At 35.8% G+C, this 72,089-nt stretch overlaps 2 protein-coding genes across 2 annotated transcripts; one reads left to right on the forward strand and one right to left on the reverse strand.

Annotated features, from left to right (window-relative positions):
• Nucleotides 1–628: 628 nt before the first annotated feature.
• Nucleotides 629–12,690, reverse strand: LOC123897442 (cyclic nucleotide-gated ion channel 4-like). Its single transcript, XM_045948089.1, has 8 exons — nucleotides 11,497–12,690; nucleotides 4,814–5,029; nucleotides 3,992–4,308; nucleotides 3,741–3,849; nucleotides 2,952–3,188; nucleotides 2,337–2,423; nucleotides 1,525–1,790; nucleotides 629–987 (listed from the first exon to the last, which is right to left on the reverse strand). The coding sequence occupies exons 1-8, from the start codon at nucleotides 12,040–12,042 to the stop codon at nucleotides 738–740; spliced, it is 2,028 nt and encodes a 675-aa protein (XP_045804045.1). The 5' UTR covers nucleotides 12,043–12,690; the 3' UTR covers nucleotides 629–737.
• Nucleotides 12,691–32,154: 19,464 nt separating this feature from the next.
• LOC123896119 lies at nucleotides 32,155–37,293 on the forward strand. The gene is made up of 3 exons (XM_045946551.1): nucleotides 32,155–32,709; nucleotides 32,815–36,558; nucleotides 36,661–37,293. Exons 1-3 carry the CDS (start codon nucleotides 32,155–32,157, stop codon nucleotides 37,291–37,293), a joined length of 4,932 nt encoding a protein of 1,643 aa, XP_045802507.1.
• Nucleotides 37,294–72,089: the final 34,796 nt, after the last annotated feature.

Genomic DNA, 72,089 nt, shown 5'->3' on the forward strand with positions numbered 1-72,089 from the left:
AAAAAATTGTCATTTATTTATGGTATCGAAAAAATAAATTGAAGAATTGAAAAAATAAAAATAAATAGTTAAGGGTATAATAGGAAAAATGGTATTAAATGCTTCATTGGTAATATAGCGACATATATTGTGGTACAAATTTTTTCTCCAAAATGACATATATTGTGGTACGGACGGAGTAGCACATAACCGGAAGATTCACTCCCCTTCTTTTCGATTTGAGATGTCGGGCGCGAAAACTTCTTCTTTAGCGATAACTCTCCCGCCCACTTGTTTTTCCAAAAACTCGTCATATTCCATTACCCACTTTCCAAAAACTTCCTGTAGTAAAATCTATGTGGTGTGGATATGAATCCTCTCATGCTTTTGTTTTGGGAGATTGCTTTAATTTTTGTTTATGTTATATTCAATTTATCTTTCTCCATAGTGCGTTCATTCGGTACGTTTGTATTGAAATTCGTCTTTCCATAAAAAAAGATTAGCCATTTCATAAACAAACAAAAAAAAAACTATTTAGCATATAGAAATTCCAAAATTTCACTAAAAAAAAAATATTTATTTGTTGATGAATTTGTACATAGATTCTTGTCAAAATAAAAAATAACTATTAACACCCAAATATTATTAATAATAATAATAATAATATATAATAATAATAATAATAATAATAATATGTCTACATTTTTTTTTCTTCAACTCCTAAGAATATGCAATTCAAATTGACACCACACTTGTTCTCAAAAGTCAAAATCATCTTGATTAGGCTTTGGTGAAGTTAACAAAGCTGTGTAGAGTCGAAGCCTATCCTCTCCCAATGAAGAACATCTTGACAAGGGTCTCCTAGGTCTTATAAATGACAATGAGTTCAAAGTCAATCTATGCCTGTATCTTCTCCATGCCAATTGAATTGCCACAGCACCCCAAGTTCTCCACCCTGGTGAGTAATACCTAGCACTTCTCTTCACCTTTTCCTTCACAAATGTGTACCTGAATTTATGGTCAGAATTAGAGAGATAGCAATAGTTTAAAGACTAAATTAACTTATTATTGTATAATAGATATATACTTCAACTCATACAAATAAATTCTAAGCTAGAATATATAATGCTTATAAGGTAGCTCCAAATAAACTCTTGAAAAGTATAAATTATAAAGCATTCGCACAAACATAGAACATGACATCAATACACACCAGTTGACAACAGAAATAATTTCAAATAAAATTCACCAAAAAATACTCTAATTTAAAGAATTTTTTTTTTTGAGACATGATATCTTTTTTTATTAGGTAAAATTCATATGGATTCCACCACTTTATATGGACCATTTCCAAAATGATGGAACCATATATAAATTTTATCAAATAAAAGAGCATTACAATGATCGTTGGAAGCATTATTCTTAAATGTAATCAGATATTGTTTTATCGGACACCAACACGTATTACACACCAAACATTTAAAAAATAGTTAAAGAATCAACACATCATTCATAATAAAGATAAAAGACCCTCTTTCCCTTTACCTGAAATGTTGTGTCACGTACTTGACATCCTCAGCTTCAAGACCAAAAGCCTCTGTTGTTTCAAGTGTGACAAGTGTTGATGTTGACAATGGAAGTCTCTCTATAAAGGGTCTCCTCAAACACCATGAAAGGAGCTCATCCCCAGTGAAATTTCCTGGTCCTAACATGCAATAACTTTTCAACCCATCTCTTAGAACTTGGCTGCTTTGAAGATGACCCCTCACTACAAATAGCATTCTTTGAACTGGGTCTCCTTCTCTAGCTATCTGCAATACCATAATCATAATTCAATTCTATCATGTTTGTATTCTGGAATGTTTGTTTCTAAATATGTTAACAATTATTTTCAATGATACAAATTTGTTTTGATAATAATTTATAATTTTTAAAATCAAGTTTGTCTTATACCACTTTCTTGCAGCTCAATTTAGTTCCAAACAAAAAATAATATTTAAATTATTCTTTAACATTTTTATATAGAGGAGAAATTAGTTTCTCTATTAATTTGACTCATCAATAAGGGACTAATTTAATTATTTTTTTTCAGTAGTCAAGTGGCTAGAAATTTCATCTTAAATGTGAATATGTGGAGTGTCCGAGATACGAATCAGAGGTTCTGCATAATATATACAATGTGAGAAAATGTGTCCGAGATACCAACTGGTGAGCTAAACTCACAGGGACATAATTAAGGACTAATTTTTCCGAGTGTAAAAATGTGAGAAATTTATTTAAATGTTTATTTAAATAAAGTAAAGTTTAGTGGGATTAATAGAAGCTTACTGTTGTAACCAAAATAAATAAAAGCTTACTGTTTCTCCCTTGGTGAATATAAGAGATTTCACTCGGTCACATATGTTCTCTAGAACAAGTTCATCCATATGTTGAAACAATGGCACCTGAATAGAATATGATCGCATTAGTCAAACTCAATTTATGTCTATTTGGGTTGGGCCAATAGAATTATATTTGAAATTTGCTCTTTAGATTTGTTCATATGCACATAGATCTCTAATTTATAGGAGAATTTTAGGGGGTCTGTGAGCATATGAAGGGGTTTAAAAGGCAATTTCTATTTTATATATATCATGGGATAGCCAACAAAAGTTACTGAATGAGAAACAAAAAGAAAAGCTGAAAAGTTGTAAATGACAATTTACAATAATCTTTGAGAACATCTGAACATTTGAACTCCATTCATTGCGGTTATAAAATCAAATGCTTATAACTGACTTAAAATATGTTACAACAACAAAATTAACAAAAAAATTCAATTATTAGAAAGAAGTCGTAACCGTTTAGCTTATCTTAATCATCGGTTAAAATTACCTAGTTTACACTCTAAAGTGAATTCCTCACTTTAGAGGACCTCGTGAAGGTTAGCAAAAATCAATTATATGAAGACATCAGACAATATATTATTTTACCTGTCTCACCAAATCCAAACATAGATGGTATTTAATGTCTCTTCTTAGACCTTCAGGAAGATTTTTGGTCATCTCACATTCATCAACACCACGCATAGCAGCCCAACGTTGTCTTTCATAGTTACGCACACGTTGTCGAAACCCTTGTGGCAAATGTTTTTTTCTCATCCACCATTCAACATTCCTCATTTTCAATTGCATCACTTGCTTCTTTGATGTTGTTGCATGCAAAAACACCTTCACCATATACACATATGATGCTACTACTACTACTACTACTAATAATAATAATAATAATAAGGACAAAACTTACATGCATTTCCATACATGCATTTCTTACTTTTCCACTCACAAAGAGGTGGTTATTTGTGTTTTTTCATTTTGAAAAAATAAAAGAAAATTATTTTTTAATAAAAAAAACTACCTCTTTGTGAGAGGAAAAGTAAGAAATGCATGTATGGAAATGCATGTAAGTTTTGTCATAATAATAATAATAATAATAATAATAATAATTCATATTTAATGTTTACATCAACAAATTTATTAATGACGGAAATACATTGATATGATGATATCTATGTAGTCTTCTTTAGCGACCAATTTTTGAGATCAATCGCTAAATATGTTCATGACCAATTTAGTGATTTGTTTGCCAACTGTTGTTAATGTTAGTGACTATTTAACAACTGATTTAAGCATTTGTCTCTAAATTGATCACTGTAGAGAAATTTTTGTAATAGTAAGAAAAAATTAATGTGAAAGTTAAGAATTAAGAGAATTTTTGTTCACCTTGATGTTTCCAATCAACATAGTGACGAGAAGAAGGCCACTCGTTAAGACTATGATGTTGAAAACTACTTCTAGCCAATCCGTCGTGCTCTCAAGGTTTCCGAAAGTGCTTAAGACATCAACAAAGATAATTTATTATTCAGTATCCATGAAGTAATTAAGGATAAACATTTTGTTGAATATTTAAAATGTAGGTTTTGCAAAATATTGTGATTTTGTCAAACTCACAAGAGACGAGGAAATAAATGTACCTGAGAGTCATTAGTCCCCAAAAAATTGGGAAAAGTACTTTTTCTAGTCGATTATCATTAGTGACAAGTTGAACAGTCCATCTATAAGCACCATAATTGAAGTTATCAGGACCATTTAAGCATGTAGACCTTGCTTCCCTGTTCTTTGCCCATGCCAATCTTGCTATATCCCTATTCAATAAACTTGTACTTCCATAATATATTGGCTTATGACAAGACAATATTTGATTGCCACAACCATTTGTTTTCAAACATTGCTCTTTGAGACATTTGGCTGCTCTTTGGATCCCCAACAAGTACCAACATGCCCCTGCAGCCTATTTTAGCATACATGTTACAGTAAAATTAACACGACGGTTACACATGGTAGTTAATTTCAATCATTGATTAAAGATTGAACGGTTGATATTATATAATCATTAATTATTATTTTTTTGAACAATCTCAGCCGTTATTTGATTAAAATTTGTAATTATGTGACACAATTAATTACAGTAGAAAATTACATTTTGTTAGTTAATAAATGGATTCCGTTATTTATTTAACTAAAAGTTTTCCAAATTAATAATCATGCTACACGGAACCCTGTGTGTTGCTCTCATTTATAAATAATATTATGTTTCATTCTTTACATCACTCATCCTCTTCTCTTCTCTCATATATTCTTCTCGGTTATTTAGATTGGACTATCCTCACTCTACGTGTAACTAAATTGCAACTGAAAAACAAAATCAGTTGAGATTTAGTAACTTACTCTTTGTTATTGCATCATTAATTCAACAATGTATAAATTAAAGAGTTGGAAAGAAAGGTGTGACTTACATGGGAAGCAACAAAATACGCGATCATGTTAAGGGCAATTCCCCACCAAACAGTTCCAAAAATATAGCCAGAGAGGTTTTGTGTGCGTCGTAGATGGCATACAGAGTGGTAAATTTTGGGAAGGTATTGAAAGAGAAATACAATCAATAATATTGTCATCACCAAAGTAACTGAACCTTGCTCCAACAAAGAAGGAATTCCTACCCAAAGCACAATCTGAAGAAGAAAAAAAAAAAGAAATTATTTTTCAAACAAAATATAATATTTTATCACACAAAGATGTTGTTATTAGTATTTGATTTTTAACAATCTACTCAAATGTTGTTATTGTATACCTTCCTTTTAATTTTCCCCCTTAAGATTTATTGTTAATCTGCACGACATATGTTGTGTTTTTTGTTTCTTGAAGATTGAAGACATTCTTCATGTTTTCTTTAAGAAAAATAGGTCTATAATGTACTAGTTTAAGCATATTAATAAGAAAGTTTTATTTTGAAAAACTTGTGCATTTAACATTACCCTGAATTTCCTTTTTAAATATGCTTAAAAAGAGTCCCGTGAATACTGTTTAACATGACTCTTTCTTTAATTATGAATTCTTGTTGCAAATTTGATGGAAAATTTGTAGTGAATGCTTGTCGATTTTATTCCTTTTGAGGAGGGGTGGAAACACGTTAATCCGTTTGGTTTGGTGATGAAAGTAAAAATGGGAGAAGGTTTGTCACTTAATTTTATTGGCTACCACTTAGACCAAGTGTAATGGTGGTGTTGAAATGAGTTTCAACCGCAAAAAATTGGCCAATGGGGTGTTGAACATGGTGTTGAAAATGACATGGAGGAGAGAAGAGTTGAAAGTTTTCAACTGTGTTGAACACTGACGGAGGGGACACATGGCGCTGCTTCATTTGGCCAAACAAGCGCGTGTGTTTCACGCGCCAACAGGGAGAGTGAGTTGCTGCAAAACGCGGAGAGAGAAGAAGAGATAGGACACGTGTGGCGCGCTGATATACTTTGAACTCAATTATTTATTCGCAAAATAATTTTTTATTTTTTTATTTTTTTACCAAAATTCATGATTTTTTTTTTTGAAATAGAGACTTGGTTCATTTGATTTGGACACAGAAAAAAAATGGATTTTTTCATTATATTAATCTTATTATTATCTTCCTATTAGTGTTAATCTTGAAGTATTAGTCTTTTTTTTAGTGAAATTGATCACAATAATCACTTCAACACCCAAAATTATTCTAATCATCCCAACAATAAAAATTATTTGTATCGTACTAAATTATTTAAATAATTTTTTTTATTAAAAAAACTAAAAAATAAATCGTTAATTTAATTTTAATCGATAATTATAATTTTATGTAATAATAAAAACAAAAATATAAATTTAAATAAGAATATGAAATAGAAAGTGGTGGGGTAGAGTGTTGAATGAAAAAACTATTGGAGAATGTAAAAGTTGAATGAGTGTCGAATGATTACGTAGAAGAGAGAGAAAATGATATGGAGTGTTGGGAAGTGAAAAAATGGTGTTGAATGATAAAAACCATTGTACATCTTCTTAAAGCATTTAGCGCTTGAGGTACAACATTATGTTAAGGGGAAACATGATTAATTTATATGTTCTTGTGGACCCATTTTTTATTTTTTAGTTGTAGTTCATAGGTCACGTAGAGAATAAATCTTTTTTTGTTCTCGTATGATTGGTGTGATAACTCCTTGAATTGTTTTCATGCAATCTAAGCTAAAAATTAAAGAATTTTTTTCCTTCCGTTGAATTTTTGTAAGTTGACTACATTTTGCAAAATAAATTCTAGTCAGATGTTGGATCAGATATTGTAACACATGTGAGTACAACATCTATCATACTCTGAAACACACTCTATTTACGCATGATATACTTGAAGATTTGTTTCTGAAATAAACTCATGCTTATCATGTACGTCAAGTCGCGCCTTGTTCTACAAGCTTCTAAAGGCGGTCTCACCCAGTTTTTTATTTTCCTAAATAGGTTGCAATATTTTAGGAAAACATCAAATTTATTTCAAGATTGTGTGAGCTGGACATCGCATATTGTATTATGAAGCCCTGAATTGCGGAACAAACCTATGTTAACTCAAACTATAAATATGAAGACTAAAACCTAGTTTAAAACCTAGTTTCAAACTACTAAAGTCTTATTTTACAAAGCGTGTGTTTTAGGGTTTTAGTGAGTTCATTGTTAATTGTGAGCTTTTCTTGTGTCACCTTGATGCAAGCTTAAGATTGTGTTATTGAGTTGTATTCTGTGAACTACTCCTAAGTTGTTAAGTACGTAGATTAGTTCTGTGATCGTATTCCTAAGCTTTTAAGCACGGACATCCGTTTGTGTTTTGAAGAGTGTCTTCACGACTGACTGTTGTTGTTTACAATCACTGGTTGTGTGATTGAGGGGAGTGAGACGGGGTCTCATATCTAGAAGTTCCCAGTTAGATTTAGCACAAATAGTAGCTAGGTGATAAGTTGTAAACTTGGATGTTTTTTTTTTTTTTTGAAGAAGCTAAATTAACCCATCCAAATTGGCGCCAGAGAGAATCGAACCTCAGATCTCAAGAGGAGCACACTCTCAGGTCCCAAGCCAATACCAATGCACCAACCCAAGTGGGTAACTTGGATGTTTGTTGTTGATTTAGAACTAATACTATTATAGTGGATTCATTCTGGATTGGTATCCTCCAGAGTAGGTGACGTTGCACCGAACTGGATTAACAAATTAATAAACTGCGTTATTTACTTTTCTGTTGTTTATCGTATATGTTGTTTTTCAGTGTGAACTGTGATAGTCAGGTGTTGGAACGTCTTTCTCAACATATGTCCACTGCGTGCCAGAATTTCACCTTCTTCTCCAAACTTTAAAGTATGTAATCTCAATAATTTCACACAATTTAAATCCCACTTTCTTATGAATTTAATTTGTATGCACCGTCAGTGTAAAATTATTTTACACATGCGTCCAATAATATACAGACACATCATGTATGGTATTTAAAAACACATGATGTGTCACATTCAGTAAATGAAGTGGCAACGCATTATTGAATATATATGTAAAAATCTTTACACCAACAATGCACAACAATTAAACTCCTTTCTTATTTTAAAATTTGAAATCAAATATTGAGTAATGGACAAAAACTACACGACATATATACGTACGATGTTCAGTGTGATGACTGTGAAGTATATTTCACGACCACGAATGAGTTGCTCTAAATGTAAACATCCAATTCAGTACTGATATTTTAGGGGACCATGGTTTGTTACCTATAATATAAAAATAATTAATTCTGATAAGACAGTATCGAATTTTGGTATCAACGTGTGTGGCTCTCCATACATATAAAATATGCTATAAAATATTTTATGATAATAATTTGATTTTTTTTTTCTTTATAAGAAACAAGCACCATATACCATAAAAAAAAACAAAAAAAGACACAGGCAAGGCATGTTAAATTTCCATACATACAATACAAGTGCCGTGATGAGCTATCTTTTAATGATAATAACAAAAAACTCCCAACAAATTTTCTTTTCAAGCGAATAAAAACAAAATAAATAATTAAATGAATGAAATGATGAAATGTCATGGAATGAAACAAAAAGAAATTAAAGGCTCATGGGAAGGTGTTATGTAGGGACATGCATCATGTACTTAGGCTCATGTACTACTCTGTATACCTTGTTTGTTAGGTTAGAGTTCATCACATGCTCCATGAATTATAGTTCCTTTTTCTTTCCTCTCTTTTTCTATGTCATAGATCAATATTGTTTTATTGTCAAAACAAAAAATACTCACTTGATATAAGTCTCCATCGGGGTTTTTTTAACACATATTAAGAAAAGTTGGTAGTATAATAAATGTGTATTTTTTGGGTATTACAATTACTAAATTGTCTTTGATGAAAAGATGTATTTGTAATTAACATTTCGGATTTCAATGTAAAGGAGAGTTATGTTTGAAAAAGTAATAATAAATGTGTTTAGGGAATTGAAAAAAAACTTATATTTAGGGACAAAGTTTATCTTTGAAAATGTATTTATAATTAGGGACGGAGGGAGTACATCTTTGGTTTGGATACAATTTAGTGTTTGATTACCCGATATATATAATATGATAAGTTGATATTGTCAATTTATCTTATAATGACTCAGTAGTAAAAACAATTATTATGGAGTGAGACCTTAATTCAAAACCAGCAGGATGAGATAAAAAATTGTTCATTTACTCATATAAAATTTAGTTTAAATATAAAATAAAAATAAATTGATAATAAAATTTCAAATTTTTTTACGCAATAAAATTTTAAATTTAAGAATTATATGTAAGAAAAGAATTAAATTTTTTCATTTTATTTAAGCTAAAAATTTGATAGTCCGTTGAAATTTTTTAAAATAATTTTTAAAATAAATCTAAAATTAATATTAAAAATTAGAAAAATAAATATTTTTAATAAATTAATGTAATTTTTTCACAACTGGTTTAAAGGATTTTTTTCTAAAACAAAACTGATATTTCAATTATATATAATATATCATTATATGGTGTATCTCAATAAAATAATGAAATATTTGTCGAAAAATAAAATAATGAAATAATATATAATACTTTGTTTATTGCCTGATCCATAGAGTATCATGTTCATATCTTATCCTAAATCAGAAAAATTAAGCATATATGAATGATTGATTATGTGTTGAAATTAATTTGTCAAAAATGTTTTTATTTTTTTTAAGAGGTTCAAAAAAGTTATGTATAGTGATAAACCCACACTATACTTACTGACTCATATATTACATTAGAAGATTCATTCAAATAATGCATATACTTAATTTACCCCAAGCGTATATAAACATATTCAAAACAAACTTGCCTCAAATCATAAACTTATAGAAGGCCATACCATAGGAGAAGTAGCACATGGAGATGCAGCATGTCCTGACAACTTTCATCAATTATAATGTCCGCATGTAAGCAACGACATACAATCAACACCTATCTTCTCAGATTGTTTTGTTTTATTTTATTTTATTTTTCTTTTTTATGAAGGAAAAAAAAAACAAAAACTTATCGCTGAAAGGAACCTTATATAATGTGCCAAACTTCATAATTGACATGGATAACGTAGTTTTTTTTTTTTTTTTGACATAACATGGATAACGTAGTTTGAAGAAGAGAGTGTCGTAAAAGCATTATCGAAGAATATATACAATTTTAAATTATTATTTTATTTATTTATGAGAATTATTATTTGTTAGGATAAATTTTTAAAAACAAAAGACAAAAAAAAAAAAAAAAAAACAAACAAACAAACAGGACATTTGACCAATGAAGTTCCCACTCAATATTTATTTCTAACACTGGTTAAATTTGCATGTGAAGTTAATTTCTGAGTATCATATAGGAATATTTGGTTTATTCTCAATGATGGTTGATTTAATATCTCAATTCTTCAAGTATATATATTTTTTGGTTTATAATGAACTAGAAATTGAACTCAAGACCTATCAGCTATAACGTATTATCCAAACCCCTTACCTAATAATTATTGTTATTTTTGTATGGACCTAATAATTATTGGTGAGTGACGGATTTCATGTGAACTCTTATCATATATATAGTAACACCAATGCTATGTGTAGCACGACTAATTGATCACCAAAGATTCACAAATTGATTTCTCAACCAATTAACAAGGACATTTGCCAAAAAACATGGAGGCAAAGTGTGTAACAATATAATACATTTATATGACAGTCATTGTGAAAGAGTCGTGAAGCTATTTTGTCACATATGACAAAATTATTTCTATTAATATCATGAATTTTATAGTAATAATAACCAGAATATTTGGAAAAATACATATGCCAAAATTCACTTAAAAGAGTTATGCTATATGCTGCGAATTATATATATCACGATTTTATCATAGCACCAATTATACAAATGTTTAACAATTATATACACCCCACCCCCACCCTTCATATTTTCCTTAAAAGACCTGAGTTAATTGGACGATTTTTTACTGTTCAATTCATGAAATTTTGGGATAAAATACTTTGCACTAAATAGCACTACTAAAAATGACACTATTCTTTAATTTTTTGATAATAAAATGATACTGTTTTTTTTATTAACACTATTTTAATTGGAACTTTCTTAAGGTTTGCATTAAATGTATCTATTATTTAGAAGTATTATATGTACCAAACTATATAATAGTCATATATTGTCCATAAAAAGAACTATATGATAACCATATGTATTTCTTTTACTAAAAAAGTTAAAAATGAATTGATTCTCAGAGTTTACCAAGAGGTTAGGATAAACATTAAAATTGAACTTACAAGAAAAATATTTATAGACCAACTAATTACCATTTACCAAGGAACTTAAACTTACATTTTTTTGTTGGGTACGGTATGGACCAACTAATTACCAATTAAATCAACTTTTAATGGCACTCTTTAATTAATTTTTTTAGTAGACTTAATAAGCTTGTAAAGAACTTTATGTAAAATAAAAAATGCTTGTAAAGAACGTTTACAACAAAATTAAGCTTGTAAAGAAGATATTAACTTGCCTAAAAAAATTAAAATTCAAATAGACAAAAAAATGGAAGAAATTAAGTTCTGACCTGAGGTATTGGAAGAATAACGAAGAGGTCAAAGAAAAATCCCCGGCGGGACTTAAGATAACCAAGAGCGACGGAACAGCCAGCATCTGCGGTGGCCGAACTGGTGGCGAATGTTAATGAGCTGCGTTTGGCCGTCTTAAAACGGAGGAACATATTCCAAAGGTGCAAAGCATCAGTCATGCAACGGAGCACCGTAACTGTGACGGCGAACCAACCGTCGATGAAGAGACACATAAATGAGTCACTGATATTAAGAGCATAGAAGAACAGTGGGTCTACAAACAACCCTGCTGCACATACTAGTAAGAAGACTCTGTTCCATTCTTGCACCCATTTTGCTCTTGGATCCACAATTCTACTAATACCTGCAGAAGTTATTGAGCTTCTATAGTTCACAGGTTTCTGTTCTTCTTCTTCTTCATCGTCTTCCTCATCGGTGTGAGTCTCCAGCTCACTGTCGGTAATTGTGTCGTCTTCGTTGTCTGTGGTGGTGTCGTGCATGTGTGAAGCACGTGAGGTGTGTTGTTCAGTTGTTGTGGTGGCCATGAATGGATGGATATAGAGAGAGAGAAGAGTGTTAGGCAGGGATTTCTGTTTTTAATGGCAAATGTTGTTTGAGTTGAAATAACGGACACTAGCTAGGTACTATAATACGGGCTGCATAGTACTGGTAATGTAAAATGCCCCTTTGCTAAGATTTGTTTTCCCTAATGCGTGTCCGTTGGTTCTAAATTTTGATTGCGGTCGCAGATTTAGTTGTTATTGTAGTTGTTGCAATATGAAATAATTCTAAATTTTCATAAAACATGTATTTATCTACTAATTAGTAGAGTCTCAATTTTCCCTATAAATACAGATTGAGTTGAGAGGTGTTTCAAATACACATATGAGATATTGTTAAAAGTAAAACATTTTGTTAGATTTGACATAGATTGGAATTTGAGCTTCTACAATTTTAATTTTCAGTGAAAAGATTTAAATGAATATGATCGAAAATGTCTGATGTGGTTACGATATATGATCACACATGTGATTGAAAATCACACTGCAATTGTGGTGTAATGAGGTAAGCTATACGGACCACTAGCAATATTACAGCCACAATATATAACCATGTATATATGACTTTGTACAACAAATTTGTTAGTCTACATGACAAGTTTGCCTTGTCTCGGAGACTCTTTATATGAGTTTAGGAGGGGAAGAACGAGAGGAATTTGGGGGAAAACTTAAAGAATGGAGATATATAAAAAGTTTACTTTTCACTGAATGATTAATTGTTACTAATTTGATTCATCTCTAGTTCATCACTCTCCTTCCTTATCTTTAAAGCTAATTCAATTCCTCTACTCCAAATTCTCAAAAAGGTCTATTTGATATACAAATTTCAAGTAAAAGATATAAAATACATGACAAATACGAGAGATAAAATATGGCTTAATTAGTAAAATGACACCTTAAAGATATTTTTGATTTCACATTGGTCCCTTAAAGAAAAAAAGTTTGAATAGGTCCCTTAAAGAAAAAAAGGTCTGAATAGGTCCCCTAAAGACATCTCTGTTAATCAGTCTGGTCCTATTCAGACCTTTTTTTATGAACCAAATATGAACCAAACTGATCAACGGAGATGTCTTTAAGGACCTATTCGGACCATTTTTTTCTTTAAGGGACCTATTCGGATTTTTTTTTTTAAGGGACCAATCTGAAACCAAAAATATCTTTAAGGGACCATTTTACTAATTAGTAATTAACCCTAAAATATACATCATTTCTATTTTTTTTTCTTGTATAATATATTAGATAGACAATAGACAACACATATAAAATAATATAAATTTGAGTACAATATCCCTTACGATTGAGTTCAATTGGTTAATTACAAAGAAGAAAGATAATCAAGCGATTAAACAAAACTAGTTAAGCAACTCCATTAAAATGATGAATCATTAGAAAAATTATCAAAATTTGATTCACGAGTAGAACAACTCTTGGTTAAACATTATTTACCTCTAAAAAAACTCCAAATTAACAGAGAATCGATTAAATGTATTTTTAGTTTCATTCAAACAAGATGTTTTATCTCGTTTGATTTTTTTTTTTTTCAATCGAATTTTTTTCTCCATTCTTACCACTTCATTAGTATTACCTAGCTAATTTTAAGATTGTAGAATCAAAGAACTTATATGCATGCATCATAATACCGGTAGATAGTAAACTTAATAACAATTATTTGATGAGTAAAAAAAAAGAAAGTAATTGACGAGTACAAAAATTGAAAAGTATTTTATATAAAGACTTAAAAGTAAAAACTGTCCACTTTTTTATAATATTTAAATAAAATATGTTTTACAAGAATGAATTACATTATATTAACATTTGTAATATATATATATGGTTTTGGCTAACATGGAAGACTTTATCAAGTCTTCCATGGTGCACAAGTTGCCCATATTATTATAACGAATACGAATTTTACAAAATCGACCGTTGGATTGAAAGTTTATATCGTATAGATCATCCATCATTTTTTAAAAAAAAATCGAAATTCGTTTGATATGTTATTGAAACCAATCAAGATTAACGGTATACAATAAAAACTCATAAACCGTTAATTTTGATGAGACTCAATAATATATCAAATGATTTTTCAATTTTTTTAAAATAAATTATGGATGATCTATACAATATAAATTTTCAATCCAACGGTCGATTTTGTAAAATTCGTATTCGTTATAATAATATGAGCAACTTGTGCACCATGGAAGACTTGATGAAGTCTTCCATGTTAGAATTATATATATATATATATATATATATATATATATATATATATATATATATATATATATATATATATATATATATATATATATATATATATATATATATATATGAAAAATACAATATATTTTTCTGAACAAGAAAAATATAATATGTTAATGTGACGACCAATCATTGAAGATAAGAATACAATCAGGGACGGACATAAGGGGGGGCAAGTAGGGGCTGAGGCCCCCCCTCTTGTCATAATTTTTTTTTCATATACTTATTCTTGATATATACTATATAAATTGATATTTGAGAATTCTGTTAAAAGTTAGTAACGACCGTTTGATGCAAAACATGCACCCACAACACAACATAGTAAGTAATAATTTGCTTTAAAATATTTTAATAATATATATTATAGACTATTAAAGTTCAAATTCAATTAAGTTAGTTCTGATTGTTTGCTACAAGTGAAAGATTATTTTCTTGTTATGAAGATTGTGAAAAATAGGTTGAGAAATAAGATAGAAAATGAATTTCAAACTAATTAATATGATTCAGTTGTTGATGAAGTTTATGATAGAGAGCAATGTCGTGTTCGTGTACAATTAATGTAATGTATTTTTTATTAAGCATATTTAAGTAATATTATAATTATTATGATTTATTTAATATTTATAATTTAATTATTCCGGCCCCCGTTTTATAGATTCCTGGATCTGTCTCTAAATACAATACAATTATTTTTTGTATAAAATTTTGTGAAATTATAATTAACTATATATAAAATGTATTTCAGTGGGTGCCATAAAAAAAATCTGAACAAAGTATTGACCGTGGTGAAATTTTTTAACTCTAATGAATTTAAAAGATAATATAAAATTCGGGAGGGTTTGGAAGCACTTGATGCCGGAATTGATCTCCAAATCGAATTAAACTGTTGATGAAAAAAAATATGAAACTTAGATTAGTCATGTGTTTTCAATAATAGCTTTACGATTGGTCAAATTTGTGAGTTTTTATGGTGGAATGGGTCGTGGCTCACATCAATCTATCCCTAATATCGCCATTGGTTATACGAATTTACCAGTGACATTCATAATTATTAAATTATCTTCTTTGATGGATGTTAATAACTAGGCTTAATTAGTAAAATGGTCCCTTAAAGATATTTTTGGTTTCACATTGGTCCCTTAAAGAAAAAAAATGTCTGAATAGGTCCCTTAAAGAAAAAAAGGTCCGAATAGGTCCCTTAAAGACATCTCCGTTAATCAGTTTGGTCCTATTCAGACCTTTTTTTAGGACCGAACTGATTAACGAAGATGTCTTTAAGTGACCTATTCGGACCTTTTTTTTTCTTTAATTGACCTATTCAGACCTTTTTTCTTTAAGGGACCAATTTAAAACCAAAAATATATTTAATGACACGATGCAAGTGTAGCAATAAAAACATAAAGCAATTAATAATGGAAGAAAATATATAACACGTCGTCACTACTCACTTCACATGTTTTTCTGACTTTGATCATAACAAGGATGTCCATCCATATGAAAGAAATAAGTACTCCCTCTGTCCCAAAAAGAATGACCCAGTTGACCGAAACACGCATGCCAATGCATAACTTTGGCGACTAATATCTTTAATTGTATAATAGTAAAAATTATAAAAAATTGATATTTTGAAAATACTCATCGAGACGAATCTAACAACATCTTATATGTTAATATTTATTTTTATTTATTAGTAGAAAAATATGGTCAAAACAATATATATGAATAGTGCATATATTCAAAATGGGTCATTCTTTTTGGGACGGAGGGAGTACTATGTGATAGAAACTTTTGTTTTATTTAGAGATTAATTAAGAACATATATTTTTTCCCACTTGTATGTGTGAATTTGACCGGAGTTTCTCCACTTTTGTGGAATTGATGACCGAAGATTTACTATATGACAAGTGGCTTTTCTACAATAAAATTTCACACAATTTTTACGCAGTTTTAAATCAGGACAATCAATCTAAAATTAATGTTTGAAATTGTTTTATACTAATTCTTTAAGATGTAATTTAAAATGAATAGTTGGAACTTACTATATACTAGGATCCGGACCCGAGCCAAGCACAGGTAAAAAATATATTTATAAAAGAGTTAAAGAAATTTTTCATCTCTATAAATATTTTAAATTTTATTTTTAGTGTCTATATTCTTTTTAGCATATTTTAGTCCTTTAAATATTTTTTGTCATAATATTTGATTCTTGCTTTTAAGTCAACTCATGTGCACTCTTTATATTTCTGAAAGAGTTTTTGTATTCATATTTATATTGTTATAAGAATCTCTCCTATCAAAATTTTGAATTTTTTCATAGTCATATTTATTAAATATATAGAAATCTATCTTGCAAATTTTTAATTATTTTTTAACATGGGATGAGTTAAATATCAATTTTTAACGTTGCGACGCTTACACTACAAGAATTATGTGAATTTCCTATAAAAGTTTCTGAGGAAAATTGATTCATCCCGTAAAGCCAAGCATTTCCGAGGAAAGTTTCGTAGGAAACCACTTGTCAGAATAGCGCGCTTTTCCATAATCATTTTCCTAGGAACGTTTCGTAGGAAAACAGTTTTGATGAAGGCAAAATGCTTTCCTAGGAATATTTCGTCGCTAAACGTTTTTACTGCTTTGACAAGCTGACAGCTTGCAAGGCTGACCGTTCTGCACACTAGTAAATTGGTGAGACAATTAAATTTACAGTTGAGTATTAATTATATTGGTGAGTAGAATTAATTTACCATGAATTGTATATTGACACACCAAATTAACGTGTTCAGCTAGCACCTCACAAAAAAACTTCCTCTTATTTCTTCTGATAAAAAAAAATAAAAAAATTGCATGCTTAATTTTCACTAATCCAACAGCCGCCCAAAGTAATAATACACTACTTCCAATACCTCTATCCTTTCAGTTTTCTTTTTTCCTTTTTTTCCAAATTCCATAAAAATCTTTCTTCTTAATTATTCCTACACACATTATACCTATTCGATATTCTCATTCCTTTTTTCAATTCCAACAAATTCAAACCTATAAACCCTTCAGATTCATTCAATTTTTTCGCCATCACACTACTCATTACCCAATTCCCATGTCTGCTCTGTTTCTTTTAGTTTGTCTCCCACAATTTTTCTCTTCCTCATACTATATGTTTTTAATCATTGCAGTTGGAGTTTGTTCTTCATCCCCTTGATTTTTCTCTTCTGTTTTTTCCTTTCTAATTAGTCTTTTGGATCTTATTTTTTCTTGAATAAAGTATACATTTTGATTTTGAGATTCTACTTCCCATTTGCAAACTGCCATTATTGAAAAAATAATTTTAACTATGTGATTCTGATATTTGGCAGGTTGAGTTGTGTGAGCTTTAAACGGTATAGCAACTATGGTGGTGTGTAAAGTTGGGTCGATTCATGTCCTCCTTCATCAAGTGATTTGTGCATTCTCCTTATTGCAGATTTGGACGTAATTTTTTTGAGACTCTTCACTTTAAATTTTTGGGTATTGGGTTGAAGTCCAACTTGTTTCTTCCTCCTTTTGTTACTTTGGTATGTCATCAACCTGATATGTATAACAGAGTAAATCTAATACATTTGGTAGTTGCTTTTTTCTTTTGTTTCCAATTAAACGCATGTTGCACTTTAAAGCATCGATTTTTCTCCCACTAAACACATGTAACACGTTTTGTCCTAGCATTCTAATTCAAAAGTTCTTTTTTTTTACGCAAAGTTTCTTTTTTGAGCACCCCAATCTTTGTGAGAAATTTCATATTTGTAATCGGGACTACAAGATTAATACTTTCCAGGTTTTAAAATATTGTCACAGTTTAACGAAGTTGAATTTTCAGCTATAACTACAACTCTCAACCATCCGATCTGAATAGCCGGTTGAAGTTGCTTTAAAGTCCAAATGTTAATCCAAATTAACACTTACTATCTTTCAACAATTCAACTATGATGAAGGCTATTTTAATTTATTTATTTTTATCTTTAAATGATATTTCTCTGCCTATATGTACATACCTATTGGAAGTGCTATTTGGGGAGATCCAAACCCCTTAAAAATGATGCGGCTCAATGGATCCATAAAATAACTCTTAGGTACCTAAGTGATCAAAATTGAAATTGCTCATACAATATTTAAGTGTGTTACCTTTATTTTCAACTAATTTTATTGTACTATTTTCATATGAATTTCTAGACTTGCTTCCATTACAATAGGATTAAATTTGTAATCAAATTTTGTGGCAGTTATGTATCTCTAGAAGTGGTGTTAATGGGATTGCTTCTAATTTAGTAGTTTGATAATTTGCTTGAAACGATGTTGATGTCCATTTTAAAACTTAGTTGGATCTATTATTGAGTTGGATGTTTCTTTGTCGGTCCATTTACTTTTGTATTGACTATATAAGTGGTTTATCTTTAATTTTTTCAACCGATTTGATTTCATACGTATGAGTCAGTAATTGAATTCATGACCACTTGCTTAAAAGTCTTAATACTTTTATGATTCGAACTTTGAGTATCTAATTAATGGGGAAATGGATTATGTACAGTTCAATTTTCGATGCACTTATTTTATAGCTGTCCAATCACAATCGGACGGTTTAAACAAATGAAGTCATTTTATAGCCGTCCGATCATGATCGAACGGTTTAAACAAACGCAATCATTAAATACAGTCCTTAAATCATGACCTTTCAATCTTGATCGGACAACTATAAATAGCGTAACTGCATGACTGCACCAAAAAATCGAATGCATGGAATCCAGGATACAATTAATTGGCTCAACAATGTACTGCAATCTATCAACCATGTGAACCTATGAACTTTATATTTTTTTTAACTATATTATCACTTTTGTCTCTAAATATAAGGCCTCATTGAAAAAATTAGGAAGATTAAGAAAGTTGATTAAGGTCTTATATTTAGCAACCTATGAACTTTGAATGGGATCTTTAGAAAAGGTACAAAGAAAAATTTGAAGAGATTCTTATATTTAGAGACGAAAGTAGTATCATTTAATTAATAAATATGCCCTAGCACAAATGTCAACAAATAAATTATTTGACTGAAGTCAAGTATTTAATAAGTTTTCTTCAAAACTAATCATTTAAGAGAACATGTTTTCAATTTTTTCCATAAACTATATGATTATGATCTTCACAATTCCAACTGATTATTGTTAGTTACAACCTTTGATAACTTTTTTTTTTTAGAACGAAGTTGAGGATCGAACCTACGACCTCTAACATACTATTTAAACACTTCGCCAAATATTATTCTTACATATAATTTAATCTTCATTTTAATGTAAGATAAAAACCAATGTTTTAAAAACCGGACCGGATGTCGAACCGTTGTGGCCTCCGGTTCATGGTTCAATCGGTTCGACCGTTTTAGAAACGTTTGAACCGGATAATAAATAAATAAATATATAATAAAATATAAAATATATATTTCAACATCAAACTCAAATTTCAATAGTAAAAAAAATAAAAAATACAAATGTCTATTTCACTAACCCACATTTCAAGAAGACATGGCCCAAACCCATTACACTAACCCTAGATATAAAAGAAAGTTGCAAACTCACATACATATGCCAAAAGAATGAAAATACATTGAAAACACAGCCACCACTATCTATCTCTTCTCAAATTCATCTCTTCTTCTTCCTCTCCCTCTTCTCTCTCTAACCATTAACATGAATTAAAAAACAACAACACAAATAAATGGTTTCTTCATCTTCACTTCTATCAAAAACTTCTTTCAATTTCATTCAAAAACATCTTCCAATTTCATTTATTCTTTCACTTCCATCAAATACTTTTGAGATTCTTGGATCTTATGAGAGAGTGAAAAGGGAATTAAAGATTTCAAATCAATAAATCTGAAAATAGAAAAAAATAATAAATATTGGAATTTTAGTGGAAAATAGAAAATGAAACAAAGAAAGGTCTTTCTTTGAAAGGACAAAGATGATGTTTCAGTGTTTTCACGCGTGTTCAATTTCAGCAAAAAGAAAAATAAAAATGGATTTTTTTTAAAAAAAATTCGTTTTTTTTTAAGGGAGTTAAAAACCGGCCGGTTTTGCCGGGTTCCCGGTTCACCGGTTTTGCCGGTTCTCACCGGTTCATGCCGGTTCTCACCGGTTCATACCGGTTCACACCGGTTTTTTATCGGTTCCACTGACTAGCGGTTTTGGCTAGTCATCCGGACCGTTGAGGTGCCCGGTTCACGGGTGAACCGGTCGAACCGGCCGGTCCGGTTTTAAAAACATTGATAAAAAGTATTAATTCTTTTGTCGAAAAAAAAAAACTATTAATTCTAAACTATTTTAAAAATGAAATGTATTTTCAAATTAATAAATTTCTAATTTATGTGATTTTTTTACATATATTTCAAATAAAATACAATCTCTATATAATTTGCCCGTGCATCGCACGGGTAGAAGTACTAGTTATCATTAGTAATAAAAATGTTAGCAGTTGATAAAATAAATGTGCTATAAAAATGTTTGTTAATAAAAAAAATATAATAAGTAACTACATACTATGCGGACTAAAAAAAATTATCATTTTTGGAAAAAAAAATATAGTTGGTAAAAATATAAGTATATTATAATTTCTGCAGACTAATTTGATTTAATGTCAATGATGCAGTAGATGGATCAATATATTTCTCTTCGAAGTTGGATGTATGATAGAAAAATTCCGGGTAAACGGTCGGTTAAAGCCGTTTTATGGATGGAGTTGAAGAATTTGTTACTTACGCGATGTCGCAAGATATTGTTAAAAGCGAGGGAGTGATATAAGATGTCTGTGTCTTAAATGTTTGTGTGGGTCGATTCTGAGTCAAGAAGAAGTCATAAATCATTTAGAGAGGGTTGGGTTTATGAATGATTATTATCAAGGTTGTCAGAACCGGACCGGCCATTAAACCGGCATACTTAACGGTTCAAGGTTCAATTGGTCAGACTGAGGTTGAACCGGGTCGGACCGTTTTTAATTAAATAAATATTTATATATTTTAAATAATATATAAAATAATATTAAATAAAAAATTATACTATTTTTTTGTTACATTAGAGCTAATAAAATTTGAACATAGAACCTAATGTAATTTACTATTTTATATTTTTAATTGTTATATTAAATAGTGTTTAACTCTTATAAAAAAAAATTAGGTTTAATTATGTCATATATATAAAACTACCTTCCGTAAAAGTAAAAATAAAACATAGGAGATTGTAATGTTTGTTTTTAATTGGGCTTGTAATGTTACTTGGGCTAATAAAAAAAAATAGTTTTATCTATATTTGTCCAAACCCAATTGTAAGTTGTAACCCTAATTATATAATTGAAGATTGGTGCAAGGTGTGCCGCCAGCTTTGTTTCTTAATTTCACAATTCCAATAACCATTGCTCATCTTCATCTACTTCTTTTGGTTCTAACTTTTGCAAATATCATTATTTTGTTGTTTTCTTCTTCTTCTTTTTTATATATTTCTCTAAAATATTTATTTTCTTCCATAACTTGATGGCTTAAGGTTCCATGGTAAAATACCTTCAATCTTGGTTTGTAATGTACTTTCTTCTTCTTCTTCTTCCTTTTCAACCATGAATGCAGAGATTAAGTGGAAAAGTGTGAAAATAAAATAAAATTGCAGAACCGCTAAACCGCCCGGCCGGTTCACTGGTTTGTTCCGGTTCGAACGGTTTTTTATCGGTTCATTTCCTGTCTGTTTTTCAGTCGAAACCGAACTGCATCTAAGTCCGGTTCACGGCCCGACCGGTCCGACCGGCCGGTCCGGTCCGGTTCTGACAACCTTGATTATTATGTGTGGAGACATCATGGTGAACAAGAGCCGTTAAATATTAATACTCAATTTGATGTTAATACACACGCTTCGAGCAGTGGAGGGCCTGTAACGACCCAATTTTCATGTTATTATTTTTATGTGTTAAAATATTTTATTTAACGTGGCATTTTAATTAAGTTAATAACTAGGGTTATTTATCGAGTACTTTAGTTATTAAGCGAGTAGAGTGAGTTAACGCGTTATTGGGCCAAGCCAATTGGGCTTGAGGCCCAATGGGCCTTGTGAGTGTGAGGGGGCGCCCATAAGGGCATAGTGAGGAAGAGAATTCATTTCTCATGTTCTTTGTGTTCTTGAAGAGAGGAGAAGAGAGAGCTTGAGGAGCTAGGGCAAAGGGAGAGCTAGGGATTCGAGAGCTTCGTCGTGTTTTCTTCGAATCCAGGTAAGAGAGTAGATTTCATATTCGTGGGTGACCCGAGGAAGGGGAGAATGTCGATTTCTCCTCACCCGAACTTCCTCCACCCCATTTTCGTTTTAGCTTAGATCGGATTTTCTTGATGGAATTCGTTCCTAAGGTTCTTAATATGTTTAACATGCTTTTAACATGATTAATGAACGAAAATAATAGATAAAAACGAGTTTTATAACAGATTAAACTCAAGAACTTTGTGTTCTTGAGAGTTTTGATGAAAAAGTGTCAATCCTTACTTTTTCGATGTTTAAGAGGTAGATCTGAGAAATGGACTGTCCTTTTGTGTTTATCTATGTTTGTTATGTGTGAATACAAACTCTTTTGGGATTTATAACATGAAAAATGGGATTTTTGGGTGATTTGGTGTAGAAATCGCAATGTTTTGAACTGTCCTGACAGGAGGGGTTCGCTCAGCGAACGTGTGGCGAACAGCTCGCCACAGCTCGCCATGAGCAGGGGACTTGCTGGTGAGGTTCGCCATGTCTCGCTGAGCCTTCGCTCAGCGAATAGTTCGCTGAAGCTCGCCAAAGCTCGCTATGAGCAGGTGACTTGCTGGTGAGGTTCGCCATGTCTCGCTAAGCCTTCGCTTAGCGAAGGCCTCTGTGACAGCAACTTTTGATAATTGTTTTAAGTGCAATTAGGCACTTGTAACATGGATTTAAGGTATCCTAACATGCAATTAGGTGTTTATAACCATGATTAATTGTATTGTGATGATAGTTGTTGATTTTATGTGTGAAATATAATTGTTGTTGATTGTGTTGATGATGTTTGTTTAAATGTCAAAGAAGTATATTAAGGTGTTAATCAACTTAATAAAGAAGGATATTAGAGTATGTTATTCTAATAAAGAAGTATATCGAATTATGATATTCGATAAAGACGGATATTAAGGTATTGATTATCTTAATAAAGACGAACGTTGGATAGTGTTCCACGTTATTGTTGATGGGCTATATGCCATAATTGTTGATGAATATATTCATGAGTTTTGAGTGCATGCATCATGAATATTTAGGGATATTGGCTTGTCCAATAAAGAAGGATATCGAACTATATTTGTTTGATAAAGAAGGATATCGGAGGTGAGATACTCTGATAAAGACGATGGTACCACATGCATTAGAGGTGTCTAGAGGACATAACATGAATGTGAAGCATTAGATTGCATTAGGGATTTTGTGTGCATTTTATGATAAATGATGTTTGACACATACTTGGTAAATGTTGATTGTTAATCCGTATGTGAGGAGCAGAGTCCGTCATGACTATAAAATGAACAACGCAGGGTCCGTCATGACCATAATCTGAACAATGTATTTGTTAATGTTTTGGTATTGTCCGAGACGACGTGAAACTATATGTTTGGTGTATTTTGTGAATGATTGATTATGTGATAAATGAAGTATATGCATGATATATGAATATGCATGAATGATGGTGAGGTATATGTATAATGTATGATTATGCATGTTTTTATGAAGAAGTGTCTAAGTACCATTTACTTACACTTATATTTTGAGTATGTTGTCTAACTCTCTTTTATGTGTTATGTGCTGGATCGTTGGGGGTCCAGATTTACAGGTTTTGTGGTATTCGATGTCGAGTCGTCGGTGAAGCTCTGCTCTGATTGTGACACGGGAAAGGGTTTTATATTGTATATAAAGTCTACTGTCTAGGTTGTTTTGTATAATCAATAAATACATTATTTGATTCAAAGATTTGTATAAACACTATTTTTACTAATTAATTACATTAGTATTATTTTGATAGAGGAGTGTAATACTCGAACCGATATTCAATAAATTAAATGTGATTTTCCGTTGCGTATTTTGAAAAAGATTTTACTAAAGGTAGAAATATATAAATAATGGGTTTGGGTGTTACAATTGGTATCAGAGCCCCGTTGTCTTCGGACTGTGTGGGTTATGTGTCGATCAGAGCAGGTCTGTGCAGTCAGACCAAGTGAGTGTTGTGTGTCAGTCGTGTTTGTCTAACAATTTTGTTGTGTTTGTTTTGTGGAATCACTTATGCTGTTCATTTAGGAACTATGAGTGGTGTGAATTGGATTAATCGATCCATTCTTTTGTTGAGTAGTGGTGTGAGTGCTATACTTCTATGTTTATAATAGTTGTATATGCTTAGAGTTTAACCTTTGTGTAGTTTAAACTTGGTTGATTGATGCTTATTTGCTAATTGTTGATGATCCGGCATGATGTAAAACTGCATGTGACGATCCGACATGATATAAAACTGCATGTGGTAATGATTTGAAATAATTTTAAAAACTAATATTATTTCTTGAAGATTTTGGTGAAAATATAGAGTTATTTTCTTTTGGGTAAGTGAAAATTAAATTTTCAAAATGGTGAGAAGAGTAGGATATTAATGTGTCCTGGTATGTGTTTGTTATATGTTTGTTTATGACATGTGCTAGATGATTACTAGGCATTTGAATTGCTATGCGTTTATGAGTAAAAACATGAAGATCTCATAAATTCTATGTTGTGATTGTTGATGCATGATTCTAATTGTACTTTCGAGTCTATAATGATGTTATATGCTTGATGTTTTGGATTTTGTGGATTAGTGAGTCGAGAAAACGAGAGTTTAGTGAGCGTAAGTTCAAAACCGTAGCAGAGCACCCAGATTTTTGGATGTGCTCGCTAGGCGAAGAATGAACCTCGCTGAGTCTCGCTAAGTCTTGCTAAGTCCTGTGAATGTTTGTGACTTGTCTCGCCGGGAGCTCGCTAGCTTTTGCTAAGCGAGGGAGCCAGACAAGAAATTTTATTTTGTTGATGTCTTGTCCTAAGTTAATTGGATGTGAGATTCTTGCCTTCTTGTGTTTACTAGGGCTAGGATAAATGTGAATATGAATTGTTGCTATGCAATGTTCATTTTTCTTGTGTTGTTTTGATTTCCTAACTTTGAGAAGTGAGGGAAGTATAGGTTACTTGAATGCTTGCATGAATTTGTGTTAGTGTTTAGGTATCGTGGGTTAGGTTTTGTCCCTTGTATGCGACATGCGTGTAAACGATGTCGATACTAGTTTCTTCTTAGGGAGAATATGTTTAGAGACGATAGAGCCATTAGGTGTGAGCACCGGAAGTTCTAGTGGAAGAGTACGAGTGAGTTTGAGATAAGTGGGGGAGAAGGTTATATCCCTCCGAGATGTTTCGAACGTGAGAAGATGAGATGAGTAGAGATGTTCTTGAAACGGAATATTCAGGAATTGGCGACGTTGTTCGAAGTGGAATGAATGGGCGCAACAAGTTGTGAGAAACTACTAGAAGGGAAGTTGTCAGACCAAGTGTTTTGCCGTGGGGCGTTAGTGAGATTGGTTAAGTGAGATGAAGAGTATTCGGAATGATTGGAGATCGTGTGTTGCACTAAAAGTATGGAGGCGTGTTTTGTGGACCAAAGTTGAAGTACCTATTTGATCGAAATGAGTCGAATGTGAGGAAGAGGGAGTGATTAAGGTTCTTGGAGAGGTGATGATTTTGAAGTAAGTTGTCATCCAAGTTGATCGGATGTTGTAGCGGATTCTTGAGTAAGAAGTTTTACGTGAGTCGTGCATTTGGTAGTAGGTTGAATTGGTTGAACAATTTGGAGTTCTAAGTCTAGTGTGTGAAGTAATTTTCATAAGAGATGTGAAGATTAGTGAACCGTTGGTGTTCATTAATCGATGAAGGGAAGTAGGTTTTAAAGTAGATGAGAATGGAATTGCGAAATATCATAATAGGATTGGTATGCTTGTTGAATCATTGGAAGTAGGATAACGATTCGAAGGATTTTGCGAGAGGCTTGTCGAAGAAAAAGTGATTGGATTTGGATAATGACAGGGCAATTTGTGTCGAAGTTGAATGAGATCCTAGAAGTGAAGATGAAGCTAAAAGAGAGGTATCATTTTTGAATGATGAAGAATAAGGAAGTTAGCCGTTGGAGAACGTGTTGAGAATGAGTAGTATGAGGTCATGTTGGAAGTGACTTGTGTTAGGTGAGAATTTGCGAAAAGGATTATCGCACATGTAAGTAGATGTTGTGTTTTATCACATATAGTGAGGAGTTGAAGACGATGCCTAAAGTAAGTGTCGGAGTGCATTTTGTAGTGCCCAAAAGATAAGAGTGAGTAAGTATTTGCTAAGGAATTTGGATTCATGGAATGGAAGAGTCGGTGGAGACTAGTGTTGTTAGATGCATCGTGGATGTTGATGAGGTATGGTCACAATCGGTGACAGTGAAGTAAAGGATTTTAAATTGTTTCATCATGGATGATGGGACGGTAGTGATTTGGCGAATAAGAAACCGATGGGTGAATAAACGGAGAAGATTATGCTTGTTGCAATGCAAGATGATGAGGAACATCGATAGATGGATTATGGGCAAATTGAAGATGTCGTTTGGAATCAACGAGATAGAGGTTATGATTGTTCGGAGAACTAATTTTGGGCGGTAGCCTAATTTTGAAGTGGCGAATTGCTAAGGGATTAAGGAGAAGTGGTATTGGAAAATGTTTGCGTTAAGGAATGCAAATATTGGTTGAGAGATTACTTGGGAACAGAGTAGTCGTATTGGATTCGACTCAATGAGAGAAAAGGAATTTGACGGTTGGAAATGATAATTTCTAGGATGTGTCAATGAAGTTTGAGAATGATGGTCATCAAGTGATTGTTGGAATTGAAATATCGAGTGATAAGTTGGAATAAGATTCGAATATGAATAAGTGATGTAACACGGTTAAGTGATTCATGAGGGAATCAGAGACTTATAGGATTTGTGGAGTTATGGAGTATTCCACGGGAGTATCTTTCGGAGAGTTTGATTGTTTGTACCTGTTTTGGAGTAGAGTTGTGAGTACCGTAGAATGTGAGTCTGTGGATGTTTAGTGCGGAGTGGATGTTTTAGCGGTTTGATAAGAATGGTTTATGTCGATATCATGATTGTTGACTATCTATCGACAAATTGAGGAACTGGCCGTCCTTGATCTCTTGTTGATAAATGGACAAAAATTGTGTTGGATGGGATAAATTAATTTTGTCAAACTTGGTAATGTGCAGTGTTTTGAACGTTTCGTTGGAGGGTCGGATACAGGAGTTATCCGGAGTTGTTTTAGTAGCGTAATTTTCGAGGGCGAAAATCTTTTAAGTGGGGGAGAGTTGTAACGACCCAATTTTCATGTTATTATTTTTATGTGTTAAAATATTTTATTTAACGTGGCATTTTAATTAAGTTAATAACTAGGGTTATTTATCGAGTACTTTAGTTATTAAGCGAGTAGAGTGAGTTAACGCGTTATTGGGCCAAGCCAATTGGGCTTGAGGCCCAATGGGCCTTGTGAGTGTGAGGGGGCGCCCATAAGGGCATAGTGAGGAAGAGAATTCATTTCTCATGTTCTTTGTGTTCTTGAAGAGAGGAGAAGAGAGAGCTTGAGGAGCTAGGGCAAAGGGAGAGCTAGGGATTCGAGAGCTTCGTCGTGTTTTCTTCGAATCCAGGTAAGAGAGTAGATTTCATATTCGTGGGTGACCCGAGGAAGGGGAGAATGTCGATTTCTCCTCACCCGAACTTCCTCCACCCCATTTTCGTTTTAGCTTAGATCGGATTTTCTTGATGGAATTCGTTCCTAAGGTTCTTAATATGTTTAACATGCTTTTAACATGATTAATGAACGAAAATAATAGATAAAAACGAGTTTTATAACAGATTAAACTCAAGAACTTTGTGTTCTTGAGAGTTTTGATGAAAAAGTGTCAATCCTTACTTTTTCGATGTTTAAGAGGTAGATCTGAGAAATGGACTGTCCTTTTGTGTTTATCTATGTTTGTTATGTGTGAATACAAACTCTTTTGGGATTTATAACATGAAAAATGGGATTTTTGGGTGATTTGGTGTAGAAATCGCAATGTTTTGAACTGTCCTGACAGGAGGGGTTCGCTCAGCGAACGTGTGGCGAACAGCTCGCCACAGCTCGCCATGAGCAGGGGACTTGCTGGTGAGGTTCGCCATGTCTCGCTGAGCCTTCGCTCAGCGAATAGTTCGCTGAAGCTCGCCAAAGCTCGCTATGAGCAGGTGACTTGCTGGTGAGGTTCGCCATGTCTCGCTAAGCCTTCGCTTAGCGAAGGCCTCTGTGACAGCAACTTTTGATAATTGTTTTAAGTGCAATTAGGCACTTGTAACATGGATTTAAGGTATCCTAACATGCAATTAGGTGTTTATAACCATGATTAATTGTATTGTGATGATAGTTGTTGATTTTATGTGTGAAATATAATTGTTGTTGATTGTGTTGATGATGTTTGTTTAAATGTCAAAGAAGTATATTAAGGTGTTAATCAACTTAATAAAGAAGGATATTAGAGTATGTTATTCTAATAAAGAAGTATATCGAATTATGATATTCGATAAAGACGGATATTAAGGTATTGATTATCTTAATAAAGACGAACGTTGGATAGTGTTCCACGTTATTGTTGATGGGCTATATGCCATAATTGTTGATGAATATATTCATGAGTTTTGAGTGCATGCATCATGAATATTTAGGGATATTGGCTTGTCCAATAAAGAAGGATATCGAACTATATTTGTTTGATAAAGAAGGATATCGGAGGTGAGATACTCTGATAAAGACGATGGTACCACATGCATTAGAGGTGTCTAGAGGACATAACATGAATGTGAAGCATTAGATTGCATTAGGGATTTTGTGTGCATTTTATGATAAATGATGTTTGACACATACTTGGTAAATGTTGATTGTTAATCCGTATGTGAGGAGCAGAGTCCGTCATGACTATAAAATGAACAACGCAGGGTCCGTCATGACCATAATCTGAACAATGTATTTGTTAATGTTTTGGTATTGTCCGAGACGACGTGAAACTATATGTTTGGTGTATTTTGTGAATGATTGATTATGTGATAAATGAAGTATATGCATGATATATGAATATGCATGAATGATGGTGAGGTATATGTATAATGTATGATTATGCATGTTTTTATGAAGAAGTGTCTAAGTACCATTTACTTACACTTATATTTTGAGTATGTTGTCTAACTCTCTTTTATGTGTTATGTGCTGGATCGTTGGGGGTCCAGATTTACAGGTTTTGTGGTATTCGATGTCGAGTCGTCGGTGAAGCTCTGCTCTGATTGTGACACAGGAAAGGGTTTTATATTGTATATAAAGTCTACTGTCTAGGTTGTTTTGTATAATCAATAAATACATTATTTGATTCAAAGATTTGTATAAACACTATTTTTACTAATTAATTACATTAGTATTATTTTGATAGAGGAGTGTAATACTCGAACCGATATTCAATAAATTAAATGTGATTTTCCGTTGCGTATTTTGAAAAAGATTTTACTAAAGGTAGAAATATATAAATAATGGGTTTGGGTGTTACAGGGCCTACGGAGTGTCAAAATTTCGGACGGATGGAAGATATGGTCGGTGACGCTCTTGGGGTGAACCTTGGTTGTATATGGTTTTGGACCTTCAAAGTATATATACCTTGTATTTTGAAGTGTTCCGATTTTTTAATAAATTCCTTTTTTGCTTTTTCAAAAAAAACTTTGGCTTTGTATTCATATGTAGCTATTGCATAAGGTGAGACTAAAGTGTATTGTTTGTCTTCGCGTTAATTACGAATTTCACATTTTTTTGGCGCAAATTTGAAAATTTGAAATTTATTAGTGCAAATTTGAAAAATTTTGGCGCAAATTTAAAAATTTGAAATTTTTTGGTGCAAATTTAAATATTTTAATTTTTTTAGGCGCTGCTTTTTGAAATTTAAATTTGGTGCATTTGTTTAAAAAAAATCGAATTTGGCGCCTTTTTTGAAATTTCAATTTAATAATTGTTTTTATAAAAAATTATTTAAAATTATAATATTTAAATTTAAATTGAAATTATTTAATTTTTTAAAATATTAATTATTTCCTAGGAAAACATCCAATTAAATATTATAAACGTTTCCGACAAAATAGTCCTAGGAAAATACTTGTCAGTTTCACTTTGCCCAACGCTTGCTTTTGCTGTATGCGCAGTGGCGTTTCCTAGGAATTTTTCCTAGGAAATGTCCTCGGAAACGAATTTTCCTCGGAAACCACTGATTTCGTCGATAAACTCCTAGGAATAGAGTCGATTTTACCTAGGAAGAATTTCCTCGGAAACCAACATTTCCTATGAATTTAGGCTTGTTTCCTATGAATTATTCCTCGGAAATTGACAAAATTCTTGTAGTGTTAATTTGTCAAAAATAAAATAAAATTTGGCATTTGAAAATTCACCTTTTGTTAAAAAATTTATCGAAATTCTATTGAAGTTTAGAATTTTTAACAAAAGATGAGTTGACTTAAAAGCAGAGACTAAAAGTCGTTACGAAAAATAAGACAGATAAATTGACTTAAAAGCAGAGACTAAAAATCATTACGAAAAATATTTGAGAACCAAAATTTGTTAAAAAAAAATTATAAAGAGTAAAACCGAAATTTGAGATATTTATAAAAATAAAAAATTATTTAACTATTTATAAAATTTGCAATTTTTTAATATAAATTATAAAAGATGTTTTTATAGTATTAAAAAGTCAATAATGAAAAATTGTAGATAAATAGTGGAATTATCATGACCCTTTAAAGTCAAATTTTCATGTTTTTATTTATGACCACTAAGTAAATTTTCATAAACGATCATTTTAACGTTCGTCAAGTGGAATCATTTTGTCCACATAAGGTGGAGGATATGAGAATTTCAAGTTTAAAACATGCTAGAGTTATTCGCATCATGTGGCAAAGAAGCGAGAACTTAAAAATTTAATTAGTTGAGTAAGACTTCCATGATCATGTGATCATATAGACACATTCATATGATTTTTTAATTATTTATAAAATAATTAAAAAAAAATAAACTGAAAAAGTAAAATTTTATGAGTGCAACTAAAAGAATTATATTTAATCATGTGGCCATATAATAATTGGACTGGGCAATGGGCTTAGAAGCAAATTCAACAAGCCCAATTAATATAAGAAAGAATATAGGCCCAAAAACGTCACTTTAGGCGACTCAAGACCAAGGCGTGACCAACGACAACATGACAACGCCCAGAAGTGAATTCCGCATTATTATAAAATATCTTCTTCTTCCCCGTGTTAGCAACTGACTTGGGAAGGAAGGAACCAACTTCCCACAACCGCCATAGCTTGGAGACCAAGGTTTTCATCCCTATTTTCACGCTATACCACCGAAGAAGATGCTAAAGACCGGATTCTCCGGAACCTTTGCTTGGAGAAGAAGACTAGATGCTCTATAAATAGCTTCCTACTTTCATTTGTAAAGGGATCTTTTTTTTGTGAGACTTATTAAACTCCCAGGGTTGTTGGGATTGAACCAAGTGTAATCACACCATTTATTCAATAATACAACCCCCTTTGAGTTTTTACCAGAACATTTTGGCGCCCACCGTGGGGCTGCGGTAAAATCATTTGATCCCAGCCTATCACAGCAGTTAGACGAAATAAATCAAACATCTCCACATGGCTGGAGAACATGGAAACAACGATAATTCTAGCGTTAACACCTTGCAAGCCGCCGTCGTAGAAATTCGGCGTTTGCAGACCCAGATCGCGGCTATCGAAGCCGAAAGAACACATGAGAAAGAAAAAGCGAAAATGATTTCAGAAGAGGAGGAAGGAGAGAACATCATGGATGTACAGCCTTTGGCACAACATTTATGGGATACACAAGTCACAGAAGCGATCAAAGCTCCTCACCTTCCTACCTTTGATGGAAAAACTGACCCTCGAGAGCATCTGATGGCAATTGGAACGCAAACTGCCATAATCAATGCTCCAGAACACCTAAAATGTAAACTACTAGCCGGCACCTTCAAGGATGTAGCCTTGCGTTGGTATATGAACCTTCCAAGAAATTCAATAGAAAGCTACGCGGATTTTCACAAAAAATTCGTTCACCAGTTCGCCGGATCGAAACACGTGAAAGTCACGTCAACTAGCCTATTCTCCATTCGCCAAAACCACGGCGAATCGTTGCGTAGTTTTCTAGCCAGATTCAGCGAGGCCACCATCAAGGTCTCAAATCCAAACCAGGAGATGTTCGTGGCGGCCTTCCACAATGGGCTAAGAGCAGGACATTTCAACGAATCCCTAGCCCAAAAACCAGCCTCATCAATGCAGGAGGTAAACAAAAGAGCGGAGTGTTACATAAAGGGCGAAGAAAGCAACGCCGAGAAAAGGCAAAGAGACGCCAAGGAGAAAGAATACGTAGGCCGTGCTACTAGAGCCCCAGAACACCCGCGACCAAAAACGGGAAGTCATCAAGGAAACACATGGCAAAGGCACCATGGTAAGCCATACCATCAACCACCAAGGAGAGAGTTCAGGAATCACCCCGCCGAGGAAGGGTTTACGCCATTAAACACTTCAAAAGTGTACGTGTTAAACGAAATCCTGGCCAGTGGCTTGGCAAATCTCCCCCCAAAAAGAGCCAACAATATCCCCATGGGACTCAACGACAATGCCTGGTGCGCCTACCATAGGTGCAGAGGTCATTCTACGGAAAAGTGCTTCCGCCTAAGAGATTTGATCGAAGAACTGATTAAAAGCGGACACCTCCGAAGGTTTATTGACAACGCAGCGCAAGGCCGAGTCGTCGTGCCAAAAATCCCCAAGCATGAGCCACGAGATACTCCGGGACCAAGTAAAGAGCCTCCAAAGGAGAGGATCGCTGTTAATACAATAGCGGGGGGGTTCTCAGGAGGAGGGGAGTCAAGCTCAGCAAGGAAAAGATATGTGCGTCGAGCCATCTCAGAGATATATCTCGTGAGACAACCCCAACCACTCGACGTCCCGGATTTGGCATTTACGGCAAGGGATGGCCTGGAGGTAGCGCCCCATGACGATGACCCTTTAGTAATACAAGTCCAAATCCTGAACTGCGATGTAAAGAGAGTACTAATTGATTCAGGGAGCTCAGCAGACATCATATACTGGGAAGCTTTCAAGGCCATGCAATTAGCGGAAGAACAATTGCAGCCTTACGCAGGAGCTCTAGTTGGGTTTTCCGGAGAGCAGGTAGACGTGATGGGTTACGCCTCCCTACTCACTACCTTCGGGGAGGGAAGTAACGCCAAGACTATCAAAGTGCGATATTTGGTAGTCAAAACTCCGTTCACCTCCTACAACATTATCATAGGAAGACCTGCTTTCAACACCTTAGGGGCGGCCATGTCCACTCTGTACCTAGCAATTAAATACCCTCTAGATAACGGAGGAGTGGGAACAGTTAGAGGCGATCAGATCCTCGCCAAAAAATGTTACGAATCCAGCTTGAAGATACGGCATCGAGCATCCAATGCGAATGGAGCGTCCGAAAGAAGACAAGCCACAGTTCCGGGTGGCATAAACATCATAGAAAATTCAGACATGGATCCAAGGGAAGAATTTCAAGACAGGAGGGTGAGCCCTATAGAAGACCTGGAGCAAGTTCAAATCGGCGATCACCCGCACCAAACAACCAGTTTAGGAACGGCGTTGCCCAATAAGGAGAGAAGAAGAATCATCAAAATATTGAAGGACAACGCTGACCTATTTGCTTGGAAACCCTCAAATATGCCAGGAATAGATGAAGGGGTGATAACACATAAACTATCAATATCACCCAACACAAAACCTGTCTCCCAGAGAAAAAGAAAAGTTGGGGAGGAAAGGCGAGCTGCAATAGCAGAGGAAGTGGAGAAACTAAAAGAGGCTGGATTCATTGAAGAGATAAAATATCCCTCTTGGTTGGCTAACGTCGTCATGGTGAAAAAGGCCAACGGAAAGTGGAGGATGTGCGTGGATTTTACGGATCTAAATAAGGCATGCCCCAAAGACCCATATCCTTTGCCCAACATAGACAGGTTGATTGATGGTGCTTCAGGATGCAAAATGTTGAGTTTTATGGACGCCTACTCAGGGTATAATCAAATAAAGATGAACCCCATAGATGCCTGTCATACAGCCTTCATGTCGAATACCTGTAATTATTTTTACAACGTTATGCCTTTCGGGTTGAAGAACGCAGGAGCAACATACCAAAGGTTGATGGACAGGGTTTTTTCCGAGCAAATAGGAAAGAACTTAGAGGTATACATTGACGATATGGTAGTGAAAACTCCCGAAGGAAATCGCCATGACGAAGACCTTTTAGACATCCTGGGATCAGTAAGAAAGTACAACATGAGATTAAACCCAGCGAAATGTTCCTTCGGGGTGCAAGCAGGAAAATTCCTAGGTTTCATGCTCACCAACAGAGGAATAGAAGCCAATCCAGAAAAATGTCAAGCTATCATAGACATGAGAAGTCCTACATCTGTGAAAGAGGTCCAAACTTTGACGGGCAGAATAGCGGCATTATCCAGATTCTTATCATGCGCGGGCGAAAAGGGCTTCCACTTCTTCGCATCCCTTAGGAAGAATGAAAGATTCTCCTGGACGCCCGAGTGCGAAGAAGCCTTCAGACAACTAAAGGAATTTTTGGCATCGCCGCCCATCTTGACGCGCCCATTACCAGGTAATATCCTCTACCTATATCTTGCAGTTTCTGACAGAGCCTTAAGTTCAGCTCTGGTTCAGGAAGTAGAGGGCGAAGAAAAGCCTATATATTTTGTAAGTAGAACCCTTAGAGGAGCAGAAACAAGATATCAGAGGATTGAGAGGTTATCTCTTGCGGTGGTTGTCACAGCTAGAAAATTAAGACAATACTTTCAAAGCCACAAGATAGTTGTTAGAACAGATTACCCTATCAAGAACGTCCTCAGAAAGCCGGACCTAGCAGGAAGGATGGTAGCATGGTCCGTCGAATTATCAGAATTTGATATCACTTTCTCGCCTAGAGGGGCCATCAAATCGCAAAGGCTGGCGGACTTTGTATTAGAAATGTCTACCCCGCCAACAACTGAGAAAGCTGCGACGTGGACCCTCTCAGTAGACGGAGCCTCCAACGTACGGGGAAGTGGAGCCGGAGTAGTGCTGGAAGGACCAGATGGCGTTATGATAGAGCAATCATTACGTTTCGCCTTCAAAGCCAGCAATAACCAGGCTGAGTACGAAGCCTTGATAGCAGGAATGAAGTTAGCAAAAGACATGGAAGTGAAGGAGTTAAAAGCCATGAGTGATTCCCAACTGGTAACCAACCAAGTGTCAGGAAAGTTTCAGACGAAGGAACCACAGTTAATCAAATACGTAGAGGGAGTGCAAAATCTAGCTAAACACTTCGACTCGTTCGAATTAGTTTATGTCCCTCGCGAGCAAAACATGAGAGCAGATCTATTGTCAAAACTAGCGAGCACAAAGAAACCAGGGAGCCATAGAACCGTTATCCAAGAAACGATCAAAACTCCCAGCATCGGCGGAGAAGATTTGATAATGGTGATAGAGGAAGAAGATTGGAGATCGCCCATTATGCGATACCTCCAAAAGGATGAACTCCCAAAAGAAAGGGAAAAAGCTTTCAAATTGAAGAAGACGGCGGCATGGTATTCTATGGTAGGAGATAGGCTATACAAAAGGGGATTTGCATCCCCCCTCCTCCTATGCGTCAGCAAGGAAGAAGCAAAACATATTATGTCTGAAGTGCATGAGGGCTCATGTGGCAGCCATATCGGTTCAAGGGCTTTGGCAGGAAAAATATTAAGGGCAGGTTTTTACTGGCCGGATACACACAATGACACCGCCATGTACGTAAGAAACTGTGATAAATGCCAAAGACACGCTAATTTACATCACATGCCTGGAGAGCCATTGAAATCAGTATTATTTCCATGGCCCTTTTTCATGTGGGGGGTGGATATTGTTGGACCATTCCCAGTTGGCTACAAACAAGCAAGATGGATCATCGTCGTCGTTGATTATTTTACAAAATGGATTGAAGCAGAGCCAGTATCTAGTATTTCGGCGGAACAGGTCAAGATTTTTTATTGAAAAAAAATCATCTGCAGATTCGGCTTGCCTAAGTACATCGTGTCCGATAACGGCACTCAGTTCGCCAGCGAAAAGGTCGTGGAATTCTGTCGAAGCAAAGGAATCAAAAACACCTTTATATCAGTGGAGCACCCACAAGCTAACGGACAGGCTGAATCGGCAAATAAGGTTATATTAAGGGCATTGAAAAGGAGGCTAGATAGCAAAGGCGAGGCTTGGGTAGCCCACATCTCGCCCATCCTGTGGTCCTATCATACCACTCCCCAATCCTCAACGGGAGAAGCACCATTTACAATGGTTTATGGCTCAGATGCAATGATCCCGGTGGAAATAAATCCTCCCAGTTGGCGCAGAGAAACCATAACGCAGGAGGAGAACGACAGAGCTTTGGAAGAGAACCTAGACATGATCGAAGAAAGAAGAGAGAGAGCACACTTCAGAGAATTCGCCATAAAACAAAGGGCCGCTAGGCGTTATAATACGAGAGTCAAACAGAGAAGTTTTCAAGAGGGCGATCTAGTGTTGAAAAGACCCATGGGAAAGGATAAAGGAGGGAAGTTCGCGGCAAACTGGGAAGGCCCCTTTCGTATACAAGAAGCCTTTGAAGGAGGAGCATATCGCTTAGAGACTATGGAAGGAAGAACCCTCCCCAGGACGTGGAACATAGCAAACTTGAAATTCTACTACAGTTAGTTACGGAGCATCACACCACGGGCGGAAGAATAAGTAAATTCATTCCTTTTCAGCACTATTTAAATGATGTATAAGAACCATTTTCATTAATAAATAAAAACAGTGAGACACTCTTTTCCCCTGTGCAAACTGGGGTTTTTATCGAGGCTCATTGAATTTCAAAATTTTAGTAGTTTTTATTACACATGTTTTCTTTCACAGTCAAAATATTTACGTCAATCAAGGTCAACCCGATTAAGTTACGGGCTCTGAATAAAAAAGAAATTAAATCAGGGTTGAGAGGCCTTGGCGTCACCCGTAGGGGGTGTCAGAAACAGAAATTAAATCAGGGTTGAGAGGCCTTGGCGTCACCCGTAGGGGGCGTCAGAAACAGAAATTAAATCAGGGTTGAGAGGCCTTGGCGTCACCCGTAGGGGGCGTCAGAAACAGAAATTAAATCAGGGTTGAGAGGCCTTGGCGTCACCCGTAGGGGACGTCAAGAATAGAAATTAAATCAAGGTTGAAAGGCCCTGGCGTCACCCGTAGGGGACGTCAAGAATAGAAATTAAATCAAGGTTGAAAGGCCCTGGCGTCACCCGTAGGGAACGTCAAGAATAGAAATTAAATCAAGGTTGAAAGGCCCTGGCGTCACCCGTAGGGGACGTCAAGAATAGAAATTAAATCAAGGTTGAAAGGCCCTGGCGTCACCCGTAGGGGACGTCAAGAATAGAAATTAAATCAAGGTTGAAAGGCCCTGGCGTCACCCGTAGGGGACGTCAAGAATAGAAATTAAATCAAGGTTGAAAGGCCCTGGCGTCACCCGTAGGGGACGTCAAGAATAGAAATTAAATCAAGGTTGAAAGGCCCTGGCGTCACCCGTAGGGGACGTCAAGAATAGAAATTAAATCAAGGTTGAAAGGCCCTGGCGTCACCCGTAGGGAACGTCAAGAATAGACAACCCTGGCGTCACCCGTAGGGGACGTCAAGAATAGAAATTAAATCAAGGTTGAAAGACCCTGGCGTCACCCGTAGGGGACGTCAAGAATAGAAATTAAATCAAGGTTGAAAGGCCCTGGCGTCACCCGTAGGGGACGTCAAGAATAGAAATTAAATCAAGGTTGAAAGGCCCTGGCGTCACCCGTAGGGGACGTCAAGAACAGAAATTAAATCAAGGTTGAAAGGCCCTGGCGTCACCCGTAGGGGGCGCCAAAAATAGAAAATGAACAGCGAAGAAAAGCAAGATTATCAACATCACCAAGAGGAAAAGCTTGCACGCACTCAAAACAAGGCGACATATCGCCACACCAGCTACAATCGCCAAAAAGGCAACAGGTATAAATTTATTCTCAAACAACTCACAATTATGTTAAATTGTCAAAGACATCACATGTGTAGGGGTAAAAGTTTCAAAAGCAAGAATGATAAGAGTCATCATATCAAAACAATCCGCGAAATTATGAAGAAAAGACTTAAGGGAGAATGAAGAAATTAATAAAGGACCCAACAAAGGGGAAATTGTTTAAAGCCACAAAAGGGCATACAAGATAGTTACAAAAAAGCCACAGAAGGGCAAAAACAAGATCATTACAAAAGAGATCATTCACTGAGGAGGAACATAAGGAACGAGCTTGCCGTCAACAATTTGGTTCATTGCATCAGCTTCGCCAAGGCGCTTAGCATCGAGATCTGGAAAAAGAAGCTTGACCTGTTCTATAGCAAAAGAAAAGCCCTCGTCATATTGGTTGGCGGCATAAAGCTGAAGCTATGTGACATCACTCTCCAATCTAGCTTTCTCATCAGCTAGGGTCCCAACAGACAGTACCGCTTCATCCTTCTCCTTGGAAAGCTTAGCAAGTTTCTCATCCTGGGCAGCAGCATTCTCCTTAAGCCTGGTCTCAGAAGCGGCATAGCCTTCTTTAATCTTGGCCAGCTTCTCTTCATACTCTTCCCTCAACCTCTCTGCCTCGCCTTCCTGTTCTTCCTTCAGCTTCTTGATGTTTGCCTCCAGCTTGGTTTTGGTCTCAGTGTACCTCTTCTCAATATCAGCAAGGTTATCATCAACGGTCTTCACCTTCTGCTTCGCCTCTTGGACCTCTTGTTCTTGGCGATTCGTCAGCAAGTAGTTGAGAAGAGTTCCTTTAACTTCATACTCCAAAGCCTTCCTCCTCAAATCTTCAGTAGAAGTGTTGGTAAAGCGAGTCATATCGCCAACCATAGTCACCCCCCTTTCGATGAATTCAAAAGGATCAAAGGAGCTCCAAGTAAGAGAGGCACCGGCGTCGGGGTCTTGAGAGGAGCTGGAAGCCACACCTTTGCCTTTGGAGGCGTCTTTGGTAGTTTGAGCGGTACGCTCAACCTTTTGCTTTTTGGGAGGAGGAGGAGCAACACCCTCGTTTCCCTCTGCTATAGAAGCCGTTTTTCCCGGGATCTCGACACGGATACGCCCCTCATGCTTCTTCTTGCTCCGCCCTTCCTTTATAGCAGCTTCCTCCACTTGCAGCTGCTTCAACGGATCAACCACAGTAATGACAGGATTGGCCTTCTGTTGGCGAGCCTTTGCCAAAAACGCCAATCTTTCCTCGTTCGAGATAGTTCTCATTCTCTCTGCAAAAATAAAGAGACAAAAAAAAAAAAAAACAAACACAAGTTAGTAACAAGGCGAGATCAACATTAAACAGAAGTAGAAAAATACCAAAAGCATCACTTACGTAAATACTCTGTCAGGGCTTCACTATTACCCTCACACCTAAGAATGTCAGCGGTATCCATAAGAGCAAAGGAGTCAAGGAAGTTGACAGTATCTTGCTCAAAATCGCTTACGGCCTCAAAGATAGCACCCTTGATAAGCCTAGGGTTATCGGTCCAGTAGAAAGGAAATAGAGGATCATCAACCTCATCATACATCAAGTCGGAAAATTTCTCATCACTACGAACCCGAAAGAAAGAATTTTTAAAGTTCTTGAAGTTGGAAGCGTATAGATTCAGAAGACGACGGTTAGGTTGACTGCTAAGGGAGACCAAAGTTTGAGGTTTTAAGTTCTTTATGTGGTAGAAAGAGAAAAAAACGCCAATTGAGGGCTCCAGTTCGAAGCCTAAACACATTACCTCGTAGGCTTTGATAAAGGCCCAACTATTAGGATGGAGTTGGGTAGGGGCGACGTTAAGAACCTTCAATATCTCCGCCTCAAAGGGAGTAAAAGGCAACCAGATGTTGAGGGGTTGGATCACGCCAGTATAAAGGTAGAAATAATGCGGCGGGTTGTCATTCTTAGAAAATACAAACTCGTCCTCTCTGACGGGTTCGATTATAATAGAGTCTTCATGAGAGGGGTCAGAAAGCTTGACGGCTTTCCTAAAGCTCCTCACCATTTCCATACTGGTACACTTTGAAGAAACTTCCATGGTGACGGGAGTATAACCAGCAACAACCAGATCTCGACAAGGATTCTTCCGCTTTCCTGTGAAAGAGGAAGGGGAGATTATGACGCAATCACTGTCATTACCACTATCAGCACTACTACTATCACTATCACTATCACTACTACTACTTCCAACATCAAAACCCCATAATTCCGAGTAAAACCCTCGGCTATTAAGAACGCCGTTAGCCCTAGTATAGTGGGCGCGAACTTGTTGCGCCCATTCGAGATAACTAGGAGAAGAAATAGGAACCCTCCCCTCATTATCATCTAACTCCCTCAAAATAACCATCTTTTTAAACCTAAATCAGAAAATTAGGGCTCCAAGACAGACCAAATCGGCGAAAAGGAGTAAGGTATAAAAGAAGAATACCTTAGAAAATTGACAAAGCTCGGAGCAATAAACTGGAAGCGTCCTAACACGAAGCGTTGAACAAAGGCTTGCTGGAGGATCGAAGAAGGATATGCGAAAAAGAAAACGAATTTGCGAGAAGAAGTAAGTAAAGGGAAAGAGAAACGGAGATACTATTTAAAGAAAGAAACCTTTTTGGCTGGTTGAAGTCCAGAGGTTGAAGCAAGAGGTAACGCACGCGTCGTCGGATTAAATACGTGTCAAAAGCGTGTATCCCGAGAGTAAGTTTTGGAAGATTTATCGTCAAATAGTTATTATCCTAAAGGCGAAGTTGAAGTCGCCTCGAAGCACAACACGCCTCAAGAATGACCACGCCAAAAGTACGAGCCTCGCCTTTTCAAGGCGTAACAGAAGTTAAAAGGGAAAAACGCCCAAAAGGAAAAGATTCAAGATTAAGGAGAAAGCAAAACGCAGGAACAATAAATTCAGTCCTAGACCAAAAAAGAGATCTTTATTAATTTCGAAAAATAAAGGTACAATGATATAAAGCAAAGTTACAAAGAAAAACTAGTCCTAAAAATCCTATCACTCGGATTCCGAATCCTTCTGCGCAGGCTCAGGAAAAGTCATCTTGGATTCCACGGTGACCCGGGACCCCTCTTCTTCACTGGACGAAGAAGCACGAAGCTCAGGAGGAATATAGGTCTCCAGAAACGAAACGTAATCCTCATCACCACTACCAGAATCGGAGGTATCTGAGGAAAGAACGATAACCTCCACCTTTTTGACCTCTTTAGACCTTCGGGAGCGAGTGGAGTTAGAGGTAGATTCCTCTACCCTTTTCTTCCTTCGCTGAGGTTGAGACTTCTCAGCAGCAGGTATTTTGGCATTGTTCTTTTCCATCGTGATGATTCAAAACAAGTTGATATAAATTTGAGTTTATCAGGTGATATTTATAGTCAATGTTTAACCTTAACATCGTGATTTACGGTAGTAATAAATGCTTGGACGGTTGTAACCACCAAGTTTTGACTGTCTCGAGAAATGCCACTTTTATGTTTCCAAGAAGTCAAAATTTGACCCATTTTAGTTATTGAAGACTGCAAAGGGAGGCGGTACTAAAAGAAACAAAAGAACAACACATAAGGAAAGGAAATTGCTTAATATTCAAATTTTTTGCAAAGGAAATACAACGGAAGCAAAGAAACAGAATGAAAATAACGAAGGTTCAAAATACGGAAACAAATTACAAACATAGGAAAAAAGACATAAAAGGGCAAGCAAGTAAAGACTTCATGGCATGGTAGAACTCCCCAATTCACCAGCATCGGCGACGGCGATACGATGCATTTCCTCCAATGCCCGTTTCACCCTTTTCGCCTTCACCATGTTTTCTTCAATAGGCTTCAGATCCTCTCTCAGCTCGTTCTGCTTGTCCAAAAGATCCACCAAAGAATGGCGCCTGGAAATCAACTTAGCAACATCATCCCTAATCTCGCCTTGAAGAGCCCTCTTCCTCTTCACAAGCGGCTTCATCTCCTTGTTCAACATCGCCAAACGGTCATCCACCCTTCGCTCCTCGTTAAAGCATATACCCAGGATCTCCTCCTGCACATCCATGGTCTCTTTCGTGATCTCTATCTGGCTGTCGACAGCTTCGGTAACTTCGGCATGGCATTCTTTGACATTCTCCACAGCAATCACAAAGGATGCACTATCCTTCAACTCCTTCTCCAGACGCAGCACACTGTCAAGGAAACGCTTCTCTTCCTTGGTCAACCTCCAGCAATAATCATTAAGCTCTTTGACAAACTCCGAGAACTCACCAAAATCGTCCATTAAGTCCTCCGTACTCAGGGTCAACATACGCCGGAGCCGCTTGATGACGGGGGAAGCAGGGGATTGACCACATTCAAAGGAAGTTGAATCGAGGTTTATTGGACCGTTTGAGATTTTGAAGCGAGTTGGGAAAGTTGCGTATAGGATTGCATTGCCGCCATCATTGGCGAATTTGCACGATGTTTTCCATGTATCACAGTTGCGCAAGTATGTGTCTGATCCGACACACGTGATTGAATCGGACGATGTTCAAGTGCGGGATGACTTGACCATCGAGACTGTGCCTTTGAGAATCGAAGGGAGAGAAGTGAAGAAGTTGAGAAACAAAGAGATTGCATCCGTGAAAGTCGTGTGGGGAGGACCGGCTGGTGAGAATGCGACGTGGGAGTTGGAAAGCAAAATGAGAGATTCTTATCCCGATCTGTTTCTAGGTAATTTCGAGGGCGAAATTCTTTTAAGGGGGGTAGGATTGTAACGACCCATTTTTCGTATTAGTATATTTTATTAAATGTTATTTTATTTATTAATTGGCTTTTATTATTTTAGTGAGCGGCGAATAATTATTTAGCCGAGCATAAGTTATTAGACGCGAGAACCTTGGTTATGGGCTTAATGGGCGTGAGAGGCTTTGGGCCTAAGCCATTTGGGCTTGGTCCATGACTTTAGGGATTGGTATAAGTAGCATTTTCAACCTTGAATAGTATCACAACTTCTTTTTCATTGAGTGAGCAAGAACAAGAGAGCAAAGTGAGCTAGGGTTTTGGCTTAGGGATTCACGAGAAAGAGAGAAGGCTTGGATCATCACCAAACTTAAGGTAAGAGATTAGAATTCATGATTCTTGAGTGGCAAGGAGAGGGGAGATTGTCTATGTCTCCGTTCCCGAACTCTCCCACTCAATTTCTTTTAGATTTTGATTAAGCTTGTGTATGTGAGTATGATGTTCTTCATCATCACTTTGTATGTGTTAATCACTAGTTTGATCTCATGAAAAATATGTATGTGTTTGGATCATTTTTGGAAAGTTTATGAAAGTTGCTTAAAACTCAAGAAATTGCCATGATTTTGATTGTTAGAGGTATTTGGATGTTTGGAAGGGATGATTAATGTTCCTTGGTACCATATATGTTTGAAATGACTATTTATATGAATTTATAACATGTTTAGATGAATTTTTGAGTGGATTTGAGGTTAAACCGCCTTAGATAACTCAAGAACAGAGGTTTCTGGTGTAGTTCGCTACGGATTCGCTACGGATTCGCTTAGCGAATAAGTTCGCTACGGATTCGCTACGGATTCGCTTAGCGAATAAGTTCGCTACGGGTTCGCTACGTGTTCGCCATGTACCTGTAACCCTCTGATGTAGTTCGCTACCTGTTCGCTACAGCGAACGTGTTCGCTACGTGTTCGCTACGGGTTCGCTACGGATTCGCTCAGCGAACAGCTCTGTGACAGCAACTTTTTGATAATTGTTTTAAGTGCAATTAGGCACCTGTAACATGGTTTAAGGGTATCCTTACATGATTGTTGATACATGTTGATACTGTTAATGCTTATTGTTAATCGTTATATGAATGATAAACATGTATGCAATAAGTTGTAGCTTAAAATGAGCAATGTTATGTTTTAGCATTAATTTGCAATGTTAAGTGAATGTGTTAGGATTGTGTTCCCGCATTCATAAAAGTGTAGCTTCGAGCTAGAGAATATCATATGGTTGATATGTGTATGCATACATGCATTCATGATTGTATGTGAACATTGGAAACTTGGGTTCCAATAACGAAAATGGATTATGTGTCCATAATGAAGCCGAGGATCGGATTAGATGAATCCATGAGTCCAGAGCTGCTATCCAACAGGATATAAAACTGTTTTGGCTTATCCAAGGGAGATAAGATGGTTCGGTAAGTTCCGACATATCCAGCATGATATAAAACTGTTCTTGGTCCACCGTTGGTGAGACATCTTGGTACCACATGCATTTAGTCGTGTCTAGGGATGGCATGACAGTGAATTAATTGGCATTAGATACCTTAGGGTAAATGCGCATATATTTGATAAATGGTACGTGACATTATTTGGTTGAATTGTGTTGAACCTTATTAATTGATAATCGTTTAGTGCGATGTTTTGGCGTGAGTTAGAATATGTATGATGTAGTTCGAAAGTGCAAGGTCTTTCTTATGCTCGTATGATATGCGATTATGTTTTCTAACTCTCTGCTTTGTGTTATTTGCTGGACCTTTGGGGGTTCAGATATTCAGGCTGAGGATTGTGCCGACGTTTAGACTGCTGTTCTAGCGTGGTGTTGAAGTACCTTTCGGTGAGGAGACTTAGCATAGATTACTCCTCTTAGTACTAGCTTTTGACTAGAGTTTGTAATTAGTGAATGCTCTGGTAATGTAACATCGAGTCGGGGTTTACGCTTGGATTTCATCGTATATCGGTGTTACCTTTTTGATATGCTAGTTCTAGTATAAGTGACATCCATAGGGATGAATTTGGCTTATGTATATATATATGTATATATATGCATGCTTGGTTGATTGAATCCGCTGTTGCTTTTCATGTTAAAATTCATGACGCTCTGTGTGTATGCTTTGTGTTTTAATTACCGCGTGGCACTCTGCCTTTACACTTGTTGAAAAGTTTTTAAAATTACGTTTTTAAGGGTAGTACGGGTTAGGGTGTTACAATAGTGGTATCAGAGCAGGTCGGTTCGTGTGAACCAATTAGGACTTTTCTTTTCCCCGTATGAGCATGTGTAGGGAACACTGTTAGTACTTTCTAACGTCTAGTTGTGATTCGTTCAGGAATCATGGCTGCTGCGAGAACGAATGCTCAGATTGCGGAAGCTTTGGCCGCACTCACCAACATTGTGGTTAGAGATCATCAACCTGGAAGAGAGGTAGAGATGAGGTTGGAAAGGTTCATGAAGCAGAAACCGCCAACATTTACCGGAGGTTACAACCCGGATGGAGCTCACAAGTGGCTGGAGGAACTTGAAATAATTTTTGAAGCAATGGATTGTTCCGAGGAAGGGAAGACAACCCTTGGGACGTATGTGTTGCGCGAGGAAGCGAATGTGTGGTGGAAGAACGCCAAGTTGAGGCTAGGACCCGGTGGTATGGCTATACCATGGGCAATGTTTAAAAGAGAATTTTTGGTTAAGTATTTTCCTGTGGATGTGAAGAACAAGAAAGTGGTGGAATTCATGGAACTGAAACAGGGAAATATGACGGTAGCTGACTATGCCGTCAAGTTTGAGACTTTGTGTGCGTTTAGCCCGCATTACAACACTTTGGAAGCGGAGAACGACAAGTGTGTGAAGTTTGAAAGTGGTCTACGTCCAGACATTAAGCATATGATTGGATTTTCACAGATAAGGGATTTTGCGACCCTTGTGAACAAGAGTAGGATTTGTGATGAAGATGGTAGAGCTAAGGTGAACTACTACAAGGCTGTGAATGACCGAAAAGGGAAAGGACAAGAGCGCGGAAAACCTTATGACAACCGCGGTAAAGGGAATACAAGTGGTGGTAGGAAGCCGGTGAATGGGAATTGTTACAACTGTGGAGAAAGGGGTCATATGTCTTATGATTGCCCGAAGAAGGGAGATAGGTGTAAGAATTGTGGAAGGCTGGGCCACAAGACCGAAGTGTGTAGGACAAAGGTGGTGTGTTTCAATTGTGGAGATGAAGGCCACAAGAGTCTGACTTGTAAGAAGCCCAAGAAGGTGATGGGCAAGGTGTTTGCTTTGAGTGGAGAGGATGCTAGCCTTGAGGACAATCTCATTAGAGGTACGTGTTTCATCTATGACACTCCTTTAATTGCGATTATAGATACGGGAGCGACGCATTCTTTTATTTCTTTGGATTGTGCGAAGCGTCTTAGTATTCCTTTAACGGATATGACGGGTAGGATGGAAATAGAAACTCCTGCTAATGGTTCAGTGATTACCCGACAAGTATGTCGTAACTGCCCCGTAACCATTTTTGATAGGCACTTTGGTATGGATTTAGTATGTATTCCACTTAGTGGTATGGATGTGATTTTTGGTATGAATTGGTTAATCTTCAACCGAATTCATATCAATTGTCGTGAGAAGGCCGTTGTTTTTCCGAAGCCGGAGGAGAACTTGCATTTGATGAGCGGGAAGGAAGTAACGGAAGCGTTGAAAGAACATGCCGAGATGTTCATGATGTTTGCATCATTGAAACTCGAAGGAGGAGTTAAGATAGAAGAGTTACCGATCGTTTGTGAATTCCCAGATGTGTTTCCGGATGACATATCTGACGTGCCTCCAAAGCGAGAGGTAGAGTTTTCTATCGACCTAGTACCTGGAACTAGTCCGATATCGATGGCGCCGTATCGAATGTCAGCGTCAGAGTTGAATGAGTTGAAGAAGCAACTTGAAGAGCTGCTTGAGAAGAGGTTTGTTCGACCGAGTGTTTCGCCATGGGGAGCGCCGGTGTTGCTTGTGAAGAAGAAAGATGGAAGCATGAGATTATGTATAGACTATCGTCAGTTGAACAAAGTGACGATCAAGAATAAATATCCACTTCCGAGGATAGATGATTTGATGGATCAACTAGTTGGAGCTTGCGTGTTTAGTAAGATCGATTTGAGATCTGGATACCATCAGATTAGAGTGAAGACGGAAGACATACCTAAGACTGCATTTAGGACGAGGTATGGGCACTACGAGTATTCAGTTATGCCGTTTGGTGTGACCAATGCACCTGGAGTTTTCATGGAGTATATGAACCGAATTTTCCATTCATTTTTGGATAGATTCGTGGTGGTGTTCATCGACGACATTTTGATCTACTCAAAATCCGAGGAAGAGCACGAAGAGCACTTGAGGATTGTTTTGCAAGTCTTGAAGGAGAAGAAGTTGTATGCCAAGTTGTCGAAGTGTGAATTTTGGATGAAAGAGGTGAGTTTCTTAGGGCATATAATTTCAAGTGGAGGAATCGCGGTAGATCCTGCGAAGGTTGACGCTGTGTCACAGTGGGGAACGCCGGAATCTGTTTCAGAGATTAGAAGTTTCCTTGGTTTAGCCGGTTATTATAGAAGATTCATCGAAGGTTTTTCGAAGTTGGCTTTACCGTTAACCAAGTTGACGAGGAAAGATCAAGCGTTTGTTTGGGATGGTATTTGTGAGAAGAGTTTCCAAGAGCTCAAGAGAAGATTGACTACTGCACCCGTGTTGATTTTACCTGATGCCAAAGAGTCGTTCGTCGTGTATTGCGATGCTTCGAAGTTAGGACTTGGTGGAGTGCTTATGCAAGGGGGTAATGTGGTAGCATATGCTTCAAGGCAACTGAAGGTTCACGAGAGGAACTATCCAACGCATGATTTAGAGTTAGCCGCAGTGGTGTTTGCTTTGAAAGTGTGGAGACACTACTTGTATGGATCGAGGTTTGAAGTGTTTAGTGATCACAAGAGTCTGAAATACTTATTCGACCAGAAGGAGTTGAATATGAGGCAACGTAGATGGCTCGAATTCTTAAAGGACTACGATTTTGAATTGAGTTATCACCCCGGAAAAGCCAATGTAGTGGCCGATGCATTAAGTAGGAAAACTTTGCATATGTCATCATTGATGGTGAAAGAGTTAGAGTTGATTGAAGAATTCCGAGACTTGAGTCTTGTGTGCGAGGTTACTTCTTCAAGTGTGAAGCTTGGAATGTTAAGATTGACGAATCCTTTTCTTGAAGATATTAAAGAACGTCAGAAATCGGATAAGAGATTGATGGAGAAGATGGTACTCATCAATGAAGGCAAAGAGACCAATATCAAGATTGACGAGAGTGGAGTCATGAGATTTCACGGAAGAGTTTGTGTACCGGATGTACCCGAATTGAAGAGAATGATCATGGAAGAAGGTCACAGAAGTGGTTTGAGTATTCATCCTGGAGTAACCAAGATGTATCAGGATTTGAAGAAGTTGTTTTGGTGGCCGGGAATGAAGAGGCAAATTTCTGAATTTGTTTATTCATGCTTGACTTGTCAGAAATCGAAGATTGAGCATCAGAAGCCGTTTGGTTTGTTGCAACCAATGTTTATACCCGAATGGAAATGGGATAGCATTGCAATGGATTTTGTGGGAGGTTTACCGAAGACCAAGAAAAGTAACGAGGTGATTTGGGTAGTGGTAGATCGTCTGACGAAGTGTGCTCACTTCATTGCTATCAGGAAAGGTACTTTGGTGCCTAAGTTGGCCGAGATTTATGTGGAGCAGATTGTGAAGCTACATGGTATTCCAACAAGTATTATTTCGGATAGAGATCCGAGATTTACTTCCAGATTTTGGGAAAGCTTGCAAGAAGCTTTAGGAACGAAGTTGAGGTTGAGTTCAGCTTATCATCCTCAGACAGATGGTCAGTCGGAGAGGACGATACAATCCTTAGAGGATTTGTTGAGGGCTTGTGTTTTGGAGCAAAACGTGAATTGGGATTCTTGTTTGCCGTTGGTAGAGTTTACATACAACAACAGTTACCATTCTAGTATCGGAATGGCACCGTTTGAGGCTTTGTATGGGAGAAGGTGTAGGACACCTCTGTGTTGGTATGAAACTGGAGAAGGTGCAATTCTTGGACCAGAGATTGTACAAGAGACAACAGAGAAGATTCGGATGATTCGTGAGAAGATGAAAGCGTCTCAGAGTCGACAGAAGAGTTATCATGATAAGAGGAGGAAGGACATTGAATTCCAAGAAGGGGATCATGTATTCCTACGAGTTAAATCGACTACCGGAGTAGGACGTGCGTTGAAGTCAAGGAAGTTGACATCGAGGTTTATTGGACCGTTTGAGATTTTGAAGCGAGTTGGGAAAGTTGCGTATAGGATTGCATTGCCGCCATCATTGGCGAATTTGCACGATGTTTTCCATGTATCACAGTTGCGCAAGTATGTGTCTGATCCGACACACGTGATTGAATCGGACGATGTTCAAGTGCGGGATGACTTGACCATCGAGACTGTGCCTTTGAGAATCGAAGGGAGAGAAGTGAAGAAGTTGAGAAACAAAGAGATTGCATCCGTGAAAGTCGTGTGGGGAGGACCGGCTGGTGAGAATGCGACGTGGGAGTTGGAAAGCAAAATGAGAGATTCTTATCCCGATCTGTTTCTAGGTAATTTCGAGGGCGAAATTCTTTTAAGGGGGGTAGGATTGTAACGACCCATTTTTCGTATTAGTATATTTTATTAAATGTTATTTTATTTATTAATTGGCTTTTATTATTTTAGTGAGCGGCGAATAATTATTTAGCCGAGCATAAGTTATTAGACGCGAGAACCTTGGTTATGGGCTTAATGGGCGTGAGAGGCTTTGGGCCTAAGCCATTTGGGCTTGGTCCATGACTTTAGGGATTGGTATAAGTAGCATTTTCAACCTTGAATAGTATCACAACTTCTTTTTCATTGAGTGAGCAAGAACAAGAGAGCAAAGTGAGCTAGGGTTTTGGCTTAGGGATTCACGAGAAAGAGAGAAGGCTTGGATCATCACCAAACTTAAGGTAAGAGATTAGAATTCATGATTCTTGAGTGGCAAGGAGAGGGGAGATTGTCTATGTCTCCGTTCCCGAACTCTCCCACTCAATTTCTTTTAGATTTTGATTAAGCTTGTGTATGTGAGTATGATGTTCTTCATCATCACTTTGTATGTGTTAATCACTAGTTTGATCTCATGAAAAATATGTATGTGTTTGGATCATTTTTGGAAAGTTTATGAAAGTTGCTTAAAACTCAAGAAATTGCCATGATTTTGATTGTTAGAGGTATTTGGATGTTTGGAAGGGATGATTAATGTTCCTTGGTACCATATATGTTTGAAATGACTGTTTATATGAATTTATAACATGTTTAGATGAATTTTTGAGTGGATTTGAGGTTAAACCGCCTTAGATAACTCAAGAACAGAGGTTTCTGGTGTAGTTCGCTACGGATTCGCTACGGATTCGCTTAGCGAATAAGTTCGCTACGGATTCGCTACGGATTCGCTTAGCGAATAAGTTCGCTACGGGTTCGCTACGTGTTCGCCATGTACCTGTAACCCTCTGATGTAGTTCGCTACCTGTTCGCTACAGCGAACGTGTTCGCTACGTGTTCGCTACGTGTTCGCTACGTGTTCGCTACGGGTTCGCTACGGATTCGCTCAGCGAACAGCTCTGTGACAGCAACTTTTTGATAATTGTTTTAAGTGCAATTAGGCACCTGTAACATGGTTTAAGGGTATCCTTACATGATTGTTGATACATGTTGATACTGTTAATGCTTATTGTTAATCGTTATATGAATGATAAACATGTATGCAATAAGTTGTAGCTTAAAATGAGCAATGTTATGTTTTAGCATTAATTTGCAATGTTAAGTGAATGTGTTAGGATTGTGTTCCCGCATTCATAAAAGTGTAGCTTCGAGCTAGAGAATATCATATGGTTGATATGTGTATGCATACATGCATTCATGATTGTATGTGAACATTGGAAACTTGGGTTCCAATAACGAAAATGGATTATGTGTCCATAATGAAGCCGAGGATCGGATTAGATGAATCCATGAGTCCAGAGCTGCTATCCAACAGGATATAAAACTGTTTTGGCTTATCCAAGGGAGATAAGATGGTTCGGTAAGTTCCGACATATCCAGCATGATATAAAACTGTTCTTGGTCCACCGTTGGTGAGACATCTTGGTACCACATGCATTTAGTCGTGTCTAGGGATGGCATGACAGTGAATTAATTGGCATTAGATACCTTAGGGTAAATGCGCATATATTTGATAAATGGTACGTGACATTATTTGGTTGAATTGTGTTGAACCTTATTAATTGATAATCGTTTAGTGCGATGTTTTGGCGTGAGTTAGAATATGTATGATGTAGTTCGAAAGTGCAAGGTCTTTCTTATGCTCGTATGATATGCGATTATGTTTTCTAACTCTCTGCTTTGTGTTATTTGCTGGACCTTTGGGGGTTCAGATATTCAGGCTGAGGATTGTGCCGACGTTTAGACTGCTGTTCTAGCGTGGTGTTGAAGTACCTTTCGGTGAGGAGACTTAGCATAGATTACTCCTCTTAGTACTAGCTTTTGACTAGAGTTTGTAATTAGTGAATGCTCTGGTAATGTAACATCGAGTCGGGGTTTACGCTTGGATTTCATCGTATATCGGTGTTACCTTTTTGATATGCTAGTTCTAGTATAAGTGACATCCATAGGGATGAATTTGGCTTATGTATATATATATGTATATATATGCATGCTTGGTTGATTGAATCCGCTGTTGCTTTTCATGTTAAAATTCATGACGCTCTGTGTGTATGCTTTGTGTTTTAATTACCGCGTGGCACTCTGCCTTTACACTTGTTGAAAAGTTTTTAAAATTACGTTTTTAAGGGTAGTACGGGTTAGGGTGTTACACGCCATAGCTTGGAGACCAAGGTTTTCATCCCTATTTTCACGCTATACCACCGAAGAAGATGCTAAAGACCGGATTCTCCGGAACCTTTGCTTGGAGAAGAAGACTAGATGCTCTATAAATAGCTTCCTACTTTCATTTGTAAAGGGATCTTTTTTTTGTGAGACTTATTAAACTCCCAGGGTTGTTGGGATTGAACCAAGTGTAATCACACCATTTATTCAATAATACAACCCCCTTTGAGTTTTTACCAGAACAATAATAATCATTTTTAACTTGTCCAAAAGGTCGAAGTTGTGGGGATACTTTTGTGGATTCACCTGGGTGTGGGGCTAATATGGTCCTAAACAAATATTTAGTCTTGCCATTTGAATTTTAAAAGATTTTATTTTTTTTGCAAAATACTGTTATATTTGATAAAATTGATTTTATGAAATTGATGAGTATTATTCTTATATTATTATATTAATATATAAAGGACCATTACTATGTACCAAAAAAAAAAGGACCATTACTGCCATTATCTTTTTACTAATAATAAATAATAATGAAGAGTGAAAAATATCTATTTTATCCCCTAAAAAAGAGGGTGTGATTTAATTTAGTATCTAAAAAATAAAGATTTTAATTTGTGAGAAAAATAAATCTGAACAATTTAATGTTTATACATATAAACCAAGATGTTTATATATTTTTATGAATTTAAATTTGACTTTGTAAAATAATTTTACATAATCATCCAATAAAAAACAATTAATTTGACATGTCACATAAAAGAAGTGAGATTAAGTGGTAATGTGGCGAAAAACATAATTATTATATATTGATTGACCCTATAAATTTATTTTACACTGTCCATACATTTTTTTTTTTGTTTTTTTTTTTTAAAGAGATGGGAACTAACCCATGATATTTTTACTTTTAAACTATGGACACTAAAATATTTTTAAAAACTAATTTTGATTAAATTATTATATGATAATTGATCATATGTCGTAAATTTGAATTTTTTTTAAAACCTTCAAAACTCTCCAAAACAAATCTCTTCCAAAGTTGCTTAAAAAAAAAAAAACTCTCCAAAGTCAAATGATTCTATATGCAATTTTATGATCCGGCTCCAGAAACAATACCATACAATAAAGAAAGAAAATTTACAATACCATAAATAGTGCAGAATGTAGAATATTTAGTTGGTCTCACTCATGTCACAATTAGGGTCTGTTTGGTAAAAATAAGCTATAAGCTAGCTGATAGCTGATAAGCTAGCTGATAGCTGAAAAGCTAGCTTATAGCTGATAGCTGAAAAGCTAGCTTATTGAAATTAAAGTGTTTGGTAAAATTAGCTTTTAAAGTGGTTATTAAATATAAAATTACATAATTGATAGTGGGTAGTTTATTTTTTAGAGTGGGTAGTTATTAAATTAAAGGGTAAAAATGGAATAAAGTGTAAAAAGCTATAAGCTATAAGCTCAAATGCTACTTGAAATAGCATCTGAAAAAAAGCTATAAGCTAGTACAAAAAGCTTGTTACCAAACACCTCTAATTTTTTGAAACAAGCTTATAAGCTCATATAATAAGCTATAAGCTAGCTTATTTGTGTTACCAAACAGAGCCTTAGCATTCTAGAACACCAAACACATATACATATACCATATCACAAAGTTAAGGTTAAAATAAAAAGTATACCGCATTAGATTCTGAACCACAAAGAATACATAGATCCATCCATCCAAAACAAATAACCTACAAAATAATAATTTAGTAACAATATATTTATTCACATCCTAATATGTTACCATCAATTTTTGTTAGATTTAAGACCAAAAAAATAAGCAACAATAGATTATAACAACTCTTGCAAAATATAAAAATAGAACGTTTACATCCTTGTTTCAGTTGTACCTGCGCGAGTAATATCTGAAAAGTAGGAAATCAAAGAATAAGAAAATGAAAAGAAAAAGAAAACCATATAGAGCATGGAGAGATGAAAACAAATAGTGAATTCCTATGAGGAGCGGTGGTGAAAGATATACAAATAAATTCAATGATTCAATTTGATTCTTAATTTCTTATGTTGAAAAAGTACAACTAATACTATTAAAACATATTAATATAGAAATTAAAAAACGTATTTGCATTAAAAATAAGCTAAAAACGTATTTGCTTTTTTTTTTATAAGCAAAAATTGAATTATAAGGAGTACAAGCACTACTAGAAAACACCATTTTAGCTGCCATTTTTAGTGTCGGCCACCGACACTGACGCTACTAGCGTCCGCTTAGCTTCGGTCAGACTCACTCTACGGGGGAAATTATTTTTGTTGTTGTACAAAAAATAGTAGCGTCGGCTTAGCCGACTCTATTCTGTATTAAGGTGACGCAAAAGTTTCAATAATTGTTTAGAGTCGGCCAATCCGATTCTATTCTTTTTACTGGTAAATAAATTTAAATCTTTAATGGTCTAATACGATTATTATTACCCTTTTATGACTTTTTATTATACAAAAATCATCGTTTTCCCTTTTTTTCCTCTCTCACCAAAAACATTTCAATCCTATCCTATCCTACATCTCATTCTCTCAATCTGAGTTTATAACATTGACTTGTTGTAATGTGAGATTACATTTTTGACCGAGTGATCATTATTTGTTAAGTAGGATTCAGTATATTGTCATTTATTTGGTTGTCTCTGCACTCTAAATATCTTGTAGGTGCTTTTTTATTTTGAAGCTATAGTGCTATACTAATTAAACTTCATAGCCAATTTTGATCTTATTTTCTTATCACATTACTTGAAGCTCAAATTCACTAATAATAACAATGGCTTTATTATATGATTAGAGTTGTAGTAGTAATGGTGTGACTTATATTATGAATGGCCAAAATAGGCTTTCGTTTTTTTGCACCTATGATATGCAATTTAGTTACACAACTTTATTACGTATTATTATATGAATATTTGTAACTAGTGTGTAATATATAATTTGAATTATCTGGCAGCAGTAGTCACAACTTTAGGAGCTTATAAAAGGGTTATAGGTAGTTTATCAAGGGAAAATAATGGATATAGAAATTATTTATGAGTTAGTTTTCCTTCGCCTTAGCTGATGTTAATTTCATTAAACAAGTTAATCAATGATTTTCTTTTGATTAGCCTTACAAATTGTTAACACTACATTTAACCACCTTTATATTCCATTTCCAACTAACCGAAGCTCTCTGCCCTATTGCTAATACTCTTCTTCATTGTTCATCTTCAGATTCAAGCTTATCGCAATGAAAAAGTCATGACTTTCATATTGTATATATAAGAACTGACAGGAGATTATATGTTAAGAATAATGCTAGCAACACACTTTTTAACAAACACACTCCAACACACTCTCTTTTATCGGTTGAAATTCATATGGGTCCCATAAAAAAATGTGGACCCATATAACTTTTATGGGACCCATATAAATTTTAACCAATAAAAGAGAGTGTGTTAAAGTGTGTTTGTTATTGGAGTGTGTTGCTAGCACTCCTCATATGTTAAATGTACTAGTTACAAGGTATTTGTTCTTCTTATAGAGAACTAGTTGGTGTACATCAGTATACACTAAATCTTGCTTACCATATACTGTAGTTTTATTAAGCTTTTTATTCATGATGGTTATGTGTGCGTTGTATTAAAGTATGGCTGCAACTTACTTTTGAAATTGAACAAGTTTGAACATAGTCAATTGACATCAATTTTGCTAGTGCTAGTAGTGTACCTTGTTATTTTTAGTTTCTTTTAAAGATTTTTTTTACTCTAACCGTGCATTATGAATTTTTGTGCTGGATTTGATGTGTCATTCCTATATTGTTGTATTAGATGCAATAATTATTGGGTGTAGTTTTTTTATAATTTTTTTATAAAAATTATGCAGTTTAGCGTCGGCTTGATCCGACTCTACAAAATTTGTTGACTTTCCATATGTTGACTTTAGAGTCGGCCTGACCGAGGCTACATGATTTTGTTGACTTTTCAGAAATGGATATAATAAGCGTCGGATACTAATAGAGTCGGGCTTTGAATCGGCTAAGCCGACTCTAATATAGAGTCGGCTGGCAGTTATCCGACGCTACAGTTTAGCTTCAAGGGTTTTAGCCTCAAACCCGACACCGACGCTAATCCGACTCTAAAGGAGTGTTAGCGTCGGTTTTTAACCCTTTAGAGTGGGTTTTCGTCCGACGCTAAAAACAGTTTTTCTAGTAGTGAAGGTGCACTCAACGCTTACAATTCAAACGAAAACCATTAGATGCTATCAATGCAAACTAACGGATCGTTACACCAATCAGAAAATACAAAAGAAGTATTAACTCCCAAACGACCTATAAACCAAAACCAAGAAATAAAGATAATTTAATCTATCAAAGCATCCAAATTAAACACATCTCCTCGAAACACAATATTATTCTGAGTGCGCCATATGCTCCAAGTAGTTGCTAACCAAATGACATGACGAGTTTTAGCAAGTCTCTTACTCATCACCAAATCACCAAAAGATATGAAGTGCTTCCACCCTTCCTCAAAGGGGATGAAATCCACAGCGATCCACTTATAAATTTTCTTCCAAACTTGAATTGAGACAGAGCAATTAAAAAATAAATGATCTATGTCTTCTTCTTCTCTAAAGCAAAACACGCAACAAAACTCACGTGGATTATTGATATTTCCTTTTCATTTTTTTCTACTGCAATTGCAGCGCATCCACCACATTACTATTAATAGTCAAAAAAGAATCACGGTTTTGCAAGAAACAATATGCTGATTTTACCGTAAACATACCGGCATGGTTCATGAGCCATTTTCGATGATCCAAGTGTAACACCCCGAAATTTAGAAATAGTTAGTTTATTAAAACTTATTTGTTTTAAGTGTTTTTGGCATGTTAGTAAATTTTTGGTAGATAGAATACTAGAGATTTTTATTTTACTTTCATATATAGATAAATATTTTAACTTCAATTTAGAAAATGGTTTTCTTACCCTAATCGTCTTATTTAATGAGAAAAACCTACCTAATCGTCTTATTTTCTAGTTTGGAGGACGAAACTATTTTAAGAGGGTAATAACGTAACATCCCAATATTTTATAAATATTTTTATTTCTTTATTAGTAATTTTATTGATTTTATTGACCCATCATTTTAATTATTTTCGGTATAAAGAATTTGAAGAAACCATATAGCGCACATTATTTTGTCCGTTGGAAATGTCTGAAGTAGCAAAGTTTTTCACAAGAAAGGGGGGGTTTGAATTGTGAACCTTTTTAAATTTAAACTTAAGTCACAAAATAAATGGTTAGTAATAAAATTAATATTGTGCTCAGTGAGATCGTTCTAAGAATGATCTGTGCTGTGTAAAAACAGATGCAGAAAATAAAAGTTTAATGGAAAGAAGATAAACACAAAGAGTTATCCTGGTTCACCCCTAATCTATGGGTTACGTCCAGTCCCCACCACCTGTGAGTTTGTCCACTAGAATCACTTAAAGGTTACAGATCCAAGACTTACACATTCACCTTGATCTTGACCTAAGATCAACAACTTACCAAAGCTCCTAGAGCTTTGAACTTTCCTAGTCACCTTGACCAAACAACACTCAATCAATAGTCACGTATTGACTTGAGCTATTACAATATAGATGATTTGTTTCTAAGCTTAATTTCAGACTCACTATAAAAGAGAAGCTTAGATGAAAGCACTCTAAAGAGGTTTGTCCTCAGATTGTGTTACAAAAGAGTGACTTAAAAAGGACTTTGAGCTAAAGAGATTGAATGAGATCTATATCACTTGAATTGCAACTCTTGCTCTTTCCTTTGTGAAGGTGTGAAAACACAAGAAGGGGGGGGGGGGGGGGGGGGGGGGGTTGAATTGTGTTTTAGCTAAGTTAAAACTTTTTCAAAGTTCTTAACTTAACTACGTTAGCAGCGGATAAGTAACACAAATAATAACAAGATAAGAGAGAGAGAAAGCACACAAGCAATTTATACTGGTTCCTCTCACAAAACGAGAGTAGTCCAGTCCCCTTGCACTTCCAAGGGAGTTCACTATAATCACACAAGATTACAAATGCTCAAGCACACAAGCAAGAGACTTCACAACAATGCTCAAGCACACAAGCTTAAGACTTCACACTTAAGCACACAAGCTTAAGTTTTCTCAAGTACCAGAGATAATAAAGTAGTTGAAAGTATACAACTGCTCTTAGGAGAACCTAAAAGAGCAAATACAATGAATACAAAGTATTTGAACTACAAGTGCAAAAACACTAGATCAGAGGTTCAGAGCTTGTATACAGAATTCAGAGTTTGTTCGAGCGCGTGTTAAATCCTTGATATTCTTATATATAATACAACCGATCCTTCTAGTATATATACAGCTAGAAAAGAGTCGTTGCAGAAATGACCGTTGAAGTAGATAGCCTTTTGTCTTCAAGCAACTTGTCTTGATGCAGTTGGTTGTTTCTAAAACTGAGTAAGAGTTTCAGACACTTTGACCATGTGCAGAGAAGACTTTCCTTATTCAGCTAACAAGTCTGATGTCCCACGTTCTCAAGAGTGGACAGACAAAATGATAGTAGTTGTTCTGATCAAGCTTGAAAGGTCCTTTTCTTCATTGGTAGAAGAGTTGACTTGCAAAAGGGAATCTTCACAGACTTCAAGAAGATCTTCAGAGGTTGATGAAGCTTTAGACACTTAAGAAGTTCTGACGACTTCATCATCTGAAGGTTGTAACTTCTGAAGTTCAACATCTTCTGAGCGCTTGTAAACTTCTGAATACATATCTTCTGAGCTTCACTCAGAGCTTATCTGAAGCTAATATCTGCACACTTAAATTAAATTTTTAGTCTTTCCAATTGTTTATTAATACTTTGTTATCATCAAAACCTTAATAGATTTAGGGGCAAACATTTTTAAATCAATTTTGTTCCAACAATCTCCCCCTTTTTGATGATGACAAACATAAGTATTAATTGACAATTGTTATTAAATTAACTTATCATGTTTCTCTTAGGTTTATGAGGTTTGCAAGCTCCCCCTAAGATTGATACTCCATAAAGCCTAAGCTTTAAGTTTTATCCATGAAAATTTAATTTAGTGTAAGACTTAAGTATTTAAAGTAAAACAAATTTCATATATTTCTTCAGAGCGAGAGGTTTGCAAGCTCTCCCCCAGAGTCTCATAAGGCTAAGTTAAAATTGCACTTTTAACTTATCCTTACTTATGAAATTTAATTTCAGTTTTAAATTACTTAATCTCCGCATTGAAATACGTAAAACAATTAAAAGATAACTTTTAATAACTTAACAAACAAAAGTGGTTTCAGCTTTTTGAAACTTATCAACTTTCAATCAATGCGTAACTACTCCCCCTTTTGTCATTATCAAAAAGTAAAAAAAAAATAGATAACCAAGACAGTCAAAGAAGGAAATTGGTTGTTACAAAGGTGAATTTATTTCAAAAACGAAAACCAACGCGCCAAAAAGTCTATAAAAGGTGAACTTTGTTAACAAACACTCTTCACACAAAAGATAAACAATTATATCAAGAAGAATCAAGAAGAATGAAGAGATTTAGTGCTCGTATTGCTGAGATTCGCAAAAGAAAGGAGGAAGAACGAGAAGAAGAAGAAAATAATAAAGAAGACAATAAGAAGCCACAAGATGCTGAAATTATAATCATCTCATCAGACTCTGAAGCTGAGGAAAATGAAGATGACGCTGACTATGATGAGTTCTTGGCTGGCTATGTTCCAGAAGAAGAACAGGAAGAAGAAGAAGAGCAGAACCCAGATCCTATAGAAATTTCATCAGATGATGCTGAGGAGAAATCTGAGATTTCTTCTGAGTATTATCCATCTGACTAGGATTAGGTCGTCTTTTTCTTTTTACCAATGTACTCAGCATTGTCAGATCATCAATAAAAATTTTCTTTGAAATTTTACTTGTGTTCTTATTTTCTTGTTTATCGTAAAAATATAAAGGTAAACGACACACAAAAATAACAAACCACATAACTCAGTTAAAATCCAAAATAAAATTGTTCAGATGATACCAAAGATAAATAAAACATTAAAGACATAAGGTGCATAGAAGCCTAGGGTTTTTGAAGAAAAGCTAAGAGGATGTCAAATTTGTCGTTCAGGGAGTCCACTTTGGAGTCAAGCTTATCCACCTTGGACTCTAGGTTCTGATGATTTGATTTGTGCCTCTCAAGAGCTTCTTGTTGTTGCCTCAATGCATCCTGAAGAATCCTTAGCTGATCTGAATCCATAGGAGCTTTTCCTTTATCAGAGGAGGGTTCACCATCCTCTTGATAGTCAATCATAAGAACATCAGCATCCGGAGCATCCTCTTGGTTCAGCTCATCAGCTAGTTGGGCAATCCTTGCAGCAGCTTCAGCCAGTCGTTCATTTTCAATCCTCTGATCTTCAAGACTCTTGAAAAGTTTGGAATCAACCCAGCAATCCTTAAAGGCAGTCAGACGCCTCACAGCAGCAGATACAACAGCAAACTTAGCACGCTCATTCTCTTCATGACTGTACATAGTTACCCTTTTCAAACCAGCCCTTGCTAAGCCTTCCTTCATCAGATGAACCACCTCCATATCCCGTTTTCCAATAACAGACTTGATATCATCACCCACTGCATCCAGAGCATTACAAATTTTTGCCTTGAGAAGTGATACCTCCATATCCACATCAAAGGGACACACCAAGAACCTGTCCTTAATATGTGACATCCTAAGTAAATCATCATAAAGCTGATTGGAAAGGTTACCAAATAGGTCAGAGGATGAGGGTGAGATATTGGGAATGGGAGAGTGTTTTGGTGATTCATCAGCAGGGTTGTCAATGATAACAACATCTGCTTCTGAAGGTTTAGGAGCACAAGTGTGAATACGTTCAGGAGAAATATGTTCAGCACTTGGGTTAGGATTGGGTTCAGGAGTTGATTCAGGAGATGTGTGTTCAGATGTTGGTTCAGGAGATTTGTGTTCAGAGGTTGGTTCAGGAGATTTGTGTTCAGAGGGTTGTTTGGTGGGAGAGTTATGTTCAGTAGTGGGAATATCTGGTTGGGGTTCAGATGATGGAATGTCAGGTGATTCTTTTTGTGTTTGGGGTTGAGGTGATTTTGGTTTAGGAGGTGATGAAGATTTGTTGGTTTCATGAGTAAAAGGTTGATTATTTAGGGGGTCAGGGCTAAGATGTTTTTCTAGTTCATATAGGGGGTTATCAGAAGTTGAAATGTTAATAGATTTGGGATGGATGGTTCTAAGAGGTTTGGTAAAACCTATTCCAATTTCAGCTTCATTAAAAATGTACTTAGGAGACTTACCTTTAGGATCAGGAACTTGTCTCTTACGTAGCCTGGCACCAAGAGTTTCTTCATCAGATTCAGTTTCATCATCAGATTCAGTCTCATCTGATGAGCTATCCTCCTCAATAATAATTGTCTTTTTAGATGATGCTTCAGCAGCCTTGTTAGCAACATCCTCATGTTTCTTCTTAGTTCTTTGTTCAGCCATAGATTGCTCCACCTTAATTTTCTTCTGCGTAAGAAGATCTGGCTTAACTTGATCTTCTTGAGAGTCAGCTTTCCTCTTGGGTTTCCTCTTAGGCTTATACATGTTTACTGGAGCCTTTGGAACCATACTCCTATCAACAGTATAACCTTCACCTTGAAGAACCTTCAGATAATCTTGAATAACCTCTTCAGCATCTAGTTCAGAAATAATGGGATAACCATTCACATACAGACGATCCTCAAGACTTACTTTAAACTCTTGTTTAGGTTGAACCAGCTTGGTGTTTATGAGATGCATCTTTGTCAGGAAGCTTGCATTCAGAACTTCTGGAGAGAACTTCTGAGCCACAAGTTCTGGGTAAAACTTCTTCAGATTCTGAATGATGTGACCTTGGAAGAGAAGATCTGAAAGCAGTCTAGGATAAACAATGGTTGTTTTCCTCTGAGACTTGCTTAGGAAGATGGCTTCACAGATCCTCTCAAAGAAGTATTTACCCAAGTTGACTTTCCTTTCAGTCAGAAGGAAGTATATCAGATGACGATGAGGCCATGAGATAGTATCAGTACCACCAACTCTTGGACTGATAGTTGATAAGATAATCTTGAAAAGAACCCTACATTCTTCTGTCAGACCTTTAACCTTTCCCTTCATCTTCATATCAATGCACATCCTATGCAGAAGTTCTTCTCTGAATCTTGTATCCTTCTCAAAATCATCAAGAACTAACCCAGAGTTATTCAAGCCCAGCAAGGCATTAAAATGAATTGGAGAGAAAGTGAGATTGATACCACAGATGTTAGACCTAATCTGTGTACCGGTGAACTCCAATAAACCCATCTCCTTCCTAGTTTTTCCTTTCAGACTAGGATCTCTTTCAATTGCTGCAAGTTCTTCTTGCTTAGCTTCATACTTAGAGAAGACTCTTGCTTTCATCCAGAATTTCTTCAAGAGATCTGGATAAATAGGACCATTCAACATGTCGAAGTACTTATCCCATCCTTGAGCAGAGAAGTACGGCTTCACATCAAACCCATTATCCTTCAAACTATCAAAATCGACCATCTTCTCAGGTAGTAACGTCAGTTGAGATTTTGGGAATTCCATCTCGTTCCCAACAATCTGAAGATGTTTGAACATGAACAGAGGGATCTTTGTTGAAGAAGAAGAAGAACCAGCCATGATGGAGTTTAGGTAAGGGTAGGAACTAATGAGAGAGAAAGAAGATTTTTTGTTGGAGGTTTAGAGAGAAAAGAAAGTGTAGGTTGTGAAAGTGAAAAGTGTGCAAGTGTATTGTGTAAGTTTATTTAAATGCGTACAGTTAACACAAAAATGGCAAATTTGGGAAGTTACGCTTATTGACAAAAATTTGAATACTAAAAGTCATCATTAACCACCCACTACCTGACACACGTAGACCACGTGCAGAAGTTTACTCGGTAACTGCTATTTTAATGGACAACTGTTCAGCAGCGAATGCTAAACGTTTTCCACTTAAATAGTTCAGAGCCTCTGAGTTTTAAAATAATCTATCAGAGTTAAGTATTTCAGAGCTTGTGTTTCAGATGTTCTGAATTATAAGTTCTGACATACATAACCTCTTACACTTTAATTGCCAAAAAAAAAAATTTCATTCAGAGATTGAAAACATGTTCAGATGTTTCTTTATAAAATCAAATCTTTCAACAGGTAAGGCTTTAGTAAATATGTCAGCCCATTGATTTTCAGTATCAACAAACTTAATATCTATAATGCCTCTCTGAACATAATCTCTGATAAAAAGGTGTTTCATTTCAATATGTTTGGCTCTAGAGTGTAGGATAGGATTTTTAGATAAATGAATGGCTGCAGTGTTATCACAATATAAAAGAATATTGTGACTGCTTACCTGATAATCTTCTAGCTGATATTTTAACCAGAGTAGTTGTGTGCAACACTTAGCTGCTGAAATATATTCTGCTTCTACTGTAGACAAAGTTATAGTAGTTTGTCTTTTACTAGCCCAGGAGATAAGGTTTTCACCAACAAATTGACAATTGCCACTTGTGGATTTTCTTTCAATTTTATCTCCAGCATAGTCAGCATCACAGAATCCATTTAGCACATAATCATTGGATTTCTTATAGAGAAGTCCAAGATTAGTAGTTCCTTTCAGATACCTAAAGATTCTCTTTGCAGCAGTAAGATGAGATTCTCTAGGATCTGACTGGAATCTTGCACATAAGCAAACACTGAATAAAATATCTGGCCTAGAGGCTGTCAAATAGAGTAAGGAACCAATCATACCTCTGTAGACCTTTTGGTCTACTTTTCCTTCATCTTCTGACTTGCTCATGTTGGTAGTTGAATGCATAGGAGTGTTCATTATTTTGCAATCATCTAGATTAAACTTCTTCAGAAGTTCTTTGGTATATTTTGATTGATGAACATAAGTTCCTTCCTTCTTCTGATTGATTTGAATTCCAAGAAAGAATTTCAATTCTCCCATCATGCTCATTTCAAATTCATCCTGCATTATCTTAGAGAAATTCTTGCACAAAGAAGCATTAGTTGAACCAAAAATAATATCATCAACATAAATTTGAATGATCAAAATATCTTCTTTGGTTGTTTTTCTAAAGAGTGTGCAGTCAACCTTCCCTTTCTCAAAACCCTTTTCAAGAAGGAAATTACTGAGTCTATCATACCAAGCTCTTGGAGCTTGTTTCAGACCATACAGTGATTTCTTCAATCTGAAAACATGTTCTGGTTTGAGACATCTTCAAAACCAGGAGGTTGCTTAACATACACTTCTTCAGAAATAAAACCATTTAAGAAGGCACTTTTAACATCCATCTGATACAAAGTTATTCCATGATTAACAGCATAAGATAGAAGTAACCTGATAGCCTCAAGTCTAGCAACTGGTGCAAAGGTTTCAGTATAGTCAATCCCCTCTTGCTGACTATAACCTTGTGCAACCAATCTAGCCTTGTTTCTTACCACTTCACCTTGTTCATTCAGCTTGTTTCTGAATACCCATTTTGTTCCAATAATGTTCTTGTGTGAAGGTTTAGGCACTAGAGTCCATACATCATTCCTTTGAAATTGATTCAGCTCTTCTTGCATTGCTACAATCCAAGCATCATCTTTCAGAGCTTCATCAATCTTTGAAGGTTCCATCATTGAGATAAGACCAACTAAAGATTCCTCATTTCTCAGTTGAGATCTTGTCTTCCTTGGACTATCCTTGTTGCCTAAGATCAGTTCCTCTGGATGTGATGATTTGTATTTGAAAGTGTTTCTAGGGGGTTCATCATCTTCAGACTCATCAACAGCAGGTTCAGCAGCTGCTTCAGTCCTTTGATGTTCAGAGTCTGTAGGAACTGTCATGTTCAGAGGTTCTTCAGAGAATGAATGTTCTGAGTAGTTTGGAATATCTGAATACTGATCCTCTGATACCTGAAATCTAGACAAACCTTCCACAAGCTCTGACACTTGGTCAGGCTCTTTGTCATCAAACTTCACATGCATAGTTTCTTCCACAGTGTGTGTCTCAGAAATATACAGTCTGTATGCTTTTGAGCATTCAGAGTATCCTATAAAGATACCCTTATAACCTCTAGCATCAAATTTCTTTAGATGGACTTTGTTATTTAAGATGTATCAGGTACATCCAAACTGATGAAAATAAGAAATGTCAGGTTTTCTTCCTTTGAACAATTCATAAGCAGTTTTGTTCAACTTAGATCTGATATAGATTCTATTTTGAACATAGCATGCTGTGTTTACAGCTTCTGCCCATAAAAACTTTGCTACATTAGTTTCATGCATCATGGTTCTGGCCATTTCTTGCAGAGTTCTGTTCTTCCTTTCTACAACCCCATTTTGTTGAGGAGTTCTAGGAGAAGAGAATTCATGCAAAATGCCATATTTTTCACAGAAATTTTCAAAAGGTTCATTTTCAAATTCTTCACCATGATCACTTCTAACTTTTAAAATAGTGTAGCCTTTTTCATTTTGAATTTGTTTGCAGAAGATGCTAAACTCATCATAAGCTTCATCTTTTGTTCTTAGGAATTTTACCCAAGTCCATCTACTGTAATCAACAACAATTACTAATCCATACTTCTTTCCATTGATAGAGGCAGTGTTAACTAGCCCAAACAGGTCAATGTGAAGAAGTTCCAATGGTCTTGAGGTAGAAACAATGTTTTTAGGTTTAAAAGAAGATTTTGTAATCTTTCCTTTTTGACAAGAACCACAAAGTGTGTTTGAGTGATATTTGATTTTTGGTAAACCTCTGACAAGGTCAAGCTTGCTAAGCTTAGAGATTAACCTCCAGTTAGCATGGCCTAACCTCTTATGCCAGATCCATTTTTCTTCACTCAAGGTCAGAAGACACACAACTTTTTGTTCATTCAAATCAGACAGATTTATTTTATAAACATTGTTCTTTCTCAGACCTTTGAATACAATGGAGTTATCAGATTGTTTAGTTACAGTACATGATTCCTTATTAAAGACAACTACATAACCATTGTCGCAAAATTGACTTATGCTCAATAGGTTATGTTTGAGTCCATCAACTAACCAAACATCATTAATAGATAGGGAAGAATTACCTACTGTACCTGTACCTATTATCTTTCCTTTTTGATTGCCTCCAAAGCCAACAGAGCCTCCCTCTTTCAGAGTCAACTTAGAAAATAGTTGTTTGTCACCAGTCATATGCCTTGAACATCCACTATCCAGGTACCATGAATGATTCATGATACTTCCTTGAGTGGTAGGCTGTATGAGAAACAACTTTAATCATTGCGGTAGAATTCTTCATCACAGTTAATGATAAAGTCATCCCAGTATTCTTCCTCTTCACTTCTCAAGTTCTGATTGTTAACTTGAGAACTTGTCAGCCATTTGTCTAGGACATAAGCCCTTCTTCCTTTGCATAGGACTTGTTTCCATGCTCTAGGTAGGACATATCCTTTCCTAGTTGGTAAATCTGAATGGTACATTATTTCAGCTTTTGGTACCCATCTTCTGGGTCCACGCTTGTTAGTCCACAAATGCTTACTATATTGTTTAGTGTTAGAGAAAGATCTTGGTTTGGAATAATAACCTTTTTGAAACTTTTTCTTTGTTTAAGATCTGTTATTATTCCAGGATTTAGATTGTTTATGATTCCAGGGTTTGTATTTATCACCAATCCTTTGTTCTGATTGGTTATATCTACGGACTCTAGAATCATAAATAATCTGAGTCCTATATTGCATCTGAGGTTTGGAGTTTGAATTTTTTCTTTTAGAAACTTCTGAGTCTTTAGATTGACTAGCCTCAGGTACTGAAGTTCCTTTGGGTCCAGAATTTGAAGTCTCAGATTTTGAAGTTTTCAGAACATCTGAACAAATATTCTCAAGTTCTGAATAACTTCTATCTTCTGAACTTTTCTTTCCAGATCCTGAGGAACTTGGTTCCTTTGAGCTGTCAGCTTCCAAATCTCTCAGATCATCATCCTCATTTTCAAAAGTACCAGGATTCTTTCCCTCTTCACTTGGTGGAACAACATAATAAACCCAAGATTTTCCAACCTTTTTGGCAAAGGTCTTCAGCTTTGAATATGTTCTACCATATTCATAGCCAAGTCCTTCTCCTCTATGTCTCAAAACATTATAAATTCTATTAGCAGCTTTGATCTTCCCAAGGTTGAGATGCACAAACTGTTGAAGAGCTATTTCCTGCTCATCAATAGGTTTGTGACACACATCACAACCCTTTTCAAAGTCATTCACTCTATTCAGAGTTTCTTGATATAGACCTTGAAAATGTTCTGTCTGTTCAGTCAGAGTGTTAAGCTTTTCTTGTAAAACTTTTTGTTTACTTAACACTCTGAGATGTTTCTCAATGACCTTGTTAAGTGAAGTTATAAGTTGAGATTTAGAACAGTCAGAAAATACCTCATCTGTCACTTCTGAATCTGATTCTGATTCATCCTCTGAGTCTGCATCTGAGTCAGTTGAAGCCATTATGGCTAGATTTGCCTCTTCCTCTTCCTCAACTTCTTCCTCAGATGATAGCTCTTCAAAAGCAGCCATCAGACTCTTTTTCAATTTGCTCTTAAATTGTTGCTTCTTTGAGCTGTATCTCTTGCTTTTGTCTTTGGCAGACATTTCTGGACAGTCAGCAATAAAGTGTCCTGGCTTCTTACAGTTGAAGCAGTTCTTCTGATCATCCTTTTTGCTGACAAAATTTCTGGAGCTGTTTCCTCTGAAGTTTCTTTTGTTAAACCTGTTCCATTGCTGAAACTTGGTAAATAAAGCAAACTCATCTTCACCCATTTCCTCCTCTTGACCATCTGCAGAAGATTCCTCTTCAATGTCAAGAAGCTGAGTCTTAAGAGCTTTAGAAGGAGTCCTAGTTGATTGTAAAGCCATAGACTTGGACTTCTTCTTAGCTTCTGAATCAGCATTCAGAACCATCTCATGGCTTCTGAGATTGCTTATCAGAGCCTCAAGACTCAGAGTCTTGAGATTTTGAGCTTCTTCTATTGCAGTGACCTTAGGTCTCCAAGCAATAGGAAGACTCCTCAGAATCTTCTGAACATGGTCATAGGTGGAATAACTCCTCTTAAGAGCTTTAAGACCAGATACAAGGATTTGAAACCTTGTAAACATAGTCTCAATACTTTCATCTTGTTGCATAGTGAATAGTTCATATTGCCTTATCAAGAGACTAGCCTTAGCCTCTTGAACCTTTTCATTACCATCATAGGTAGCACACATAGAATCAAAGATAGATTTAGCAGTAGACTTGTTTTCTATTCTGACATAATCTTCATGTCTGATAGCACCAACAACAATGTCCTTTACTCTATGATGCTTAGTGTAGATTTTTAAGTTAGCTGGTGTGAGTAACTTTCTATGCTCAATGGACAATCTTCCATGTTCATTTAAGTTTTCAAAAGTTACTCCCAGCTCAACCAAATCCCACAACTCATGATCAATAGCAGTAATATTGCTATACAGTCTTTCCTTCCACCACTCAAATAATGATGCATCACCATTGAATATAGGGGCTTTTCTATTGCCACTATGTTCATGTGATTCATTACTCAAGTAGTCAAAACCAAAAGCATTTCTAGGACCACCACCAGCACCACTGGCATCACCGGCTTCACCGGTTGTTCTAGTGCTACTATCGTCTCCTCCAGACATAGTGTTCTCACAAGATCTTTACTGTCTCACTGTTAAGTGAAAGTAACAGACCAGTGCTCTAGATACCAATTGAAGGTGTGAAAACACAAGAAGGGGGGGTTGAATTGTGTTTTAGCTAAGTTAAAACTTTTTCAAAGTTCTTAACTTAACTACGTTAGCAGCGGATAAGTAACACAAATAATAACAAGATAAGAGAGAGAGAAAGCACACAAGCAATTTATACTGGTTCCTCTCACAAAACGAGAGTAGTCCAGTCCCCTTGCACTTCCAAGGGAGTTCACTATAATCACACAAGATTACAAATGCTCAAGCACACAAGCAAGAGACTTCACAACAATGCTCAAGCACACAAGCTTAAGACTTCACACTTAAGCACACAAGCTTAAGTTTTCTCAAGTACCAGAGATAATAAAGTAGTTGAAAGTATACAACTGCTCTTAGGAGAACCTAAAAGAGAAAATACAATGAATACAAAGTATTTGAACTACAAGTGCAAAAACACTAGATCAGAGGTTCAGAGCTTGTATACAGAATTCAGAGTTTGTTCGAGCGCGTGTTAAATCCTTGATATTCTTATATATAATACAACTGATCCTTCTAGTATATATACAGCTAGAAAAGAGTCGTTGCAGAAATGACCGTTGAAGTAGATAGCCTTTTGTCTTCAAGCAACTTGTCTTGATGCAGTTGGTTGTTTCTAAAACTGAGTAAGAGTTTCAGACAATTTGACCATGTGCAGAGAAGACTTTCCTTATTCAGCTAACATGTCTGATGTCCCACGTTCTCAAGAGTGGACAGACAAAATGATAGTAGCTGTTCTGATCAAGCTTGAAAGGTCATTTTCTTCATTGGTAGAAGAGTTGACTTGCAAAAGGGAATCTTCACAGACTTCAAGAAGATCTTCAGAGGTTGATGAAGCTTTAGACACTTAAGAAGTTCTGACGACTTCATCATCTGAAGGTTGTAACTTCTGAAGTTCAACATCTTCTGAGCGCTTGTAAACTTCTGAATACATATCTTCTGAGCTTCACTCAGAGCTTATCTGAAGCTAATATCTGCACACTTAAATTAAATTTTTAGTCCTTCCAATTGTTTATTAATACTTTGTTATCATCAAAACCTTAATAGATTTAGGGGCAAACATTTTTAAATCAATTTTGTTCCAACACTTTGGACTTGATTTCCTTTTATAGATGCTTGCTTGAGGTTGAAGCTTGGCCTTCAAGTATATCAGTTAGAAGGCAAAATAGAGCTGTTACTCAGTGCTCTACATGCAGCAGATAACTTCTGCATAATTTGCAGATTCTCTGTTCAGTCTTGGAACAGTCTTGATTTCCTTTTGGCTTTGATCCATAAGATCCAAATATGTGTGAGCTGTTACCAAGTACATATGAGTTGTTTCTTACTTCCTTCCACTGTCATGTATCAGATATAGCCGTTTGGATGCTCAGAAAAGGACTCATGACAGTTGGAAATGGTTTTGAAAAATTGTGTGCAGGATCAGTCTTGCATCAGTCTTGAAACAGTCTTGACTGCACCAGCAAATAAGATGAACCTTCATCCTTCCTTCCTTGTGGTGTGCAGCTGTTAAATAGCTCTAAGGGCTGATCAGTAGTAGCCTTAGCTTGAGAATAAAACCAGCTGGAATAGTACAAGAGCATATGAGACAAAAAGTACTTCTATGACACCACCATTGAAGAATGTTCCCTAAATGGTCCTTTTGCAAGTACATCACAACTCATACTTAAAAATGTGTTGTTGCATTCTGATTGGTCTATGATATTTGATTAGATGTTTTCATTGGATGATCAATACCATAAAAGATCATGAGAGATCAATGCTTATGATTCATCACATGACTAGGAAAGCATATGCTTAAATTCCATCAAATGTTGTTGATCCCAAAAGAGATTATTTCCTGTAGTGATTTGGTCCATAAATCCATTGTAAAGTGCTTATTTGTTTTGTTCTTAGTTGACTTGAAAAACCAGAAAGCACTTATTTCCAAAACGTGCTTATAGGCAAAACTGTAGTCTGTCTGCTAAGAATGTTCTCAGAATGGTCTTGAAACAGCTTTGCAGGATTTTTACTTTGCAAGTAGCTTGTTAGAATCTATTTAATCTTATGCCACTCAAAAGCACTTGTTAGATAACAAAATGATCAGAATCATTTAAAATATAAATAAAGATGTTTGTAATAATTAAAACATCAAAAGTGGATTTTGCCTCAACAATCTCCCTCTTTTTGATGATGACAAACTTCTTTAATTTAGATTTTAAAAATGATTTCTGATTTAATCAAATGATGAAAGCACTAGTGTTTTTATCAAAAAGCTCCCCCTCAATTTATGCATTCAATTTCAAATTATCAAGATAAAATTGAGCTAGATAAAAATTCTGAATCATAACACATCCTTAATCATTCAAATTTAAAATAAGCATTACAAATCATGTTTCAGCAGGATTAGGATCAAAAGATGATTCAGAACAAGAAGAAACAGATACCTAAGACTTAGATTACATAATGCTAGATGTCTTATCCTATGATTAAAACTTCCTACAATATCTAGTCATCAAAAGTTCCAAATTTTAAACACAGTACAATAAGCAAACACAATACATGATCAGAAATATTTAAAAATCCTAGCATTCTTGAACAAGCTTCTTCTTCTTTTCTCCCCCTTTTGTCATCACAAAAAGTGGAGGGACTGCAAAGTTTTTTAAGGAGACACAGTAGGGCTGGAAGCATCAGAGGATGGATCATTTTCTGGCTGAGGGAATTCAGGAATGTGTGGAGGAGGATTGGCTGAAGGATGAGGAATATTGAGAATAGGGCAAACATGGTCACAGAGCCAGTTGCGATAGTTTTGTTGCTCAAGCATGATATGCATAAGCAGATTGTTCTGCTGCATCATGGCTTCCAAAATCTTGGTGGTTTCTCTCTTGGTTTTGGAAACATCTTTCTCCATTCTGGTTCTCTTAGGTCTGGTGCTAGGACCAGCAGCAGCAGGATCATCAACATGTGGAGCAAAGTCCTC

The sequence above is a fragment of the Trifolium pratense genome, linkage group LG7 (genome assembly GCF_020283565.1).
Source record: "Trifolium pratense cultivar HEN17-A07 linkage group LG7, ARS_RC_1.1, whole genome shotgun sequence".
Classification (NCBI taxonomy): domain Eukaryota; kingdom Viridiplantae; phylum Streptophyta; class Magnoliopsida; order Fabales; family Fabaceae; genus Trifolium; species Trifolium pratense.

What these genes read in the sequence shown, in the direction of transcription:
- LOC123897442 (XM_045948089.1), bottom strand. Translation starts at nt 12,042, where the DNA reads ATGGCCACCACAACAACTGAACAACACACCTCACGTGCTTCACACATG. An exon ending in CGTATTTTGTTGCTTCCCAT is followed by an intron (nt 4,309 to 4,813) that starts GTAAGTCACACC and finishes ATGCTAAAATAG; the next exon opens with GCTGCAGGGGCATGTTGGTA. An exon ending in TATTCACCAAGGGAGAAACA is followed by an intron (nt 1,791 to 2,336) that starts GTAAGCTTTTAT and finishes ATGGTATTGCAG; the next exon opens with ATAGCTAGAGAAGGAGACCC.
- LOC123896119 (XM_045946551.1), top strand. Translation starts at nt 32,155, where the DNA reads ATGGCTGGAGAACATGGAAACAACGATAATTCTAGCGTTAACACCTTG. An exon ending in TCAGCGAGGCCACCATCAAG is followed by an intron (nt 32,710 to 32,814) that starts GTCTCAAATCCA and finishes TCATCAATGCAG; the next exon opens with GAGGTAAACAAAAGAGCGGA. An exon ending in AATGGATTGAAGCAGAGCCA is followed by an intron (nt 36,559 to 36,660) that starts GTATCTAGTATT and finishes AACGGCACTCAG; the next exon opens with TTCGCCAGCGAAAAGGTCGT.